Source organism: Mustela lutreola, chromosome 5 (genome assembly GCF_030435805.1).
Source record: "Mustela lutreola isolate mMusLut2 chromosome 5, mMusLut2.pri, whole genome shotgun sequence".
Lineage (NCBI taxonomy): Eukaryota > Metazoa > Chordata > Mammalia > Carnivora > Mustelidae > Mustela > Mustela lutreola.
In genome coordinates, this window is record NC_081294.1 from 71,248,664 (window position 1) to 71,316,042 (window position 67,379).

Below are 67,379 nucleotides of genomic sequence, written 5' to 3' on the forward strand. Positions count from 1 at the left end.
TTCTCAAATACTATCTCAAATACTAAGTGAAAAGGACAACAAAATTTGGATAAAGATATTTTTGGTAAAATAAGTTGTTCTTGTTTTTTAAGAGAGAAAGAATGCAGTGTGGGTGGGGGGCAGAAGGAGAAGGAAAGAGAATTTTAAGCTCTATGCCCAGCAGAGAGCCCGACACAGGGCACTATCACATGACCTTGAGATCATGACCTGAGCAAAAATCAAGAGTGGGACGCTTAAATGAATGAGCTACTCAGGCACCCCAAAAATAAATGCTGTAAATTAGAAGCACATTTTACTTTTTTAAAAAAGATTTTGTTTGAGAGAGCACTAGTAGAGAGAGAAAGAGATTGCAAGCACAAGTGGAAAGCAGAGGGAGAGGAAGAAGCAGACTCCCCACTGAGCAGGGAGCCCAGGACCCTGGGATCCCGACCTGAGTTGAAGGCTGACACTTAACCAACTGACCCACCCAGGTGCCCCAGAAGAAGCACAGTTTAAAACCTTTCTCCCAGGTTTGTGTTTCATAATAATTTGTTTCAAGACTCACAACATGAAATACTTGGGGTGTTAAATGACACAGGGATCTCTCAGCTATACAAAATTCAGATACCAAGCACAAAGACCATACCTACTAATATCAGGATGGACATAAATATAAGACAGTTCAGGAAAGAAGCAGACCACCACTACAGGTATTAGGTAAAGATTTTTATTTCTAACTTAACCATGCTGCATGTATACATACAATATCAATATATACAACTTGAACAAATACAATTTATACATAAAATACAATGAAAGTGTGGCTTTTGAAATTAATGCAACAAACTTATTATAGGATTTACAAGTTTGGCCAGTATACAGTATTATATTAATCCTACTGAAGTTATTAATGATTTAAATTAATCAAACTATAGTATAAGTTGAAAGGCACTAGGAAGATCTATGTTTTCTAGTAGCAATTAAGAACAAAGAATCACTAAAAAGAAAAACAAATGTATACATTAAGAAACTGGGCAGACACTGGCGTGCTTAAATGTAAACTCTACCCATTCCTTAATTCACAGCTCTGTAGGAAAGAGAGGGATTTCCCTTAATATAAGAGCTAAGGGGAAAGATATTTTTAAAAAGACTGAAAACAACAACAACCCCAAATCCATAATCGTAACTTTTAAAAACATGTTACAGATAAAGTAGCACTGCCTCCCTCCCCCAAGGTAATCTTAAATTTCTTGCTGCAAAAAAGGTCCCCTTTTTCCAGAAAAAAGAAGACCTACCTTGGCAAATGGACTCTACTTGCCAGATAAACACAAGATGCAGGCCCCACCCCCATACCTTGATTAAGCTTTTATTTTAGAAGAATCTAAATAAGAATGGGGGGTACTACTATATTTTGATATTCTAATTATTAGTATATATAATTGAGGTTTTAAAACAAGGTTTATTAAAGAACATATCACAGTTCACATTCTACCAAGGCTCCTTTTAATAAATAAACTTACTTCTTTAAATTAAAGAGAAAATATGCACTCAACAACCTATTTATATGTGCACTCACTTAAAATTTGCCTATTTATTTCAAATAATGAGGTTTCTTTATCTTCATATCCTTTCGTTAAATTAACACTGAAGTTACAAAATATTTCATTTTATGGACAGAGACACAGTACACATGAAGAAACCACAGAATTGCTATGATTAAAGCTAAACGACTATCACTAAAGTCAGTATCCCATGTTTTCATATGGATATTCAAGCCTGACTTGAATATCTTGTTTTGGTATTTCATAAAATAAATATGTAAAATACATCAGGTATAATCAGTTCTACTGTAAATGTTTAAAAAAAAAAAAAACTAAAGCGGCCTGTTTTGTAAATTCCTCGAGGTTTTGACTTTTTACAGGTTTCTTTTTGTTACTGCAGCAGAAGTGGTACAGAAAAATAACTCTAACATACTGGCTTGAATGTCCTATGTTTTAAATAAGCTTAAAGCAAAAGTTACCCCTATCCCACAGCAAAGGAAATACAGTCAATGATATTTTAAGAGCGCTGTGTGGTGACAGATGGGAGCTACGCTTGTGGTGAGCACAGCATAACAGAGCAGGTGAATCACTATTTTGCCCACCTGAAACTAATTTAACACGATGTCAACTCAACTCAAATAAAAATAAAGTCATTCCTTTCCTATTAACTGGATGGTTAAAGGCTAGAAATAAGGACTTTTAAAAAGAAGCTGGCATCTGTTTTTTCTACTGGTAAAATTAAGATTTCTTTAGAGCAACTACTAATAGTTCAATGTGCATCTACAATTGCCAAGATATTCTGTGCACACAAAGTTTTATAAGACACAAATTTACCTCTAGTTTTCACAGTACTTAAACAATGCCCCAAGGAAGTCATAAACTTCTAACTATCTTACACATTACAAAGAAAATGCTGCCAGTTAAATGCAATTCTTACTACCTAGAAAATATTCACTATACGTAGGACATTTAGTACACCACCTTTGGGATGCACTTTAAATTTAGGGACCACCTCACAAGTATGCCACCTTTGCTTACCCGCCCTCTGTACACAGCTTTGTGACTACAAACCAAAATTTAACCAAAATTACTAAAATACTGTTCACTTAGTAAATACTTACTTCAAGTCTCAAACTTGCAACCAATGGACTTCAGGGCTGATTACATAATTTTAAAACCCATAAAAGATATAATATTAAGTGGTTTAGGAGTAGCTAAACTTACAAAAAATTTAACATTTTGTAAGCAGCTAATATGAGAACAATTCTATTACAACTTATTTACTATAAAATAAAAAAATTTCTTATTTTTAGACGAATATACTCTAACTGGGAATTGTCAATAAAAGAAATTCAGGGAAAAATATTTCCTTTTTATAAAATATGAATAAAAACAAAACAAAGTGTTTTAAAGCCAAAGAATTAAAGGACATATATATTTTCTGCTTTGGTTGCATTTTGTGAAAAATGGAAACCTTTCTCAGTTGGGAGATACAAAGCAATTTCCAACACAATTTAAAACTCAGACACAAGAAAGCAAGCATCCATTAGTCACAATTCAAATTCAGTTTTAGAAAATATACACATATGGGCAAAGATCAGTGACCAATATTAGCTTAATTTTCTGCAATTCTGACTCCTATCTACATACAAATTCAATGCTTCAAGAAAACATAAAACCAGAACAAAAAAGGTGCATTTGATATGAAGAGGCAAAAAAGTTAAGAGGTCCAGAAGAAACATATTTCCAGCTTTTGTATTTTAAACATGTATACTTCTAAAGAGTGACTGTTGAATTATAAAATTTTCTAAAGATCAGTAAGAGGAGTTATCTTATACTTAAAACAAAATGAATATTAGTATAAAAATTAGAACATTTTTGAACAGGCCAGGCAGGTATTAGGATCAAATAATGTCTTAGATGTGCAGCCCACACATTCATATATGACAGCACGACACAGGACAATGAGATCTGCTACTTTCTGTATGCAAAACAGGGCTTACGTTTTTCTTCTATTTTAACTATCTAGTTACCTAATTATTACAGCAGTTGAATAAATCACTAGCAGATTTATGTATATATTTAAACTGCAACTCTCTGTAGTATGAGCTCCTCCCCCAACTTCCCGGCACAGTATAAACTGGAGTACAATATGACAATTTGAAGAATTACCTGTTGTACAATTTTAATATGACAATAATATGTATACTAAGATTTATTAGGCAATTCATTAGTTCCAGTCTTACTCCATGACTTACAGCTTCCGTTATTTGAAATTACAGAATAGTCTTCAGGGTTTTAAGTAAAGATTTTGTCCAGGCATAAGACTATCACTAATTTTTATTGTGACTTTAAGTCTGTAACATTTACTGAAGTAAAGAGTCAATTACAGTTTCAGGCTTTGCAGAACGCTTTCTGTTTGGAGGAGAGAAAAAGAAAACATGAATGCCTTCCTAGAAGACCGAATGCAAGCACTTTACATTAGGTAGCAGATAATACAGGGTGGCCATAAGGTCTAAAAACAGGCCAAAGTTTGCCATGTCTGACTATGTTAAGAGATCAATTAAAGCCCACCTTTTTAGGCCAGGGGAAGTAGCCTAAAATAGGAGCAGGAGCACGGCACTCCATACTCTCAACCAGAATGTAAGGGATTGAATGGATGAAAACTTCTAAAATTGGACTAGACAGGCCAAGCCAAGTGGGCTGCATGCTTGTCAGACCCGAATCCCTCGATTATCTGTTCTGGGGCATGCTGAAGGTCCAGATTCATTCAGTGAAGAAAAGAGACAGAAATCATCTGAAGTAACACCTTACAGATGATGTGCACATGAATGTTCTGTGTTCACTGGAATTTTGCTTGGCACACTGAACTGTGCTTTTCTAATGAGAATATCCCATTGAACATTATCAGGTAAAGTAACGCAATACCAATAAGCCTTATATTATGTATATTTACCTATGTTTAGGGCCATCTATTGTTTTTGTAATACAGAAGGCTAATTCTGGTATGCAGAGAATAAATGTGGCTCATCTAATGTAGGTGAATTTTTTAATGTTAAACCACAAAATAAATATTTTTAAGTGAGCATTCTGAATGCTTATCAAATTGTTTGTTTTAGGTCCTTGTGGTTAAAAAAAAAGAGTGACTAAAAACTATGAAATGTCATGTAAATAATCTGGATTTCTGGCTCCTCCTTTGAAACAAGAAGATCCAGAAACAACAGGCCCTTTATTCCCCAAACTAACTAGGAACAGGGTAGCAGCCACTTACTTCAGACAGACCACTCTCCACTTTGCCCCAGTCCCAGCCACTGCCTATTTCTCTCTTACGCCAAGGCCAACTGCCTTACCGCTTATCATCACCCTTGCACTGTAATTTTTCTTGTTAACCACAGAATTAATAGAAAAATATCTCTATTAAAAAATGGAGGGAAAAAAATACCTAATAGAATTTCTATTTCTCTGATTTCTTCATTCACTAAATATTACACACCTGGCTTCCACTGACATATGAAAAGTTTTTAACAACTGGCACCTAAATGCTAAAAAAGGTAAAACCTTGTACACTTTTAAAATGCTGATTCCTCCGGAGTTCAACTATACCAAATTTATAAATGTTAGGTTATACCTATGATATGATGTAACACAAAAGTATTAAAACTATACAACTTCATCTTACATGTAACTCGGAAGTTTCTATACTCAAAGGCAGGGGGATAAATAAGCTTATTGTTTCCTATCATTCCAGGAGACCCAAGTATTACAATCAGTTTAAATAAGCATAATAGTACCTGATATAGGGAAGGGAGAGAAGAAATAAGCTCCAGCCCTGATTTCCCTGGGCTTGTTATGATACATAGAGACTACTCAACAGTCAAAATCAGCACTCAAAGGACAGGGAAAGATGGGCAGACAAATTTTCTTTAACTGATGACTGAGAAGGTCAAGGTTCTTGGGGCAATGTTTCTGATAGAAAAACAAGACAGCAAGTACAAGACCTTGGGAGTCGACCAGGCAAATCAATCAGCATCTCACTGGAAGAATTACTATTAAGAATTAAGGGATTAAGGGGCGCCTGGGTGGCTCAGTGGGTTAAGCCGCTGCCTTCGGCTCGGGTCGTGATCCCAGGGTCCTGGGATCGAGTCCCGCATCGGGCTCTCTGCTCAGCGGGGAGCCTGCTTTCTCCTCTCTCTCTCTGCCTGCCTCTCTGCCTACTTGTAATCTCTCTCTGTCAAATAAATAAATAAAAAATCTTTAAAAAAAAAAAAAAAAAAAAAAAAAAAAAAAAAAAAAAAAAAAAAAAAAAAAAGAATTAAGGGATTAAGATAATAGATGACTTCTATTATCTAATACATTTGGTTATAACAAAGAAAATTAAAAATAAACTATTACTGAGGAGGGCTAAAGGAGTTGGAAGACTTAATTCTTTAGTTTTTACTTACTCAAATCATAACTACATAAGGACTCTAATATTTATTTAAATACATCTAAAATGTAGCAAATAGAGCTAAAATATTACATTAACTAAATCTCCTCTAAATGTGCTACTTTAAATATCCTGCTGCCTCAATTTCCTAGTGCTGAAAGACCATCCTTACCTTCGCCCTGTCTTTGGCCTTGCTTTCCCCTTTGAAGTCCGTACCTAAATTTCCTCTAAATGTGCTACTTTGAATATCCCGCTGCCTCCATTTCCTAGTGCTGAAAGGCCATCCTTACCTTCGCCCTGTCTTTGGCCTTGCTTTCCCCTTCGAAGTCCGTGGCCTCTCTAATTTCATCAAGGACTGCCGGAGGCTCTCCTCTGTGTAGGCAAGATACACATGGGAAAGGTCCACTTCAAAGGGCTAAGTAAAGGAACAAACACAAAACACTCTTATAGGACTGATTTAAACCAGGCGTGGCAGGAAGATGTAAAATACTGAACAAACTCCTAGAAAAAATCTGCAGAACAAAAGACCAAAGAAATGTCCAAGGATATCTTCTTCTAATGCCATTTGTCTCAAATGTATTCACCAAGGGGTGGTAAAGAAGAAACCCTGACACACTATAAACTCCTTTGTAGGAAACTGCTGCTGTTTTCCCTGCAGCTGCTGCTCTTACTGATGCAAGTCAAGGACTAGCTTGGAGAAGTACAGACCCATTCTGGTCTCTATTTCCCCCACAGCCTGGAGAGGTGGTGAAGAGTGCTCTGAAGAAGCTGCCATGCCCCTTGTGTCATACAAAGCATAAGCCTGCCCTCGTGACTGAGGGGAGCAGAAACGTCCTCTATCACCCCTCTGGGGCTTCTCTTCCCAGGAGATCTGCCTATTTTTCAGCAGAGCTGATTAATTTATATCATATTGATAACACAATTTAGTGACCCACATTCCTAATAAAGGAACTATAGTTATATTTAAAAAAAAAAAAAAGCATTCTTACATCTTTCTCTTTTTTATCAGGAGCTGGAGTCTGCTTTCTCATGTTATTTCCTGTGTAGGCAACACATTTCTCAAAAAAGAAGAAAAAGGGGAGGAAGGAAAAATGTCTTAATTAGCAGTTATACTATAAATAAGGCAAATTATTTTGAGATATACTAATGTTACGGTCATAAAACGTGCTCAAAACTTGAAGGCTGGAAAAGAAAGGGATTTACAGGTCATACAGTCCTATGAAGCCCCAAACTATACCATTTCCCCTGAAAAGTTTGTGTGTTATAATATAGTTAATTAGGAAAACATCTTATGCACTCCTGTGGAGTCTCATCTGATTCATTCTCGGAACCATCTCTCTCCCCCTATAGCCCAGCATAGATCCAGTCTATAGGAAACAGTCCATAAGGATTTCAGGAAAGAATGAAGGTAATACTCACTAGCTGCCATTCTCCTATGTCTTCATTCCAGTGGACGTAGTTTTCAATCATTTCCTTTTAAGAGTCAAAGATGGTCTACTTTTAATGTTTAATAACATTTAAAATACTGGAAAATATTCACAAAACTAAAATCCTAAGTAAAAAAAGATGCCTCAAAACATTATATACGGCATTATAACTTTTTTTATACATTTAAAAATACAGACTTGGGCGCCTGGGTGGCTCAGTGGGTTAAGCCGCTGCCTTCGGCTCAGGTCATGATCTCAGGGTCCTGGGATCGAGTCCCGCATCGGGCTCTCTGCTCAGCGGGGAGTCCGCTTCCTCCTCTCTCTCTCTCTCTGCCTGCCTCTCTGCCTACTTGTGATCTCTGTCTGTCAAATAAATAAAATCTTTAAAAAAAAAAAAAAATAAAAAAAAAAAAAATAAAAATACAGACTTTGAAAGAATACATGTAAATGCTAGTAAACTATGTTCTTACACAAAAAGCAAGGAAAGAACATGGAGAACATGGGATTCAGGATGATGGTTACCTTGAGTTGGAAGAGGCAAAGGGATGGAAGAGAGAAGAGGGAAATCATTTGGTTAGAAGTAGGACACTGTCATGGTATTTGCTTTTGTTACTCATGACAAGTTCACTACAAAATAACCAAAACAAACATACAGACAAAAACTAACCAACTAAATAAAACCAGGTCACTCAAAGACCAATAAGGAGAACACACCATTAACCAATAATTAATTCTGTGCATCCAGAGGAAAAAAATATTAAGGCTTATTTTCAGAAAAAAATCTTTAAGCTATATAAGAGAGTCTCAGTTTTTTGAAAAACCAGTATATTAAGGTTTACTAAAATGTACTAGAAAAATGGAAATTTTGAGTAAAGAAAAAGAAAGGCTGAGAAGGAAAGGCTGAGATTTTAAAGTTATACTAGAATTAAGAATCAGCATCCGGGGGTGCCTGGGTGGCTCAGTGGGTTAAAGCCTCTGCCTTCGGCTCAGGTCATGATCCCAGGGGTCCTGGGATCGAGCCCCACATCGGGCTCTCTGCTCCGCAGGGAGCCTGCTTCCTCCTCTCTCTCTGCCTGCCTCTCTGCCTACCTGTGATCTCTGTCTGTCAAATAAATAAATAAAATCTTAAAAAAAAAAAAAAAAAAGAATCAGCATCCATCTGGAGATGGATGGTAGTGACTGCAAAACACTGTGAATATACTTAATGTCACTGAACTGTATTCTTTTTTTTTTTCCTCTTTCAAGATTTATTTATTTTGGAGAGAGAGAGGGAGATAGAGAAAAACAGAGGAGGGAAGGGCAGAGGGAGAAAAAGAATATCAAGCACACTCCCTGCTGAGCAAAGAGCCAGACACAGGGCTCAATCTCACAACTCTGAGATCATGACCTGAGCTGAAATCAAGAGTCAGACGCTTAACTGACTGAGCCACCCAGGCACCCCTGAACCATATTCTTAAAAATAGTTTAAAAAGGCAAATTTTAGGGGGCTGGGCTGGGGGGGTAGGGGAGGTAAATTTTATACCATGTTTATTTTATCATATACACCACACCATAACCACATAGACGCACACACACACACTTGATATCCATAAGCAGGGAGAAAAATTAGCAAAGGAGTTTTGTTTATTCTATTTATAGGATTAATTATATTGAATGTAAAAATAGGACCTATACCTTGATTCTGAATGCAATTACATAAATCTAGGTTCTTCCAAAGGGCTGAGAAATTCTTACTTATATACTCAGAGAATTATGTATTAAGTTAATAGCAGAAATGTGATAGCATTAGTTCAAGAAAAATTTTACTGTCAACAACTAAAATGTAAATACTTACCATCAATTAAATTAGAATTTACATTCCTTATTTCTCCACCCCAGTCAGTGATGTAATATCTAAAACAGAGAACTTCCCTCTTACCTGATAATCTTGAGGTATGAAGTTATCAATGATAAGCATCTGAAGTCGGAGCTCCCGGCTAAGTTGTCGAATATTCTCCAGTAAGCCTTCAATTTCCCTCTGATGCTCCTGTTGGAGATCAGCCATCTACCAGAAAACCAATGAAATATTAAGGGCAAACAAGATTTTAAATATAAGATAGTTCCAACTGATATAGGCACTGGCCTAAGAAACCCTGTAAGAGCTTACTCAGTTCCTTCACAAACAATAGACAGAATGACACTACCCATTACTGTCTATTCCCGTGTTTTTAAGGTTGGAAATACATACTATAGTTTAATAGCTAAAATTTTAGCTATAAAAATGTTTTTTCTTTAAGATTGTAAGCATACGTTAAGATCTCTTAAAGATTTTTAATCATACTTACTCAAAGAAAAAAATTTTTTTTTAAATTCCGAGCTACATTTATAGGTAATTTCTAGGAAACCAACCTCTGATTTGGCAGCCATCAGCATAGTCCAAACTTTCTTTAATTTCTTGGTTTTTCCCTGTGCTTCCTCTTGCAAGCTGGTATACTTTTCTTCAATATCCAAGCGTTCTTGCTACAACAAAAAAAACAGACATCAGAATTTTCTTCATTAAATTGAAAATTTAATTATTTAACAAATGAGGGGCGCCTGGGTGGCTCAGCGGATGAAGGCAGAGGCCTTCGGCTCAGGTCGTGATCTCAGGGTCCTGGGATTGAGCCCCGCATTGGGCTCTCTGCTCAGCAGGGAGCCTGCTTCCCTTCCTTTCTCTCTGCCTCTACTCTGCCTACTTCTGATCTCTGTCAAATAAATAAGATCTTAAAAAAAAATTCTATAACAAATGATAAAAATCTTGGGCAACTAATATTTTTTCAAAACAATTCACAGATCTGCTTTAAAATTTTACTAAGATTATAGATACAAGACAAATACTATATGATTTCATTTATATGTACAATCTAAAAAACCAAACAAATGAACAAAGAGATAAACAAAAAGCAGAAACAGACCCAGCACTATAGAAAACAAACTGATGCCTGGGTCTGGGGGGAGAAAGGAAAATGGGTGAAGGGGAGTGGGAGGTACAGAATAAGTTGTGGGAATGAAAGGTACGGCATAGGGAATACAGTCCATAATACTGTAATAGGATTATATGGTATCAGATGACAATTACACTTGTGGTGAGCACAGAATAACATATAGAGAAGTTTAATCACTCTACATCTGAAGTTGTACATCTGAAACTAGTCTAACACTGTGTGTCCACTATACTTAATTAAAGACGATGGATATAAAGCTTTTCACTAGAGGAGTTAAATACTTAAGGAAAAGTGTCAACCAAAACCAGAAAGTCACATTACCTCTTTTTCCTCAAGTTCTCTGCGAAGTTGCTCTGCTCTTTTCCTCCGTTCTTCCAGTTCCATATTCGATTCTTCAAGAAGTTTCTCTTGTTCCTCAGCTTTTGCCAACAAATCAACACCACCCACAATTACCTTCTTCTCCAGTGCAGATAATTTCTCTAGTAAAGACTGATGTTCTTGTCTGTTGATTAAAAATGAGAACCACCATCAATTATTCACTATTCTACCAATATCATTTCCCAAAACTTTATAGGTATTTGGATGCAAAATTTCAAAACTGAGATATAATTATGTAACAACTCTATCAGATTATATCACAGGGTAGTATAAATTAACTTATGATTTAATCTATAACATCCAAATTCACTGGTAATTTTCTTCTTACATAGAGATGAAATAATAAAAACAGATGTAATTTTTGGAAATAGAACACATAAAACAAAACCCTCTATCCAAAAAAGCTATTCTGGAGACAAAAATCAAGCTTTTAATTAGTATTCAATTCTCTCTCATATATCCTATGCAAAATATTGGAAATTTAAATCACGAATCCAACTCAATTAAGTAATACTCACTGGGCCTTAAGAAGATCTTTCTCCCGTTTCTCTAATTCAGCTCTAGCCTTGTTTCTTTCTTCTTCTTCCATATCAAGCTTTGTTTCAAGTGCTTTTCTCTCCTCATCAATTTTTGCCTGCATTTCAACCATCTTATCTGGGGACACTTTCTTTTTACCTATATGAGTCATTTAATTCCAACAATCACTTTAAAGCCAGTTTTTTAGAATTCTATAAATTATCTTCAATTTATAAGATACATTCCTCAATAATACAAAATATCAACATTTTAAGGAAATCAAATAAATATTTGATTTCTATTATGTTCCTAGAATAACTTTGCTAAACAAAATGTTGTATAACTGTGCAATGATAACTAAGAACAAAAGTATGTGAAAGAGAAGCAAAACAGGTAAGTAAAGGAAAAGAAAGAGAAAGGTTAATAAAGGGCCAAATTTAAAAAGCCAAAGATCTATGGGTCCCCAAAAAAGATATATGTTCAAAAAAGCAGTAAGATTAGTTATTTTTTTATGATAACTAGGTAGGTACAAAATCAAGTGGCTTCCCAAAATGCCCCCCCAAAATTTATTAAAACAAATGAACAAACCGAAGTCACATATAGACATAAATTGCACAGACAAGCGTGTCAAGGCCAAATTTATAGCAACAAGTTCCTAATATATATCTTCAGAGTTTTCCTAAAATGTATGTCTAATAAAATTATTTGGAAGTATTTCATCTCATAGTATACCTTAAAGGATGAAGTTCTATACTAATTATATAATGGCTATGTTATAATTAACCAGGCATTTTACAGTTGCTGAGCTACCATGATCTATATCATCTATCTTAAATGAGCAACTAAAACAGCTTGTTACTATTGTCAAACTCGGGATCCTGAACCTAAACCATTTTAAATATGCTAAATATCAAATAAAAGTAAAAATACTACCAAATAATAAAGCTGGAAATATGGCTTCCAATTGATTATTTTGACTATAGTGCCTAGCAGAGTGTTTCATATACACACAACAGATGTTCAGTAAAAGCTAACTGAATGAATTAGAAAATCATGAAATTAAAATGAAAAACCAAAAAGAGAAAATTAAAAAATAGGTTATTAAACTGGTTATGAAACTGAGTCAAATATAATTCATTTCTGGTAATATAATTTCTTTGAAACATACTTTCCTTAGAAAAACAATCAAACTTTTCATAGAATTGGTATGAGGCTCTCCTGAAAGCTTTCTGTCATTCTTAACTTCCTTCCCAAAGGACCACAGAAGAATATAAACCTGAGGAGTCTATAAATCGTTAATGTCTCCACCCAAAAGCTAGCCCCTACTGCTAACAAGGAAAGAAAACTGAAAGATAATGCGGGTGCAGGTATATATCTGAATATATACTTTCAGGAACCATGAGATGAAGAATTATTCATAGACTTTAAATCTTTAGGATACAATTATATTAAAAAAACAAACCCAAGGTTTTAAAATATATCCCTTCATTTCTATAGAAATAAAGGTCTAAAGCAAACTTAAGCCACAAAACAAGTCAGTTCAATAAAAGAGTAAATAAGAGCACTGATCCAAATTCATGCTTTGGTGTGGTGTGATTCATTGCATTCCAAAAGTCAGAATGTAGACTGAATGTGTTGGCTTCTTTGGCACAGTCACCTGTATTGAATGTCCTGAGTTATGCTGTTAAAAAATTTTATTTTTAAGTAATCTAATTCCTTTTCCCATGAACTCCTAGAAAGGATTTCTGATCAGTAGTACTATTTCTAAGAAATCTGAGTGGGAAAAGTGTAAATTCAAGTATAAAGTTAAATGCATGCAGACAGTGCCTGGCTGATAAGTTGGCAGAACATGAGACTCTTTATCCTCGGATCGTGAGTTCGAACCCCATGTTGGGTACAGAAACTAGGTAAAAATAAAATCTTTAAAAATAAATAAATAAATGAATAAAGTGTGTGCATTTAAAAATCATAACTTACTTTCCACCTCAGAATTACAAATATTTTTTAATGGCAAGTATGTTAAGACAAAAAAAACCTCTATACGAAGACACGGATACACACACTAACAATAGAGTCGAAATGATCTGATAAATATATGCACATTAATTTTTAGGCTTGTAGAGTTCCAATTGTTTGGTTAGCAGTTAACAACCTGCAGTCTCCAACCCCATTAAGAGGCAGTAAAAATATATATATATTACATGTAGAAATACAAAAGCACAACCTTTTGATGAATTACTACCAGGCCTGAACTGCAATAGTTATTCAAAACCATTCAGGTAGTATTTTCCCACTGATGCTTTAGCAGCAAAAATCTTACTGTGCTTCTACAAAATTCTCATAAAGAATACCATGCATTTATAGCTAGGTTCAGTTTCAAAAGTCTAATATTTTAAGTAACAGAATTTCTAGTCAGTATTATTCAGATAAATCATTGTATTTCTCTCCAAATAATAAATTAGGCTAAATGTGAATATATTCCAACTTTCCTAACCAGGCACTTAAAATCATGACATCACTAAAAGTCACTTTCAGATTGTTTTGGTTTTCTCTTAAAGATTTTCTAAAAATCTTAAACAAACCACCCAAAAACCCTTCTTTTAATAATGCATGACACAATTCAACACAAAATTTCAGGTAAATAAATCTAAAAAAAAAAAAAAATGGTGATGTTATATAGTATTTAATTAAGCCAAACAGGAGTAGTAATACTTTTAGTTGCCTTCACCATGTGTTCCAACCAAAACTGTCAAAATGAACTTTGGCAAGATAAGATTAAAGGGAAGAATTTCAGGAAGACTTAAGTGAATTTTATTTTCATTACATGAGCACTCATGGGCATAAGTAACCACGCATTTGATTCCTTGCTTAAAAAAAAAAAAAATGCTTGAAAGTGAAAATCATTTATATTTGTATTACCAAAATTTGGCTTAATGGGTCTTTAAAAATTTAGGAAAAAAGATCATGTCATCTGCTTCTGGTGTTATATTTGTCTATTTTGTCAGTTAAGTCTACAGAATCCAGTGTAGTTGTCACTGTCACTCAAATACTTCTGAACTGTTTGTCTAAAAAGATCATTTGGAAAAAAGAATGTTCCTAGGGGCACCTGGGTGGCTCAGTAGGTTAAAGCCTCTGCCCTCAGCTCAGGTCATAGTCCCAGGGTCCTGGGATCAAGCCCCACATCGGGCTCTCTGCTCAGCGGGAAGCCTGCTTCCCCCTCCCCTCTCTTTCTCTCTTTCTCAGGTAAATAAATCTAAAAAAAAAAAAAAAAAAAAGGTGATGTTATACTCACGATGTCTGAAATAAATAAATAAAATCTTAAAAAAAAAAAAAAAAAGAATGTTCCTAGTATCTTCCTAAACAAAAACTGAAATGAATTTTTTTAAATTTAATTTAGGAGAAAAGGTTTTTTAAAAAAAGCTACTGTTGGAAGATATTTTTAAATACAAAAGACAGATACTTACCTTGAAAAAAATTAAATTTAAAAAATGTAGTGCAATTAAATAACAAAGTTCTTTATAGTTTAAATAATTTGTATCATGTGGAGTGCAAATCAATCACACCAACCTGCTTGATCTTTCAGTAAGAGTAGTAAACAAATCGTAGACAGGAAGCATATGCACAGAGATGAAGAGGAAAAAAAAAAACATTATTTCCTTTGTAAAACAAAGAAAAATGTTTAACAGCATTTATTCATAGTATAAATATAGAAATAAATCAAATCATTATCAAAACTGAAAAAGAGCAGCTTTATGTTAAAAAGAAAAGCAAATTCAACACAATCAGAGATGTAATTTAAGCAAATAAGATTGAGACTAAGATTACAATTTAAATCAATCTCAAGAGCTCACAATGACTCCCAGACTCCTGCAAATATAATAGTTCAGCACCAAGTGGTTATACTAATGGTACACATGGAATTGGGAACCTGCTAAGATCTGGGAAGTAATCTAAAAGGACAAAACAGGAAATTAAGCCAATTTTAAAAATTATTAAGTTAAAAGTAGCAAAATTTGCACTGTCAATTTATAGAATTTCCCAATTCAATGTTCTAATATAAAGATCCCATACAGGTGTGCCTCCCCTTTAAGAAAATCCACACAAAAACCTTAATCAACTAAAGAGATAATTGGATTATAGCAGTTTGCAGTGATAATTTGATTAACAAAAGGACAATAAAGAAACATTAAGAACAGCAAGTTCTCCCAAAAGATTTGATTTTCCAATTTGATTTATAAGCTATTTTTTCAGAAAAAAATTAACTGCATAAAGTGAAGTACACCTGTATAATAACGAACTTGCATTCAATCTATTAGTAGATTGTTAAGGGTAATTATGATTCCATAGAGGTAAATGATCAACTGATGATTCAAGCAAAGAACACCTTAAAAAAAATAGCCATTCGTATTTTTAAAAGGGAAGGTACATACACGTTCACACAGCAACCACATGCTAGGAACACTATTTTTCCACTTCACCAACACGCCCACATCACAACAGAAGTCAATGTTATGAGCTAGGTACACAGTGACTAAAACTGCATGAACTGAACTCATTTCATAACATATTTTCACATAACTACTACTTTAAAGATTAAGGTAAATTTTAAAACAGAAACTTAAATTATAATGCCACTCAGGTATTTTCTCATATCTGACAGTTTATAGTACAAAATAATAACTCTATATGGTTTCTAAGGAAATTTCTTGTATTTTATAAATTGTCCTATACAATTAATTGTTTTGGTAAAATATAAGAGTTGTCAAGAAAGAAAACGATTCCTAATATTCTTGCAATTCTTCCTTTAGATAGCTAAATGCATTAAGAATAACCAAATGTGCTTGTTATTAGTTTTAGAAAATTAAGTACACAGATAATGCTTTAAAAGGCAGTAAGCTGCAATCTAGTAGAAAAAAAAAGTCACTTCCCTTTTCTCCTAAAATTATAACTAAAAATTAGCAATACTTTTCAACTGATTTAAGGTTTAAGAAAGAAACTTTGTGACTGAAATATGTCTAGACAGATCCTGCATAAACAACTTCTTGTGGATCTGAATTCTCTAATCACAGAGTAGAGTTCCTTAAAATCAATCAGGCAGTTGAGAAAGAGAGAAAAGTGGCCATCTGAAATAAAATTATTATCCAATATATCTTTACTTGCTTCAAACTTTATGTTTTTCTTCATTTGGGAGCTTTCAATCTTAAGCTACCCCTAAGAATGGGATACCACAGCATCAAATCTTTAACTTAAGACATGTTATAATGGGCACTGGTGTATTGCCAAATGTAATTTATACTTTTAGAAATTCAGGATTCGTTACTGCATGTCCCTTATACTGACTAGGATTGGAAGTTTATCCTGAAACATAAAAAGGAACCATAAGAATTATTCTTTTATACAGCTTACTCACTCTCTTTACATTATCTCAATTGCAAAAGCATGAATCTCTCTTCCATTATCTCAAACATAAGCTTAAGCACACGTTTTAACAATTACAGTTAACTGGAAGCGATGAAGAGGGGGGAAATCATCACATGCTTTGTCCTACTGAGAAGTCCAACATGTATTCTTGAAGTAATGACAGGGAGCAGTGCAGCATTTCTCCAATGAAGCCCATGGGTTATGGAAAAGCCAAAGCTCTGTGAGAGAATTTAAGAGCTACCACTCACTAGGCAAGGACTTATCCCGAGGTTTCTCTATGACAGAACATGTGGAGTCTGAACTACTGCTGCTGCTACTGCCTGGAAGACAAAGAAGTGAGCCCGACAGGAACCAAAGAAAGAGGAAACAAGAAAATGAACACACACACAGAGGAAAATTCAGTGCCAGAGAGAGAATTTTAAAGAACAATCAAGCTTTCCATTAAAGAATCAAAATGTACTTTCCCTTAATACCAGTCTTGGTAGACTACCCAATATTCTCTAGTTACAAAACTAGACGGGGCAAACCGGACTCCTTTAAGCATCTACTGTGGGCAAATCCCACTACCCAGTTACAACATAATAATTCAGAGGGCTGAAATGACATGAATCAAAAATAAGGCATTTGGTGACATTTAAGTCTACTTAAACTATTTACCCGGTAAGTTACAGGAAGTGAGTTTTAGAATTTAAAGTTATGCACCATTAAAACTATAGGAATGATGAACTGCCCTTCATCATCTTGACAGCTGGGTTCATCTCCAATTTCACCCTCCACCAAAACATCAAACAACTGGATATAATTATGTATGTTTCAGGTTTCATGGCAGAACTGTGAAAGGCTCACTAAAAATCTTCAAATCTCTAAGTCTAGAAGGTAGTTATCCTATTAATAAATACTTTAACATATTAAGCAATGGCATTTTTTTCCTATTTTAAATTTTATTTTAAACAAATCTATGATCTGCTTTAGCTATGAATAGTCTGTGAAAAAATAGGGATGAACACAAAGCCATTTATCTAAATAGGTGGACAGCAAGCATTTTCTGTTAAGGGACAGATAATAAGTGCTTTAAGCTTTGTGGGCCATACAGTCTCATCTGAAAGCAGCTGAACACCATATGCAAACAAATAAGCATGGATGTTTAATAAATTTATAAAAACAGGTGGTGGGCCAGATTTGGCCAGTAGACCACAGCTGGCCAGCTCTTGCTCTAAATCATGCTCTTCCTGTCTTCTGAAATGACAGACCTTTGGTTTATTTTCAGCAAGATCATTATTTTAATAAGACAAGCAAAATATGCACCAGCTTGAAAACAATGATCCACACATTAATGATCCACATTAATGGAAGAGAGTTCTGAAACAAACAAACATTAAGAGCAAAAATGTTTGAAAAGTGGGCCATTATTATATAATAGGTCTCCCTCTTGCCTGTTATGTGTATCTTTATCGCAATAAATACAAACTTCACACTTGGCAACAAATGCCCCATAAAAGAGTAAGAATGAAAGTACATTTTATAAAGCAAAGTATTAAATTAAAAAAATAGAATTCTCATATAACTTCATCATTTAAAAATTCAGTGACTTCTAAAGCCTAATCATGCTTGAGGAAAAACTCCACATTATCTTGATTTCCTAAAAAAAATTTTAGGTTCCCAACACAAATCAAAGTCCCCCCATAAAATTAAAATCCTGAATGAAATCTTTACATGGTATAACCATTATCACAGATTTTTACAATTCTAAACTGTAAAAGACAGAACTTATGGCATTATGATTCAACTGTTAAGTAGGAGATCAGCATTGGAGAAAAAAATAAGGCAAAGTTAATCAAGTGTGTGCCATATTTCCACTGTGTGAATTGCTACCATAACTAAAAATGGCAAAAGGCATGCACTCAGATGAAGGTTAAACCATATTTACTGCAGCAATCCCAGTTCATTTCTAGAACACTAAAAGGAACTTACCCCTTCTTTTTTTCCTTTTTTCTCCATCCTCTCCAACCTCGCCTTCTTCATCCTCCTCCTCCTCCGACCCACTGATATCAGAGCCTGATATTTCTTCCCCTTGAACAGAAATTTTACAGAACAATTTATATTCTATACCAGATTATATTCTACATCAACCTTCCTCATTAAGTTTGTTGCCCTAAACAAAGCTTACTTTAATATTCCTAAACAGTACATCACATGCTAACTTCAAGAAAAGATATAATGTACACAGAGGCTTTACTTTAAAGTTCCTAAAGAGAAGTTAAATTCTGATCAACTTAAGGGGCGCCTGGGTGGCTTGGTCGGTTAAGCATCTGCCTTCAGCTCAGGTCATGATCCTGGAGTCCTGGGATGGAGCCCTGAGAGTCACTGCACCCGCCTGCTCGTGCTCCCCTGTCCCCACTCACGCTCTCCACGCACCCCCCACCGCTTGTGCTCCCTCTCTCACTCCCTCAAATAAATCTTCAAAAAAAAAAATTCTGATCTACTTAAATTTCAAATTATTAGTTTAAAAAAAGTTCTGCGTATATATAAAAATTTCAAGTTTATTATTTCAGTTTTTTAAAGAAGTGATCACTTTGGGGAAGTATTTTCTCCTCAGTTTTCTATGTCAGATTTTATTTTATTTTTAAAATATTCTTAGGGTGCCTGGGTGGCTCAGTGGGTTAAAGCCTCTGCCTTCAGTTCAGGTCATGATCCCGGGGTCCTGGGATCGAGCCCGAATTGGTCTCTCCGCTCAGCAGGGAGCCTGCCTCCCCACCTCTCTCTGCCTGCCTCTCTGCCTACTTATGACCTATCTGTCAAATAAATAAAATCTTAAAACAACAACAACAACAACAACAACACTGTCCATGTATGAAATGTCTAAAAAAACAGGTATTTGGGAAAAAATAAATATACACTAATCACAAACGATAATATCTGAACCAGTAAATAACAGATAGGAAGAGAAGGATATTAGAAGAAAGAATTCATTAAAAATATTTTCTTCAGTCCTCGTAACAGTGGCACCCTGGTAGCAATGAGTGCACTTAATGCCAAAGTCTTGGTTTCTAAATACCATTCTCCACTAAAAGGAGCTAGGGAGAAATAGGTGGTTTAATACCAGGGTAGGGAACATATAAAATGAGCCCAAAACATCTGTGGTGCCAGAAATAAAGCAGCACTCAAAACCAAAAATCAGGAGCGCCTGGGTGGCTCAGTCATTAAGCATCTGCCTTTAGCTCAGGTCATGGTCCCGGGGTTCTGGGATCGAGTCCCGCATTGGGCTGCCTGCTCAGCGGGGCAGCTGCTTCTCTGTATCCCACTCCCCCTGCTTGTGTTCTCTCTCTCTCTAATAAATAAATAAAATCTTTTAAAAAAAATTTAAAAACTGATGGAAGCATGCTGAAAGGTATAGCAACTACCCTGAATTCAGAAGCTTCTATGGCAAAAGCTCAAACAAACTGAGCAATAAAACAAATAATATTATTGTGTTATAATGCACAGACTAAAATAATACTGACATATCTAAATAAACAAATAGGGAAGGAGGGACTACTCCCCCTTATACCAGAATTCTAAACATTAAACATGAGAAGGAATGCTGAGAAGACAAAGTCATCAAGAAGCAACAGAATTACTGTTGCTGGCAAGAACCCTTAATGGATCCTCAAACTGGTGAGGAAAAAGTATGATCAGAAACAGTACCTTTTAGTAGTTTCAAAAGTATCTCCCCACAAGACACACCTTGAGTTCACAGGAAAATGTAAAATTACAGAATTTAGAGTGAAGAAATCTTGCAGAATAATTATAAGAGAAGAATAGACCACCCAAATTGAGGGACATTCTACAAATATGTCATTTTTACAGTGTCATGACCATGAAAGAAAGAGAAACATGAGGAACTGAAAACTGGAGGAGACAACTAAATGCAGTATGTGATGCTAGACTGCATCCTGGACTGGAGAGAAAGGGCACTAGAGGGCAAACTCAACATCTGAGTAAGACTGATAGGTTAGCTAGCAAGTCTGAATCAATATAAAATTCCTGGTTCCAATAACTGTAAGATGTACCAGTCATATAAGATGTCAACATAAGGGGAAGCAGGGTGATGAGTACATAGGAATTCAGTATACCTTCAAGTTTTCTAGAAGTCAATAAAAATTTTCAAAAATGAGTTCTTGCTTTCAATTCCTTTCAGTATACACCCAGAATTGGAATTGACTGATCATGTCATAATGCTGACTTTATTCTTAAGATATTTGATTTCACTGATGCTTATGACATTTGTTTTTATAATCCGGTTAATGGAGTGTTATAATATGGTAAATACAGTTGATCATATAAACAGTAAAAATCAGGCAAAAACAAAAGAATAATTTTTGAAAATTTTACTGCATAAAATTTTACATCTTTTAAAATAAAATTTTAAAATTTTATGCATAAAATTTGCTGCATACTGCAACACATATCTGTACACCCACATTCATAGCCAGATTATTTAAAGTAGTAAAAAGGCAGAAACAACACACATGTCCACCAAAAGATGCACAGATAAACAAAATGTGGTATATACAAACAATGGGATATTACTCAACCTTAAAAAGGAAGGAAATCCTGACACATGCTACGATACGGATGAACCTTGAAGACATTATGCTAGGTAAAATAAGCGAGACACAAAAGCACACATATTATATGATTCTACTCATGAGTTATCTAAAATAGTCAAATTCAGAAACAGAACAGTGGTTACCAGAAGTGAGGCAGAGAGAGGGATGGAGAATTGGATGTTTAATGGGTACAGAATTTCATTTGGGGATGATTAAAAACTTTTAGGGATGGATAATGGTAATAGTTCCAAACAATGTTAACATACTTTTTTTTTTTTTTTTTTTAAGATTTTTTTCTTTGGGGCGCCTGGGTGGCTCAGTGGATTAAGCCGCTGCCTTTGGCTCGGGTCATGATCTCAGTGTCCTGGGATCGAGCCCCACATCAGGCTCTCTGCTCAGCAGGGAGCCTGCTTCCCCCTCTGTCTCTGCCTGACTCTCTGCCTACTTGTGATCTCTCTGTCAAATAAAATAAATAAAATCTTAAAAAAAAAAAAAAAAAGATTTTTTTCTTTATTTATCTGACAGAGATCACAAGTACGCAGAGAGGCAGGCAGAGAGAGAGGAGGAAGCAGGCTCCCTGCAGAGCAGAAAGCCCGATGTGGGGCTCGATCCCAGGACCCTGGGATCATGACCTGAGTCGAAGGCAGAGGCTTAACCCACTGAGCCACCCAGGTGCCCCCAATGTTAACATACTTAATGCCACAGAACAACAATAGTTAAAATGGTAAATTTTACATTATGTTTATTTTGTCACATTGAAAAAATGTAAACAAATAAAGGCAGCAAAATAAAGGTATGAATTGAACATTAACAAATCGAAGAAATTTTAAATCTTTAAAACATACTGACTATAAATACCACCTAGTGGTCACATTTAAAATACCAAATGTCATTATCTAAGCGGCAGCCCAATTACTGCTTTTCCTCACTAATCTTACTCAAGTTTATTGAGTAAGTACCCTTTCCAAACATCTGTGACGGTGGCATCTCTGCAGTTCACATCTGTTTTATCCCGTTTCCCCATAAACTGTAAAAACAAACAAACAAACAAACAAAAAACCTTTTCTAAAGCCATTTGTTTACCTGCAATGAAAAGGAGCCCTATGCCAATCAGTTCTTAGCATGAAAGTGTAGAGTCACCAAGTACTTAATGATATCTGTAAATTTCTCGTCCTCATGAACAAGGTCTGCAAACTTTCTAACCTTCTAACATCTTGTTAGAAAAGGATTCCTCAAACATAATCTCATGTTCAAATTCAAGAATGAAAACAAACGTATTTTCAGATATGCTTTTCAAAAAAAATTCAATGAATTTTTCCTTATGGTAAATTCTGTTTACCCATGACTCTGATAGGTTTCTTTACTTTGAATAATAGTGACTGAAATCTTTCACAAAGAACTCTGGGTCATTTTCACCTAAATACATATATGGTAAAACTTGCTCTTATACAAACACAAAAAAATTCATTATTTAGTAAGTGGTCAAATGAAATCTCAAAAAGGATATGGGAACTGATACGATTGAGATGGAGGTTTAAATTAAACGAATTTTTAAAAATTACATACACAAATAATACATAATCATTCCCAAACTTAATACAAAAATGCTGAAGTGTATATCAAGTTTTTACAAAAATATTGCTTTAAGTATCAAAGTTAGATGCTCGAAGAATTTCAGTAAGTTTTTTAAATTAGAGCACTTAGTGGTTAAGCAACATTTTTAGCCAACACTCACATTAATATTTTGAGAAAAAGTTACCTTCTTCAAGCTTTTTTTTCAGTTCCTCTATTTCTTTCTGAAACTGGCGAAGCAAAGCATCCTTTGGGTCTTCATTAATTCTAGCTTTATTTTTAATATTCTTAGCACGGTTAGCATACCGTAATGTACTGATAGTTTCATCATAATTGTAATCTGCTGGCCCAATATTTGCACACTGTTGAATTAGGAATACAAAACATTTTACACTTGAGGCAGTTAAAATTAATATGACCACTATGACTGTATCAAAAAGAATTTTTGAAACATAGTTTTCCTCTGACCTTCTTGAACAAGAAAACATCAATGACATGGATTTCCAAACACCATTATATGGATTAACACAGTGTACTTGAAAAAGAATAACCACAAATCATAAGTGAAATAATCAATAGTTTTTAAAATGTTATGCATATCAATTATTAGCATAACCAGGAATATGAAATTTTCCTCAATGATAACTATTCTACAATTAAGTCTTACCATCATGGTTTTTGAATTTCCTCCCAAGGAATCCTGAAGAAGACGAGTCAGTTTAGAGTTGCGATAAGGAACATGAGTGCTTTTTCCATCAACCAAAGCAGAAATTACATTACCAAGGGTGGAAAGCGAAAGATTGATTTTTGTGGCTTCCTTTAGGCGCTGTCCAGTAGCTCCAGTTTTTGCTTGTCTTTCTGAACCCTAGCAATAAATAAAGACAGAAATAAAGCTAAAATGAAATATACAGAATATTCCTCCGAAAGTTTAAAACAAAATGTGACACTAAAAAATCTGCTATAGTATCTGGAATTTGCTTCAAAATAATATAGGAAGGGGAAAAGTGGCTGATGGTAGAGATGAAATGGGCCTGGCACAAACAGACTGAAGTTGGGTCACAGGTACATAAGAGACCATACTATTCTTAGTACTTTTGTAGATGTTGGAAGTATTCCGTAATAGATAATAAGTTAAAAACACATACACAAATAAACAACTTAAAAATTCCATGTAAATCACACATTTTCAATTTTTATAAGTGAATTTTTATTCGCTTTTAAAATGCAAAAAATCACAAGGGTTATTCCTTCAGTAGTGTCCTGTTACTCACAGCAAGATCTACAAGATGGAGCTTCCCCATTCTGACGTGCATGTTACCATCAATGCCTTTTTCACTGCATTCTATAGTAATTGTAAAGATGGCATGGGAACGGGAACTATGTTCATTCATGTTAGTTGCACCAACAGAACCTTAAAGAATGGAAGGAAATTCTTAAAAAGTAAAACAAGAGGGAGTATTTTTTTAAATAATTAAATATACAGAATGGTTTAAAATACTTAATTTCATCACAGCAAAGAGCCAGAGAGCATGGCTAAACCAGAAAAGCATAGGTTTATTTAACATTAGAAATTTCTGACAATTTATGTTTATAACAAAAGAATTTGCAGGGGTGCCTGGGTGGCTCAGTCAGTTAAGCATATGGCTTTGGCTCAGGTCATAATCTCAGGGTCCTGGGATTGAGCCCAGCATCGGGCTCCCTGCTCAGCAGGGAGCCTGCTTCTTCCACTCCCTATGCTTGTTGCTCTGCCTACGTGTGCTCTCTTTCTCTGTCAAGTAAGTAAATTTTTTAAAATCTTAAAAAAAAAAAAAAAAAAAAGGATGGCGCCTGGGTGGCTCAGTGGGTTAGGCCGCTGCCTTCCGCTCGGGTCATGATCTCGGGGTCCTGGGATCGAGTCCTGCATTGGTCTCTCTGCTTGGCAGGGAGCCTGCTTCCTCCTCTCTCTCTCTGCCTGCCTCTCTGACTACTTATGATCTCTCTCTGTCAAATAAATAAATAAAATCTTTAAAAAAAAAAAGGAATTTGTAATGTTTCTCATACTACAGAGGTAATTTTAGGACAAAATACTTCATTTCAATCCTGACTAAAAAAAATACAAACTTAGGTTAAAAAAAAAAGCCCACAAAGTTAAATAATTCAAAAAACTATTGCTGTTTAAGCTATCTCTAAAAAGCATTATGTTCCAAGCACCTAAGACACAGAAATACTTGCATATATGCATTAGATAGATACAGGATATTCAGTACAGCACTGTTTGCAATATCAAGAGCTCAGAAACAACCAAAAGGACAGTGTCAACCTATTATAGAACAGTCATGGGGAACCTGGGCGGCTTAGTCAGTTAAGCATCTGACTCTTGATTTTGGCTCAGGTAGTGAGATTGAACCTTCTCTCTCCCTCTCCCACCACTTACATACTCTCTCTAAACAAATAAATAAAATCTTAAGAAAAAGTGTCATACTAAGGACTATTAAACAGTCCTTTAAAAACACATATCTGTATGGATGACATGGAAAGATACCCACAACATATGAATTAAAAAAAAAAAAAAGAGAAGAGAGAAAGGAATATATAGTACAATCCTATTTCTGTTAAACAAAAGCATCCGTTCAAAATATACCAAGCATTTATGTAAGTATAAATATTTTACATAAATATATTATGTAAAGAAAAAGGTCTGTTTTTTTATAATAGGCATGTATTAGTTTTTTTAATTGCCAAGTATTTGAAAAGCATTCTGTAAATTTTAGCCAATGTCAAAATTAACTTCCTATTACATATTCATGCAGAACTTTCAAGGCAAGCTGACTGTATAATTTGAAGATTGAGTATTCTTTTAATAAGCATATGGTTACATTAGAAGTCAGATAATTAGAATGTAAACTGCAGTTATAAAGGAAAGCAAAGCTCAATGGAAGAAGATATAAGAAAAATTAGTGAAAGAAAATACAAGGATTTGTGACTCCACACAAATTTTCTTTTAAATCATATTATAAACTTGGGTATTTTTTCCAAATATACTTAAAAAAAATAAATCCATGGGCAGCTGCCTTGCTCAACTGGTAGATCTCAGGTTTTAAGTTTGAGCCCCAAGTTGGGTGCAGAGATTACTTAAAAAAAAAAAATCTTTAAAAAAAAAAATAAAATCTAACGCCACTTTATAACTTCTGATCGGCAGTGATAAACATACTGAGTATTATTTTATCCTCTGGCTTTTCCATTTAACATTATATCCTATATTTTCATGTAAAAACAATTTGTAAATTTTACTAAAATTGATTTTGCTGCTCCCTGAGAGATATTTGGGATTGTTTCCCAATTTTAGGTCCTCATATTAAACACTAATATGAACATCTTTGAACATCATTCTTTCTCTTTAGGATTATGCCCATGGGATGTATTTTCTAAGCCGGAATTACCAGATCAAAGGGCAGGAATAGTTTATAGCTATGTGATTATCAAAGCATGATGCACCAGTGTTTTTCAATTTGGAGGATAGAACATGTAATTTTTAAAAATCCTATTAACTATTTTCATACCTACTATTTTTGCAATGTAAGTACAGCATGTTATTTATGACTGATTTTTCTTTATTTCCGGTTATGAAATCAAAGCAACAGACATAGTACACTGAACATTACAGTCCTTAAGGAGAGAACCGCTTGCAGCAGTCAAGCTTATTCAATGCTCCAACTTACTGATACATCACAAAATGGAAATTGGAAAAAAAAAAAAAAACTTCCATAGCTTTTTGTCAAAATATTTATTTTGGGGGCACCTGGGTGGCTCTATTGGTTAAGCATCTGTCTTCAGCTCAAGTTGTGATCCCAGGACCCTGTGATCTTTTCTCCCTCTCTCTGTGTGTCAAATAAATAAAATCTTTAAAAAGAAATATTTAGGGGCACCTGGGTGGCTCAGTGGGATAAAGCCTCTGCCTTTGGCTCAGGTCATGATCCCAGGGTCCTGGGATCAAGCCCCAAATCAGGCTCTCTGCTCGGCGAGGAGCCTGCTTCCCTTCCTCTCTCTCTGCCTGCCTCTCTGCCTCCTTGTGATCTCTGTCAAATAAATAAATTTTTAAAAATATATATTTATTTTGGAGGAAGAAAAAAACCTAAATTTTTCATGTTTTTCAAGATGCTATGGAAAAACTTACCCTGTAAATATGACTGCATGCATATAAACTCATACATATAAGAATATTTACTACAGTACTGGTCAGTAACAGCATGAGTAAAAACACAAAAGCCTATGAAGAAAAGACTGCATGAATACATAGATCCATCCAGTGAAACACTATATAGTTACTTTAAAATGCCTACATGTGTTACTGTGAAATGATTTCCAAATATCATTAAGTGAATAAAGTATACTATTATCTGAGGAAAGGACAAGCACACTCTCTAAAAATACATGCTTGGGCACTCACAGACTGTATCAGGAAGAGAACATGACAAAATAATTATTGAGTTACCACCAGGTGTGGAAACTAGGTGACTGAGACCCAAGGGCAGGAGAAAGACTTTTGAATTGTACAACATGTGTATGGATTACCTATTCAGAAAGAAATTTTTTTAAAGAAAATGATTATGGTTTAATGGCTGAAAAACCTTGCTCTACAGAAATATTAGCCAATTTACAATGGTGCCTACAATGTGAATGGGACTATTTTAAACTTGCATTTTAATTGCTAAGCAGGTCATGTATTTGTTCATGGAATGAAGGGCCTAATTTCTTTTTTGTTTGTTTGTTTTTTAAGATTTCATTTATTTATTTGACAGATAGAGATCACAGGTAGGCAGAGAGGCAGGCAGAGACAGGTGCAGAGGCAGGCTCCCTGCTAAGCAGGGAACCCAATGCAGGGCTCGATCCCAGGACCCTGGGATCATGACCTGAGCCAAAGGCAGAGGCTTTAATCCACTGTGCCACCCAGGTGCCCCTGTTTTGCTTTGTTTTTAAGGGGTGGTTTTAATCACTACTATGAATGGAATCATAAGTCAAAAAAAATTTTTTTGAATAAGTGATACATGAACATACTCCTGGTATTAAAAAAAAAATCCAGAAATAGACATAAAAAAACATAAAGTAAAAGCTCCATATAACCCTGTTCTCCAATATTACTTCCCCTTACCTAAAGGTAACCAGTATTAAATGTTCTTTCATTAGTATTTAACAAACACACAAGTTGAATCACACACACACTTGCCCAAATACACAGCTGTTTAACAATTTGGCTTCTTTCTACATCTATAAATGGGATGATGCAGTACATACTATTCTGTAATTTGCTTTCTTTTCACTTAATGATATATCTTGAAAATCTTTCAAATCTCTACATGTAGATTTAACTCGTGTTTTTTTTTTTAATAGCTTCATATGTTCCATAGTATTTCTGTGCCATATTTATATAACCAATGTTTTACTGATAGTCTGCATCAAATTTTCTATTACAAATAATGTTGCAATAAGGCATTTTTTATGTCTAAAGATTTTGAGATATTTATCAATATAGATATATCAATATGTATCTGGATATATATTAAAATTAGAAACACTGAGTCAAGAGAAATGCATTTAAAAAATTTCAGCAGTTACTGTTACACTCCCTTTCAAAAAGGCTAGAGCACCTGCCATTCCCATCACCAGTGCCCATCTCTTCAGAGCTTCACAAACCTGGATATCCCTCCATCCAAAACGGGTAAAATAAGTCCCACTGTTGTTTTAGTACCCATTTTCCCAACTACCTGCCAAGCTGGACACTCTGTGGTATGCTTGTTGCTATGTATAGTTGTTCTGGGAAAAACATATTCATGTGTATCTTTTGCTCATTTTTCTGTTACAATTTGACCTTTCTCTGCTACTTGGCTTGTTAGAATGCAACTGATTTTTAATTTTTTTTAATATCATTGAGTTTGCTAGATTTACAGTCTAACCAAAAAACACTTTTAAAAAGATGTTCACTTGCTATGTTCTTGTTTTTTACTTCTGATCTCTAATTGCTGCTAGCAACATCACTAGTACTAGGCCTGGGGCGTCCTGTATATTAAACAGTGCTACAGTTTTTTAGTCTTTTGACAAAATTTAAAACTCTTATTAAAAAGAATGTCATTTAGGGGCACCTGGGTGGCTCAGTGGGTTAAAGCCTCTGCCTTCGGCTCAGGTCATGATCTCAGGGATGGAGCCCTGCATCAGGCTCTCTGCTCAGCAGGGAGCCTGCTTCCCCTTCTCTCTCTGCTTGCCTCTCTGCCTCCTTGTGAACTCTCTGTCAAATAAACAAATAAAATCTTAAAAAAAAAAAAAAGTCATTTAATTTTGGTTTGCTTTTCTTGTCAACAAAATAAAGGCAGTAAAATGTTTGGTTAATGATGATCAACGGCCTAGGTTCAGATATTCATTCTGCCACTAAGTAGTACATAACCTTGGACAAGTTACTTAGACTAAGTCTTGAGCAGGAATTTAGTATATTCATGGTACAGTTTGAGGATTTTAAAAAGACCCTTCTTATAAAGAAAGCACTTAGCGTGCTCGCTTCGGCAGCACATATACTAAAATTGGAACGATACAGAGAAGATTAGCATGGCCCCTGCGCAAGGATGACACGCAAATTCGTGAAGCGTTCCATATTTAAAAAAAAAAAAAAAAAAAAAAAAGAAAGCACTTAGCATAAGTCCTTACCACACAGTAAATGTTCAATAGATGTAACCAATATTATTATAGCTAAAAAGAGACAGCTAGCTATATGAGAGTTCCAAATATATAGCAGTAGTACCAAGACACAAAATTTTGGTTCGCAAACAAGGCAATGTGTGATCTCTTTCATTCATATACATTCTCTATACAGTAAATAATCAAGGAGAGAGGGCTGTCAAGAAACTTTAAAAAATCCAGGGCAAAGCGCCATACCAGTTTTGCTTTTTCTTTTTTTCCCCTAAAGATTTTATTTATTTATTTGATAGAGAGAGACAGCAAAAGAGGGAATACAAGCAGGGGGAGTGGGAGAGGGAGTAGCAGGCTTCCTGCACACCAGGGAACCCAAAGCAGGGCTGGATCTGAGGACTCTGGGGTCATGAACTGAGCCTAAGGCAGTCGTTTAATCAACTGATCCACCCAGAAGCCCACCAATTTGGTTTCTAAAAGCCTACTCAACACACAAATATTCAATCACAATAATGTACTACACTTACGATTTTTGTGGCCTAGTGTCATAATTCTATCCATATCATCAGCATTATTTACCACATAAGCTGATAAATCTTTGATATAAACTCCCACATCAGGTCTTTCTTTAACCTAAAAAAGAAAAAAATGGCCTTAAGATTTTATACACATACCATAACTTCACCATAGTTATTTATCAAACATCTACTATGTGTTGGACACTCAGCTAAAAAAGTGAAGATACAGTGACGGACAAAATAGACACAATTTCTACACTTGTGCAGGTAACAACCTATGGCAAGAATGTACAAATGAGTAACACCACCCACTAATTATTTCAATTGGGATAATGTCATGAAGAAAAAAAATACTTAACAGTAGGAGAATACAAAGAGACTAAGCTAGTAAAGCAGAGACATATAGCTTCCCCAAGATGATGTTTATTTAGTTTTTAAGATTCCATTCATTTATTTTTGAGAGAGAGAGAATGAGCACAAGCACAAGTAGGGGGAGAGGCAAAGGGAGGACGACATCCTCCAAGATGACATTTAAGCTAAGACTTGATGAAATACGAGGTTGCCAACCTGGATTCGGGTAGCAGGAACAGAGTATGTGCTAGGATCCTGAAATGGGCCAAAACTAGGCACTTAGAAAAAGGAAAAAACAAACAAAAAAGCCAGGTTGGCTGGAAAAAGTAGGAAGCACAGGTAAAATAGGTGGGATATCTGGCTACAGAAGTAGCCAAGAGATAAGACTAAGCATAGTCAGGGGCGCCTGGGTGGCTCAGTTGATTAAGCATCTGCCTTCGGCTTAGGTAATGAACCCAGGGTCCTGGGATCAAGTCCGGCATTGGGCTTCCTGCTTAGTGGAGAGCCTGCTTCTCCTCCTCCCATTACCTCTGCTTGTGATCTCTCTCAAATAAATAAATAAAATACTTTTAAAAAAATGACTAAGCATGGTTATTGGTCTTTATCTTAACAACTTGAAGACACTGGAGGATTTCAAACAGTGTGAAATAATCAGATCTATGATATCTGTATATAAAATGTTACCTTTCTGTGAGTAACCTTATTTACCAAGTATAAAGGATATATTTAGGAAGGATTTACTTAAAATACAGTGTTAGAAACTAAAATTCACTTTGGAAGGCCCTCGAAGTCACCACCACATGTCAACAAAATACAGGTATCCTGGGTGCTACTGTAGGTTGGGTTGCAGACCACCACAATCAAGTGAATACTCCAACCATGTCAAATGGGCTTCTTCCTTTCCCACTCCATATAAAATTATGTTTACATTACACTTTAATCTATTAAGTGTGTGATAGCACTATGTCTAAAAAACAGTAATATACACCTTAATTAAGAAACATTTTATTGCTAAAGACGCTAACTATCATCTGAGCTTTCAGCCAGTCAACATCTTTTTGCTGGTGGAGGATCCTGTCTCAATGCTGATGGCTGCTGATGGTCAGTCAGGGTGGGGGTTGCTGAAGCCTGGGGAGGCTGTGGCAGTTAGTTTCCTAAAATAAAACAAGGTTTGCTGCAGTGATTTGACTCTTCTTTTCAACAATGATTTCTCCATAGAACGTGATGTTGTTTGCTAACATTTTACCCACAGCAGAACTTCTTTCAAAATTGGAGTCAATCCTCTCAAACCCTGCCACTTGCTCTATCAACAAACTTTTCTGAAATACTCTAAATTCTTTGTTGCCATTTCAAGTCTTCACAGCATCTTCACCAGGAGTAGATGTCGTCTCAAAAAAACATTTTCTTTGTTCATCCATGAAAAGTAACTCCTCATCCATTAGGTTTTATCATGAGATTGGAGCAATTCAGGCTCTACTTCTAATCCTAGTTCTCTTACTGTTTCCATCACATCAAGTCTCAATCTCCTCAAAGTCATCCATGAAGGTTGGAATTAACTTTTTCCAAACTCTTGTTAATGCTGATACCATGATTTCTTCTCATGAATCACGAATGTTCTTAATGACATCTAGAAGTGTGAATTCTTTCCAGAAGATTTTCAATTTACTTTGCCCAGATCCTTTAGAGGAATAACTCTCTATGGCAGCTCTAGCCTTAGGAAATGTATTTCTTCAATAACAAGACTTGATCCACAGGCCCTTGACTGGATATTGTGTTAGCTGGCATAAAAACAAGATTCATCTCATTCATTCATTGTGCTCTTAGGTGACCAGGTGCACAGTGAATAAGCAGTAATATATTTTTTTAAAGCTTTTATTTATTTATTTGACAGAGATCACAAGTAGGCAGAGAAGCAGGCAGAAAGAGAGGAGGAAAAAGGCTCCCTGCTGAGCAGAAAGCCCAATGTGGGGCTCGATCCCAGGACCTTGGGATCCTGATCTGAGCTGAAGGCAGAGGCTTTAACCCACTGAGCCACCCAGGTGCCCCAATAAGCAGTAATATTTTGACAGAAATTTTTTTTTCCTGAGGTCTCAAGAGTAGACTTAAAAATATTCAACGAATCATGTTGTAGACAGATGTGCTGTCATCCAGGCCTTGTTGTGCCATTTATAGATGAAAGAAAGTATACTTAGCATCATTCTTAAGGGTGGTAGGAGTTTTCAGAATGTTAAAGAATGTTAAATGTTAATTTAACATTGTTAAATGAGCACTGGCCTCAACTTACAGTCACCAGTTGTTAAATGAGCAGAATGTTAAATGAGCACTGGCCTCAACTTATAGTCACCAGTTGCATTAGCCTGTAATAAGAGAGTCAGTTTGTCTTAAAATTGAAGCCAGGCACTGACTTCACTTCTCTAGTTACTGAAGTCCTAGACGGCATCTTCTTGCAATAGAAAGCTGTGTCATCTACATTGCAAATCTGCTGTTTAGTGTGGCCACCTTCATGAATTATCTTAGTTGGATCTCCTGGTTAACTTGTCCAGCTCTTACATCAGTACGTGCTACTTCATCATGCACTTTCATATTCTGGATATAGCTTCCTTAAACCTCATGAGCAAAACCTTGCCAGTTTCAAACTTTTCTTCTGCAGCCTCCTTACCTCTCTTAGCCTTCAAGAACTAAAGAGAGTTATGGCCTCACCCTGGATTAGGCTCTGGCTTAGGGGAATGTTGTGGCTAGTATGATTTTTTGTCTAAACCACTAAAACTTTCTCTACATCAGTAATAAGTCTGTTTGCTTCCTTATCACGTGTGTGTACACTAGAGTAGCACTTTTAATCTCCTTCAGCAACTTCTCCTTTACCATCAAAAGCTGCTGTTTGGTGGAGGAGGCCTTTCAGCTTATCCTGGCTTTCAACATGTCTTCCTCAATATGCTTAATCTTTTCTAGCTTTTGATTTAAAGAGATGTGTAACTCTACCTTTCACTTGAACACGTAAAGGCCATGGTACAGTTAATTGGCCTAATTTAGTATTGCTGTCTGTCAGGGAATAGAGCCTCCCAAGGAGAGAAAGAGAAATAGGAAATGCCAGTCCGTAGAGCAGTCAGAACACACACATTTATTAAGTTTGCTATTTTATTTGGGCATGGTTTGGGGCACACCAAAAACAATTACAATGGCAAACTAAGGCTCATAAAGATTAAGTAACTTGCTCAAGATATCAGAGCCAGAACTCAAGCTCTGATGAAAGGACTCCCAAAACCACCCCTATAATTCTAGATGATACCACCATTCACCTGCTACATGACTGTCAGGAAACCCCTCCAGGCTTTGGTTTTCATGTTAACAAAACTGAACTGCTAGAAAAGATTAAATGAAATAAACTAAGTACTACTACCACTACCACCACTAAGTGATAATACCTATTATCACATTATAAGAGCCTAATAATAGTAGCTGCTGTCATTCTATTATGTATTCTACACCATTCTACAAAGGTGGCTACTGTTATTCTACTGTTATTCTATATTCTCTTCAATTACCATATGCACATTATTCTTTAGTTATTTTACTGACAATGGAATTCTAAACAAAATTTCAGTATTAATATTTTAAAGGCTAATCTTTTCTGTCTCATATCCTAAAAAATTTGGTAATATTTACCAATTGCTTAACCTGCCCAGCAATCTAGCTTCAGGAATCTATCCTCAGATATGCCTGCACATGTATGAAATCATGTAGGTACAACACTGCTTACTACAGAATTGTTTGTCACAGCAAAAGATTAGAAACAACCCAGGTGTTCATCAAGAGAGGGCTGGCTAAATACATTTTAATTATGTCCATATAAAAGACATGATGCCAGCCTTTTAAAAGGACAATAGAAAAAACAAGAATGAGGAGGCTTTCTCTGTACTGATACGCAAAGAACGCCACAATCCATATTCAGTCAAAAAAGGAAAGTGCAATGGGGGATAAAAACAGTCTTTTCAAATGGTGCTATGACAACTGGATATCCACATGCACAATAATGAAGTTGGTCCTCTACGTCAACATATACAAAAATTAACTCAAAATGGATCAAAGATCTAAATGTAAAAGTGACAACTATAAAACGCTTAGAATAAAACAAAAGCATAAATCTTCATGACCTCGAATAAAACAATGGTTTCTTAGCTGTAACACCAAAAACACAAGCAACATAACTAAACATAAATAAATCAGACATGGTTAAAATTTAAAATTTTTGTGCTTCAAAGGAAACCATCATGAAAGTGAAAAAACCCATAAATGGGGAAATGTGTAAATCATATACCTGTTAAGGGATTTCTATCTAAAATATATAAATAAGTATTCAACTTAATAACAAAAAAACAAATTACCCAATTAAAAACAGGCAAAAGATTGAAACTAACATTTCTCTAAAGAAGGTATTCAAATGGCTAATAAGCATGGGAAAAGATGTTCAATATAACTGGCCATCAAAGATGGAAATCAAGCCCACAGAGATACCACTCGACACTGACTAAAATGGCTAATTAGTAGAGGTACACTAACAAGCACTGACGAGGATGTGGACAAATCAGAAACCTCATTCACTGTTGATGAGAACATAAAATGGTACAGCCGCTGCGTAAGAGTCTAGCAGTTCCTGAGATGCTGAAGTATACAGTTACCCCAGGATCCAGCAATTATACTCAAGTATACAACCAGGAGAACCAAAAACACATATTTACACAAAACTTGTACAACTTGTACAACTAAGTTCATAACAGCATTATTCATAATAGATGGAAAGCAGAAACAACCCCAATGTTCACTTGATGCAATCAATAAAATGTGGTGTATCCATACAATGGATTATTCTTCAACAGTAACAAAAAAATTAAATACTGACACATGCTATAGCATGGATGAGCCATGAAAAATTATTCTAAATCAAAGAAGCTAGTCATCAAACACCACATATTGCATTATTCCTTTACATTATGTTTCCAAAATAGGCAAACCTATAGAGACAAAAAGTAGATGAGTGATTGCCTAGGATTGGGTTGAGAGTGACATTTAAGAGGCATAGCGTTTCTTCTGGGGGTAAGGAAAATGTTCCAAAACTGATTGTGGCAACAGAGGTACAACTCTATGAACATAACAAAAACCACTGAGAAGCACACTTTAAAGGAATAAACTGTATGGTATATGACTTGTATCTCAATAAACCTATTTTTAAAAAAGGAAATGAAGTACATTGATGAACCTTAAAAACATTTATTAATGAAAGAAGCAAGAAACAGAAGACCACATTTGATATGATTCCATTTATATGATCTAGAATAGGCAAATTCATTGGCACAAAAAGTAAGTTATGATTACCAGAAGGTAAGGAGCAGGGGGAATGGAGAGTGACTCCTAATGGACATGGAATTTCTTTTGGGGGTAATGAAAATGTTCCAGAATATAGATAGTGATGGTTGTATAATTTTGTGAAGATAACTAAGAACTAAATTATACACTAAATTATACACTTTAAAAGGATAACTATTATCCTCTGTGAATTACACCTCTACTTAAAAAAACAATGAATGAAAATCAGCTAAGCTTTTAAGTTAAAAACATAATATACTTATTCACAAATTTTGTAATTCTCTAATATATACGCATATAATTTCACATTTCCCTTTTCTGAAATGCATATTAAAAACAGTCTTTCGTGCCCATCTGTTACTCAGTAGTGTACAAAAAATTTCTTCATTGAATTCCTATATTCATGATGGGTCTTAGTAGATTTTTGACACCTTAACACTTTTTTTTTAAGATTTTATTTATTTGTCATAGAGAGAGAAGCAAGAGCAAGCACAGGCAGACAGAGTGGCAGGCAGAGGCAGAGGGAGAAGCAGGCTCCCCGCCAAGCAAGGAGCCCGATGTGGGACTCGATCCCAGGACGCTGGGATCATGACCTGAGCCGAAGGTAGCCGCTTAACCAACTGAGCCACCCAGGCGTCCCAACACCTTAACAATTTCTGACTTAAAATCAATTCTGGGCTCACTGCTAGGAAAATGAGGCAGAAGAAAGAATTAGTGATATAGAAGACCAAATGACAGAGAATAAAGAAGCTGAGCAAAAGAAGGACAAACAGCTACTGGACCACGAGGGGAGAATTCGAGAGATAAATGACACCATAAGACGAAACAATTGGGATTCCAGAAGAAGAAGACAGAGAGAGGGGAGCAGAAGGTATACTAGAGAGAATTATTGGGGAGAATTTCCCCAATATGGCAAAGGGAACGAGCATCAAAATTCAGGAGGTTCAGAGAACGCCCCTCAAAATCAATAAGAATAGGCCCACACCCCGTCACCTAATAGTAAAATTTACAAGTCTCAGTGACAAAGAGAAAATCCTGAAAGCAGCCCGGGAAAAGAAGTCTGTAACATACAATGGTAAAAATATTAGATTGGCAGCTGACTTATCCACAGAGACCTGGCAGGCCAGAAAGAGCTGGCATGATATTTTCAGAGCTCTAAACGAGAAAAACATGCAGCCAAGAATACTATATCCAGCCAGCCTATCACTGAAAATAGAAGGAGAGATTAAAAGCTTCCAGGACAAACAAAAACTGAAAGAATTTGCAAACACCAAACCAGCTCTACAGGAAATATTGAAAGGGGTCCTCTAAGCAAAGAGAGAGCCTACAAGTGGTAGATCAGAAAGGAACAGAGACCATATACAGTAACAGTCACCTTACAGGCAATACAATGGCACTAAATTCATATCTCTCAATAGTTACCCTGAATGTTAATGGGCTAAATGCCCCTGTCAAAAGACACAGGGTATCAGAATGGATAAAAAACAAAACCCATCTATATGTTGCCTCCAAGAAACTCATTTTAAGCCCGAAGACACCTCCACATTTAAAGTGAGGGGGTGGAAAAGAATTTACCATGCTAATGGACATCAGAAGAAAGCAGGAGTGGCAATCCTTATATCAGATCAATTAGATTTTAAGCCAAAGACTATAATAAGAGATGAGGAAGGACACTATATCATACTCAAAGGGTCTGTCCAACAAGAAGATCTAACAATTTTAAATATCTATGCCCCCAACGTGGGAGCAGCCAACTATATAAACCAATTAATAACAAAATCAAAGAAACACATAAACAATAATACAATAATAGTAGGGGACTTTAACACTCCCCTCACTGAAATGGACAGGTCATCCAAGCAAAAGATCAGCAAGGAAATAAAGGCCTTAAACGACACCCTGGACCAGATGGACATCACAGATATATTGAGAACATTTCATCCCAAAGCAACAGAATACACATTCTTCTCTAGTGCACATGGAACATTCTCCAGAATAGATCACATCCTCGGTCCTAAATCAGGACTCAACCGGTATCAAAAGATTGGGATCATTCCCTGCATATTTTCAGACCACAATGCTCTAAAGCTAGAACTCAACCACAAAAGGAAGTTTGGAAAGAACCCAAATACATGGAGACTAAACAGCATCCTTCTAAAGAATGAATGGGTCAACCAGGAAATTAAAGAAGAATTGAAAAAAATCATGGAAACAAATGCTAATGAAAATACAACGGTTCAAAATCTGTGGGACACAACAAAGGCAGTCCTGAGAGGAAAATATATAGCGGTACAAGCCTTTCTCAAGAAACAAGAAAGGTCTCAGGTACACAACCTAACCCTACACCTAAAGGAGCTGGAGAAAGAACAAGAAAGAAACCCTAAGCCCAGCAGGAGAAGAGAAATCATAAAGATCAGAGCAGAAATCAATGAAATAGAAACCAAAAAAACAATAGAACAAATCAACGAAACTAGGAGCTGGTTCTTTGAAAGAATTAATAAAATTGATAAACCCCTGGCCCGACTTACCAAAAAGAAAAGAGAAAGGACCCAAATAAAATCATGAACGAAAGAGGAGAGATCACAACTAACACCAAAGAAATACAAACTATTATAAGAACATACTATGAGCAACTCTACGCCAATAAATTTGACAATCTGGAAGAAATGGATGCATTCCTAGAAACATATAAACTACCACAACTGAACCAGGAAGAAATAGAAAGCCTGAACAGACCCATAACCAGTAAGGAGATTGAAACAGTCATTAAAAATCTCCAAACAAACAAAAGCCCAGGGCCAGACGGCTTCCCGGGAGAATTCTACCAAACATTTAAAGAAGAACTAATTCCTATTCTCCTGAAACTGTTCCAAAAAATAGAAATGGAAGGAAAACTTCCAAACTCATTTTATGAGGCCAGCATCACCTTGATCCCAAAACCAGACAAGGATCCCATCAAAAAAGAGAGCTATAGACCAATATCCTTGATGAACACAGATGCGAAAATACTCACCAAAATACTAGCCAATAGGATTCAACAGTACATTAAAAGGATTATTCACCACGACCAAGTGGGATTTATTCCAGGGCTGCAAGGTTGGTTCAACATCCGCAAATCAGTCAATGTGATACAACACATCAATAAAAGAAAGAACAAGAACCATATGATACTCTCAATAGATGCTGAAAAAGCATTTGACAAAGGACAGCATCCCTTCCTGATCAAAACTCTTCAAAGTGTAGGGATAGAGGGCACATACCTCAATATCATCAAAGCCATCTATGAAAAACCCACCACAAGTAACATTCTCAATGGAGAAAAACTGAAAGCTTTTCTGCTAAGGTAAGGAACACGGCAGGGATGTCCATTATCACCACTGCTATTCAACATAGTACTAGAGGTCCTAGCCTCAGCAATCAGACAACAAAAGGAAATTAAAGGCATCCAAATCTGCAAAGAAGAAGTCAAATTATCACTCTTCGCAGATGATATGATACTATATGTGGAAAACCCAAAAGACTCCACTCCAAAACTGCTAGAACTTATACAGGAATTCAGTAAAGTGTCAGGATATAAAATCAATGCACAGAAATCAGTTGCATTTCTCTACACCAACAGCAAGACAGAAGAAAGAGAAATTAAGGAGTCAGTCCCATTTACAATTGCACCCAAAACCATAAGATACCTAGGAATAAACCTAACCAAAGAGGCACAGAATCTATACTCAGAAAACTATAAAGTACTCATGAAAGAAATTGAGGAAGACACAAAGAAATGGAAAAATGTTCCATGCTCTTGGATTGGAAGAATAAATATTGTGAAAATGTCTATGCTACCTAAAGCAATCTACACATTTAATGCAATTCCTATCAAAGTACCATCCATCTTTTTCAAAGAAATGGAACAAATAATTCTAAAATTTATATGGAACCAGAAAAGACCTCGAATAGCCAAAGGGATATTGAAAAAGAAAGCCAACGTTGGTGGCATCACAATTCCGGACTTCAAGCTCTATTACAAAGCTGTCATCATCAAGACAGCATGGTACTGGCACAAAAACAGACACATAGATCAATGGAACAGAATAGAGAGCCCAGAAATAGACCCTCAACTCTACAATCAACTAATCTTCGACAAAGCAGGAAAGAGTGTCCAATGGAAAAAAGACAGCCTCTTCAATAAATGGTGCTGGGAAAATTGGACAGCCACATGCAGAAAAATGAAATTGGACCATTTCCTTACACCACACCCAAAAATAGACTCAAAATGGATGAAGGACCTCAATGTGCGAAAGGAATCCATCAAAATCCTTGAGGAGAACACAGGCAGCAACCTCTTCGACCTCAGCCGCAGCAGTATCTTCCTAGGAACAAGGCCAAAGGCAAGGGAAGCAAGGGCAAAAATGAACTATTGGGATTTCATCAAGATCAAAAGCTTTTGCACAGCAAAGGAAACAGTTAACAAAATAAAAAGACAACTGACAGAATGAGAGAAGATATTTGCAAACGACATATCAGATAAAGGACTAGTGTCCAGAATCTATAAAGAACTTAGCAAACTCAACACCCAAAGAACAAATAATCCAATGAAGAAATGGGCAGAGGACATGAACAGACATTTCTGCAAAGAAGACATCCAGATGGCCAACAGACACATGAAAAAGTGCTCCATATCACTCGGCATCAGGGAAATACAAATCAAAACCACAATGAGATATCACCTCACACCAGTCAGAATGGCTAAAATAAACAAGTCAGGAAATGACAGATGCTGGCGAGGATGCGGAGAAAGGGAAACCCTCCTACACTGTTAGTGGGAATGCAAGCTGGTGCAGCCACTCTGGAAAACAGCATGGAGGTTCCTCAAAATGTTGAAAATAGAACTGCCCTATGACCCAGCAATTGCACTATTGGGTATTTACCCTAAAGATACAAACGTAGTGATCCAAAGGGGCACGTGCACCCGAATGTTTATAGCAGCAATGTCCACAATAGCCAAACTATGGAAAGAACCTAGATGTCCGTCAACAGATGAATGGATCAAGAAGATGTGGTATATATACACAATGGAATACTATGCAGCCATCAAAAGAAATTAAATCTTGCCATTTGCGACAACATGGATGGAACTAGAGCATATCATGCTTAGCGAAATAAGTCAAGTAGAGAAAGACAACTATCATATGATCTCCCCGATATGAAGAAGTGGTGATGCAACATGGGGGCTTAAGTGGGTAGGAGAAGAATCAATGAAACAAGATGGGATTAGGAGGGAGACAAACCATAAGTGACTCTTAATCTCACAAAACAAACTGAGGGTTGCTGGGGGGAGGGGGGTTGGGAGAAGGGGGTGGGATTATGGACATTGGGGAGGGTATGTGCTTTGGTGAATGCTGTGAAGTGTGTAAACCTGGTGATTCACAGACCTGTACTCCTGGGGATAAAAATATATGTTTATAAAAAATTAAAAATTAAAAAAAAAATCAATTCTGGGGCACCTGGGTGGCTCAGTGGGTTAAGGCCTCTGCCTTCAGCTCAGGTAATGATCCCAAGGTCCTGGGATCAAGCCCCGCATCAGGCTCTCTGCTCATTGGGGAGCCTGCTTCCCCCTCTCTCTCTCTGCCTCCCTTTCTGCCTATTTGTGATCTCTGTCAAATAAATAAATAAAATCTTTAAAAAAAAAAAATTTTAAATCAATTCTGGAGTATTCCTGGCATTCATACCAGAAAAAGAAAACTTACACTCACATAAAAATTTGTATCGAATGTTCATAGATGCTTGATTCATAATAGCCCAAAACTATAAACTGTCCAGATGTCCCTCCACAGGTGAACTGTTGAGCTTTAAATGTAAGCACCATGCAGTGCCACTCAGCAAATAAAAAGTAATCAGCTATCAATACATTCAACAACTTGGATCAATCTCACAGGGCTTATGCCAAGTGAAAAAGGCCAATCCCAAAAGGTTACAGATGTATGGTTCTATTTATGTACCATTTTTGAAAAGACAGAATTTTAGAACTGGAAAGCAGATTAGGGATTGTCAGGGGTTAGGAATGGTGACAGAGCAATGTAGTCTGGCTAGCAGTGGATGTGGTCATAAAATGACAACAGGAGGCGTCCTTGTGATACGACTGTTTCGTACCTTAACATGATCATGGATCTATCAATCTAAACACAAAGAGTACAAAGAAAACTGCAGCACTGTGAGCCAAATCTGTAGACAGTATCAACAACAGTATCACGGTTGTGATACTCTACTACAGCTCTGTAAAATGTTACCACTGGGGAAAACTGTATAAAAGATACATCTATGTCAAGGGTAATCTCTCCACATTCTTTCTTACAGCGACATGTGACTCTACACTTATTTGAATAAGAATTTTAATTTTCAAAAAGTACAGATCAATGTTCATATATAACTACTCATGGAGGAGAAGTAAAATTTTATTTGGTGATACTTACATAAAGGAACAAAGAAGGAATACTGAAAGTGGTTATATTAGGTTGGGGAAAAGTGGGCAAATAGGATAGGAACCACTTTTCAAAGCATTAAATTTCACAATATTTTAGATTTTGAATCATGATCATATTACCATCAAAAAATAAGTAAAATATTTAAAATATCTTTGGATAAAAAGAACCTTAATTTAGCATTCTACTACTTTGGAAAGTACTTCAATTTCAGTTATCCTTACCTCTAACCTCTGTGTCTGATCCTTGCCCAAAAGGTCACGGACTTCTTCATTATATATTTCCAAATAAGACACTCGAACCAAAAATCTATAAATAAAACATCATTTCATAAAGCATAAAGAGCCGAAAAAGTTTTAGAATGTGTTCAAATGTGTTTATAAGTTTTATACCTATATGTCTCTCTTATGTTTGTACTTCTCAATATTAGAAAATAAAAGAATTCTCTTTTACCTTGTATCACCCTCTGCTTTTGCAATATGACCAAATATGTGAGCAAATGAATTTGGAATGATTCCTCTAAGTTCAGGAACAGCTCGAACGCCTTCCATGGTAAAAGTTTTGCCTGTTCCAGTTTGTCCATATGCGAAGATAGTCCCTGAAAATGATGAAGAGAATCAATCACTTTTTAGAGTCTAATGCTACAGAACAACAGCTCTTAAAAGTAATTCCTTTGACACTGTGATGCAATTTCTTCCCTGGATTTAAAATTTATTCAAGTACAAATGTCACTTTTATTATCAGCAATATTTACTCTGTATCACAAATCAAGCGTGGTTAATGTTATCAAGTCAATGAAACAGTCCTAATTATTCATAAAAAGTATCCCAAGCCCTAAAAGCAAAATTTTACATTATGGCAAATTATAAGATATTTACTATAATGTGTATGTTAATTACTTAATGTGGACATTAAATTGGAGAAGGTAGTATAATTGCAGCAACAAAAGAATACAGGTTTAGAATGGAAGGACCTCAGTGTTATCTTTTTAGCCACCTGAGCTTAGATAAGAATGTACCCAAAGACTGTCTCCTCAGTGCTAAAATGAGGACAAGAATAACTACCTGACATGAACACTAAGAACCAAATGAAACAATTTATTGCACACAACCAGAATGATACCTAGTACAGTACAAGTAAATGACAGGATTTTTTTTCTTCTTAATCCTAAAATTCATTCAAAAATACTTTTTTTTAAAGACTTTTATTTATTTAAGAGAGAGAGACAGTGAGAGAGGGCACACAAGCAGGAGGAGTGGGAGGGATGTGCCAAAAGGCACTGTGCCAAAGGCAGATGTTTAATGACTGAGGCAGGCCCCTAAAAATATGTATTTTTTAAGTAAAAGCTGTAAGGAATGGGGGAGTTAAAAAATGTGACAATACAATTATTATAGGTAATTACAGACACAATTTAAACTTTCTAAATACCTAACATTCATTCATTCAGCAACTACATAGCACTATGAGTAAGCACTATGCTAGCTAGGCACTAGGGACACAGTGACAAACAAGACAAACAATCCTTAATCGTATGGTATGCATCATCTTAGAAGGAGATACTGGTCAAGTATTTGCAAGCAGGATGAATGTTGGGAATAATGAATGCTGGGAATGTTAGGAATAGCTGAGAGTAAAGGGATGTAATCTAGGCAGGGGAAATGGCACAAGAAGAAAGTAGAGGGAGGTCAAGAAAGGCCGTCCAGAAAAGGTAAGGTTTAAGATACAATCTGAAATATGATTAAGAGTTAGATAGCAAGAGAGTGGATAGCAAGAAGAAAGAAAACAGAGGTTCTGAGGAAATGAAACATGAAACAAGATCAGAATGGAAGAAACAGAGATGGTAAATGAAGGTGATGGGCACAGAGGTAAAGACACCAGCAGGGGCCTAACTGCACACCGCCAAGAAGGCCATACTAAGGTTTTAAGAACATATCCTAAAAGGAAAGTGAGGCCAGTTAGAGTGACAGCAGGATCGCTATGGCTACACTGTGTACAATGAGCTGGAAGAAAGGAAGGGGAGATGTGAAGAAACCAGTCAAAGAGCTGGAGTGGTTAACAGAAGGGAAAGAGAAAGGTGGTAGAATTTCAGATATATGAAACAGTTAGAAGCAACAGCACCTAGGAAATAACTGGCCAGGGGACCAGGGAAAAGGAAGAATCCAAGATGCCTTTCAACTTCTAGCTTGAACAAGGGATGTATGGCTATGCCATATACTGAGACGGTGAACATCACCAGAAGAAATGACCATTTGAAGGGAAAGACCATGAATTCAGTTGAAGGCATATTGAGCTCTAAGTGCCCATGACACACCCAAATGCATGTGTCAAGCAGGCAGGTGGAGGGATGAGATGTATTTACCCACTAGAGCCCCTGGGAACGGGTGCAATTTCTGCAGAAGATAGCACAGTGTGAGAAGACCACACAAACAACATGGCTTTTCAACTACTTCCACCCCATGCAAGTAACTTCTTATGTCACTATCAATTTCAGACTTTCTGTGACAATCATCACAATACTTAATCACAACAGAAGACATTTTTTACACATGGGAATAAAAAAGTCTTGATTTTTTTCCTAATTCGCTAAATATTTCAAACCATGCCATTAAGAATGTAACATACTGGGACACCTGGGTGGCTCAGTTGGTTGGACGACTGCCTTCGGCTCGGGTCATGATCCCGGACTCCCAGGATCAAGTCCCGCATCAGGCTCCCAACTCCGCGGGGAATCTGCTTCTCTCTCTGACCTTCTCCTCGCTCATGTTCTCTCTGTCTCTCTCTCAAATAAATAAATAAATAAATATCTTTAAAAAAAAAAAAAAGAATGTAACATACTGCCTTCAAAAGAGCTGAAAATATGTGGCGCCTGAGTGGCTCAGTGGGTTAAAGCCTCTGTCTCTAGCTCAGGTCATTATCCCAGCATCCTGGGATCAAGCCCCGCATAGGGCTCTCTGATCAGTGGGGAGCCTGCTTCCCTCTCTCTCTGCCTCTCTGCCTACTTGTGATCTCTGTCAAATATAAAATAAAAAATCTTAAAAAAAAAATGAGCTGAAAATATGAGCCTGCAGACCACCTGTGAGAGCTGACATAACAGCTATCATTTATGGAGCATGTGCCATGAGCTAGGCCATGCATCCTCGCTGAGTTTTCACCCCAATCCTAAGAGCAAAGAACTAGTTATATCCCCATACTTTAGCTCAGGAAACAAAGGCTTATAGAGGTTGAGTTACTTGTTCGATGTCATAGTAAGTGGTAGAAATAAGATGCGAACAAAATCCATTTGGCTCTAGAGCCCTTATTTTTTAAAAGTATGTAATGGCCAAATTTTTAATTCAAAACTAATCCTAATACAATTTCTATGAATTCATTAATTCTATAAAGACTATGGATTCAAAAAGGATATTGATCTATAATTTTAAAGCTGAGAAATGAGGACCAGGAATCCCCTAGAATAAAAGTATGTCATCTCATTTTCAGAGATGAGATTCTAAATTTCTAGTTTTGTTATGTCCAATCTAATAAAGCTAATGCTAGCATTTCCTTCAATATGAACTTCACTTAAAACTTTACCTCTTAAGGGACACCTGGGTGGCTCAGTTGTCAAACATCTGCCTTTGACTCAGGTCATGATCCCAGGGTCCTAGGATGACTCCCACATCCAGCTCCTTGCTCAGCAGGGAGCCTGCTTCTGTCTCCACCTGCTGTTCTCCCTGCATGTGCTCTCTCTCTGTTCTCAAATAAATAAAGCCTTTATCTTTAAGATTTTATTTATATATTTGAGAGAGACAGACACAGCAAGAGAGGTAACACAAGCAGGGAGAGTGGGAGAGGGAGAATCAGACCTCCTGCTGAGCAGGGAGCCCAATCCCAGGACCCAGGGACCACAACCTGAGCCAAAGGCAGATGCTTAACAACTGAGCCATCCAGGCACCCCAATAAATAAAATCTTAAAAAAAAAAAAAAAACTTTATTAAAACTAGAAATGACCTAAAAATCTTACCCAACCTACCCATTTCATGACTACATCTTAAAAATGGTAGAAGGCCTACAAAAAATCTGTATATGGATGTTTACAGCAGTGTATATTCATAACTGCCAAAATTTAGAGGCAATCAAGATGTCCTGCTGTAGGTAAGTGAATTGATAAATAAACTGTGGTACATCCAGACAACAGGAAATTATCAGCACACACACAAAAAAAGATAAAAGGTATCAAACCATGAAGAGACATGGAGAAAACTTCAGTGCATATTACTAAGTAAAAGAAGCCAAACTGAAAGGTTACATACTATACAATTCTAACTGCATGACATTCTAGGAAAGGTGAAACTATGGAGACAGTAAAAGATTAGTGGTTGCTAGGTTTAGCCGGGGAAGGAAGGATAAATTAGCAGCACAGAAGTGAAACTATTCTTTATATTATAATAGTGGATACACATTATGTTTTTGTCAAAATCCATAGGATGTACAGCCCCAAGAGTGAACGCTAATGTAAACTATGAACTTTGGATGATGCTGATGTGTCAATGTATGTTCATCATTTGTAATCAATGTACCACTGTGGTGCAGGATATTGACAGTGGGGAACTTTGTATATGTCTGGAGACAAGGGATATACAGGAAATCTCTGTACTTAATTTTCCTAAAGCTGTTCTAAAGAACAAAGTTTATTAATTGAAAAAAAAACGTTTTAAATGGTGGAAGGATTATGTACTTGCCACTGCACATTTGAATAATGCCAAGGAAACTACACTCTATGTTACAACGTTCCTGATTTTTGTCCTTTTTAAACATATTGTTCTATGCTACTATCAACAATTTCAGTCAGCATAATAGGTGGAAAATAGGTGAAAAGTCCCTTGACATTTATATATTACTCTGTACCACATTTGTTTTTTAAAATACAGAATTCTGTTATTTCAAAACTGAGTGACACTACTGCTTCCAACAAGGATGGAGTAGTAAGGACCAGATTTACACTCTTGACTGAAAGGAAAGCAAACTAAATATATGAAGCAATAGTTTTCAAGACAATGGACCTCAGTCAACAAAGGCCTGTGACGCCCAAAAGTTGGCTAATAGATAGGCGGGCCCTATGACTTCCCAACTACCTGCCTTGTGAGAGAATCAACCACAGAGCAGGAGGAGAAATCCAAGGAGTGATGAGCAGATTTCCTGAGCAAAGGAATCCAGAAGCCAGAGAGAGCAACGTGGCTAGAATTTGTAGGACGCAGTAGTGGAAAGAATAACACTATGCAGAAAGCTACAGATTTCAGAGGTCTGCAGGTCTTCTTCCATTATTTAGTGGAGCACCAAGCCTCTCCAAAGTGTGAGGAAACTATCTAAATATGGGGGGAGGAGAATCATTTGGAAGGGAGAGTCCTCAATGCTCACAAAGGCCAGAAACTGTATCTGTTTAAACCAGCCAGACTGGAAAACCTCATGATGCACAGGACATCAGGTACACCAAACAAAAAAGGTCTTGCCTCAGAATCAGGGGAATAACCTTAGACTGAGCACTGCTCCGGTCCTAACTAAAGACCTTTAAAAGATCAGAAAGTCAGAGAAAGACAAATACCACATGATTTCACTCATATGTGGAATTTATTAAACAAAACAGATGAACATAGGGAAAGAGAAGGAAAAATAGGATGAAATTTGAGAAGGTGGCAAACCATACATAAGAGACACTTAACTCTAGAAAGCAAACTGAGGGTTGCTGGAGGGGAGATGGGATGGGGCAACTGGGTGATGGGCATTAAGAAGGGCACTTCAAGTAATGAGCACTGGGTGTTACACACAACTGATGAAACACTAAATTCTATGTCTGCAACTAATAAAATAAAAAAAGATCTGAAAGAAGCAAACCATTTTCAAATAACTGCCACTGAGAACAAAGCTCCTGAAAGCTTAAATGAATAAAAAAAATCAAAGAGCTAAGGTAAAATTCAGAGTGTTTGGCGCCCAACCAAAATTTGCCAAGCTTGCAAAAAAGCAAAAAGATATAACTCATAATAAAGAAATGCATCAACCAGTCAAAACCTATTCAGAACTGACACAAATGTTAGAAATAGCACACAGGACTTTAAAACAGATAAAAACTATATTCTATATGTTAAAAAGTTAACTGGAAACTTTGGATGAAAGTCTGGAAGAACTTGGATGGAAGATACAAAAAGACCCAAATCAAACTTCTAGGGATGAATACTACAATGTGTGAGATGAAAAATACGATAGATAAGATTAATGGTAGATTAGACACTGCAGAATAAAAGATTAGTAAACTTCAACACATAACAACAGAAACAATAAAAAATGTAATACAGAGAAAAAAAATACAAAAAAGAAAAACAGCATCAGTGAGCTGTGGGACAATTTTAAGCAGTTTAATATACATGTTCCTGCAGGCCCTAAAGCAGAGAGTGGGGACCGGAAAAATATTTAAAGAAATATGGCTAAAAATTTTCCAAATTTGATGAAAACTACAAACTCACAGATCCAAAAAGCTTAATGAACTGTAAGCACAGAAACATAAATAAAAATAAACCATGGCACATCATAGTCAAAAAGTTCAAAACCAGTGATATAAAAGAAAATCTAAAAAGTAACCAGAGAAAGATATGTTATGTAAAGAAGAACCAATAAAGAATTCCAGTAGAACAAAACGCAAATGACAGTAGAGGACTATCCTTCAAGTATTAAAAGAAGAAACTATCAACCTAGAACCCTACATCTGGTGAAATTTTCTTTCAAAAACAAAGGCAAAATAATACTTTCTGGACTACAAAAGCTGAAAGAATTCGTCACCCACAGATTTGCACTCTAAGAAACACTTGAGGAAGTTATCCAATGCAGAAACAATGGTACTAGATAGAACTACAGATTCCTCTTACATGAGGGAATAAAGAGTATCAAATATGGTGAGTACCTAAGTAAGAAAATATGTAAGTGTTTTCCTATTACTTAAATCTCTCTAAAAACAACTGATGGTTTAAACAAAAATAAAGGCAACGTGGTTTGGAGTTTATAACACATAGAAGTAAATGTACAACACCACCACCACAGGGATGCCTCGGTGGCTCAATCAGTCAAGCATCTGCCTTTGATTAAGGTTATAATCTGAAAGTCCTGGGATAGAGCCCCACATCAGGCTCCTTGCTCAGCAAGGAGTCTGCTTCTCCCTCTGCCTGCAGTTCCCCAGCTTGTGCACGCTGGCTCTCTCACTCTCTCTCTCCATCTGACAAATAAATAAAATCTTTAAAAACACACACACACACACACACACACAATAATACAAAACACCACCACTACCACCAAACTTGGGAGGAGACAACTAGAAGTATAGTTTAAAAAAATTTTTTTTACAGGTGCCTGGGTGGCTCAGTGGGTTGGGCCTCTGCCTTTGGCTCCGGTCATGATCTCAGGGTCTTGGGATCGAGTCCCACATCAGGCTCTCTGTTCAGCGGGGAGCCTGCTTCCTCCTCTCTCTCTGCCTGCCTCTCTGCCTACTTGTGATCTCTGTCTGTCACATAAATAAAATTTTTAAAATAAATAAATAAAAATAAAATAAAAAATAATTTTTACTACGCAAAAAATAGAATAACACATAACAGTGAAGTGTGATATATTAGAGTTATATTATAAACCTTAAAGCAACCACTAAAATAAAACAAAGTTGTATCACTATAAGCCAACAGAGAAGACAGAATGGAATAATACAAAGGATAAGAGTATAAAGAGGGACGCCTGGGTGGCTCAGTGGGTTAAAGCCTCTGCCTCCGGCTCAGATCATGATCCCAGGGTCCTGGGATCGAGCCCCACATCGGGCTCCCTGCTCAGCAGGAAGCCTGCTTCCCTTCCTCTCTCTCTGCCTGCCTCTCTGCCTACTTGTGATCTCTGTCTGTCAAATAAATAAATAAATAAATAAATCTTTAAAAAAAAAAGTATAAAGAGAAAACCAACAGCAGAACATAAATGGTTTTGATAACCCAATTAAAAAGCAAAGACAGCAAGGTTGGATTTAAAAAACAACCCAACAACAAAAAACCAAAACACTATCAACTATACAATGTACAATGCAATGCATAAGAGAACTAACAACAGATCTGGGGCTACTACTCTTTGAGAGGCCTGCTTTCAAGTTTGGCCTTTGACTAACATCTGGGAATTTGGATTTAGGGAGGGTTCTTGCCATTCATTCCCCAACATTATGCCTAAATTGTTTGTATAAACAAGGTGGTTTATGCTAAACACCTGTTTTCCTTCTGTGAGTGTAGAATCTTGACAAGGGCGCGGCTGAGGGTATCCACATGAGCAGGCTCCAACAAAAACCTGGGACACTGTGTCTCTTACAAAGCTTTCTGACAGGTATTGTCACATTCAGTGGTAGAAGAATTAAGCACATTCTGTGTGTTCACTAGGAAATGACTCTTGGAAGTTTGTACCTGGTTTCCTCCACACTTTTCCCCTTACTGTTTCTTGTTTTCTTTTTTTGGCATCTTTTTTGTTCTAATAAACCAAAGCTCTAAGTACAATTATAACCCGAGTCCCTTGACTTCTCCTACCAACCTCTGAACCTGGTATAATCTTAGTGACCTCTAGTATAACTACACACTAGAAATGTACTTTCAATATAAAAACACAAATGTGTTAAAAGTTAAAAAGATGAATGAAGATATACCATGTTAACATTAAATCAAAACAAAGTTAAAATGTCTGTATTAATATCAAAGTAGGTTTCAGAGTAAAGAACATTACTACGGATAAAGAGTAATTTCGTAATGACAATAAGGTTAATGCATGAAGAGGACTTGAAACACCTAAGCACTTAGGCACCTACTCACAGGGTTTCAAAATACATCCAGTAAAAAGTGACAGAACTGAAAGGAAAAGGCACATAAAAACACAGTAAGAGAATTTAATACCTGTCTCAGTAATCGACAGACCAAGTAGAAAATAATAGAAAATCTGAACGAAACAATCAAGCAAATTGATGTAATGAACATGTATAGAATGCTCCACCCAACAACAGCAAAATACACATTGTTTTGAAGAATATACAGACATTTTATAATAAATTTATTCTGGGTCATGTAACAAGTCTCTAATTTCAAAAGGTTCAAGTTTTACATAGCACATTCTCTAAAACGGGATTAAACTAGACATTAAGTGGGGCGCCTGGGTGGCTCAGTGGGTTAAAGCCTCTGCCTTCAGCTCAGGTCATGATCTCAGGGTCCTGGGATCGAGCCCCACGTCGGGCTCTCTGCTCAGCGGGGAGCCTTCCTCCTCCCTCTCTCTCTACCTGCCTCTCTGCCTACTTGTGATCTCTGTTTGTCAAATAAATAAATAAAATATTTAAAAAAAAATAAACTAGAGGGACGCCTGGGTGGCTTAGTTGGTTGGACGACTGCCTTCGGCTCAGGTCATGATCCCGGAGTCCCGAGATCGAGTCCCGCATCGGGCTGCCGGCTCCAGGGGAGTCCGCTTCTCCCTCTGACCTTCTCCTCACTCATGCTCTCTCTCCCTGTCTCTCTCAAATAAATAAATAAAATCTTTAAAAAAAAAATAAAAATAAAAATAAACTAGACATTAAGTAATAGAAATATCTCTGGAAAATCCCAAATTACCTGGAAACTAACACATTTCTAAATAACCCAAGGATCAAAGAAGAAATCAAGAGGAAAAGGAGAAAGTACCCTGCACTGCATGAAAATGAAAACACAGTATGTCAAAATCTGTACACCACCACTAAAGCAGTACTTAGAGAGTAATTCATAGCATAAATCTCCCTATTAGAAAGTTACAAAGGACTCAAAACAATGATCTCAGCTTCCACCAAAAGTAGAAAAAGGAATAAAGGAGGAGAAACTACTCCTATTATATTAGTCCTCCACCAGACTCGTCACAAGAAAAAGAGATGACACAAATTACCATATATCATGTACCATATACCAATATCAGAGAAAGATTACACAACCACATTCTAACACAAGAATAGAGAATATGAACAACTTTTTGCCAATAAATTCAACAACCTAGATGACAGAGACAAATTCCATGAAAGATAAACTTCCAGAGCTCACTAAAAGAAAAACAGGTAATTCAAAAAGCCTTATATTATTAAAGACACTGAATCTTTAAAAACCTTTCCACAAAAAAATACTCCAGGCCCATTTGGCTTCACTGGTAAATTTTACCAAATGCTTAGGGTAGATATAATACTAATTCTATACATATGTTTTTCATATGATTAAAAAGGAGGGAATACTTTCCAACTCATTCTATGAAATTAGCATTATCCTGGTTAAAAAAAATAAATAAATAAAGACATTATAAGAAAACTACTATATCCCTCCTGAACATAGACCAAAAAAAAAAAGTTTACACAAAATTTTAGCATATCAAATCTAACAACATACAAAAGGGTAATATACCATGACCAAGTGGCATGACCGGTTTTACATTTTTTTTTTAAGATTTTATTTATTTATTTGACAGGGAGAGAGATCACAAGCAGGAAGAGCAGCAGGCAGAGAGAGAGGGGGAAGCAGCTCCCTGCTGAGCAGAGAGCCCAGTGCAGACCCTGAGTCCATGACCTGAGCCTACAGCAGAGGCTTAATCCACTGAGCCACCCAGGTGCTCCTGGTTTCACATTTAAAAATCAATGTAACTGAATATACTAACAATTTTTTTTTTAAAAAAAGACGATTTCAATAGGTGCTGAAAAAAATTCATTTGACAAGATCCAAAATCCATTCCCCGGATGGGGACAAAAGAACAGAAGGGAACTTAGTCAGACAAAAATCTATAGATAACATCATACTTACTGGTAAAACAGTGAATGCTTTCTCCCTAAGATCTGGAACAAAACAAAAATGTCCACTCTTACCACTCATGTTCAACACTGTACTTGAGGTTCTAGCCAGGGCAATTCGGGTAACTAAAAGATGGGAAAGAAATTGTACTACCTGTATTTGACGGTAACATGCTCACTATATAAAAAATTGTAGGGAAAGGGCGCCTGGGTGGTTCAGTGGATTGAAGCTTCTGCCTTCAGCTCAGGTCATGATCCCAGCGTCCTGAGATTAAGCCCTGCATCTGGCTCAGCGAGAAGCCTGCTTCCCCCTCTTCTCTCTGCCTGCCTCTCTGCCTACTTGTGATCTGTCAAATAAATAAAATCTTTAAAAAAAAAATCCTAGGGAAGTTACCAATAAATAAATAAAAGCCTACCAGAAATAATAAGCAAGTTTAATAAGGTTGCAGGGTGTTTGTACAAAAATTAACTGCAAAACACAGTATCACTTCAAAACCACTATGAAGGCTGTAACCAAAAAGACAACAACACTTTTTGGCAAAGATGTGAAGAAACTGGAAACCTCATACATTGCTAGTGGGAATGTAAAAACCACACAGTTGCAATGGAAAATAATCTGGCAGTTAACCTCCTGACCCAGCAATTCCACTCCTAGGTATTTACCTAAGCAAGGGGAAAACATACATTTACACAAAGACAAGAACAAGAATATTCACAGCAATATTATTTATAATAGCAAAAAAAAAAAAAAAAAAAAAAAAAAAAAGGCAACAACCCAAATACTCATGAGTGGATAAATGGATATATAAAATACAGCATATCCATTCGATGGAGTATTAACTGACCATTAAAAAATGCAGTCCTGGGCACCTGGGTGGCTCAGTCGGTTCAGCCCCTGCCTTCAGCAGGGGTCATGATCCCAGAGTCCTGGGATCAAGCCCCACATGGGGTTCCCTGCTGAGCAGGGCATCTGCTTCTCCCTACTCCTCTGCTCCTCCCCCCCCACCCAGCCCCATGCTTGTGCTCGCTCTCAAATAAATAAAATCTTAAAAAAAAAAAAAAAAGCAGTCCTGATACATACTATAATGTGGAACACAGAAAACATTATACCAAGTCAAAGAAGCCATACATAAAAGACTATAAAGTGTATGATTCTATTTATATGTCCAGAAGAGGCAAACTCATACACATAGAAAGTAAATACATAGTTGCTAGGGTAGGAGGGAGCAAAAGTGGGAGTAACTGCTAATAGATACATAGTTTCTTTTGGGGGTGATGGAAATGTTCTGGAAACAGATAACAGTGATAGTTATACAACACTGTGAATGTATTAAACCCCTGACTTGTATACTGTAAAATGATTAAAACAGTGAATTCTGTTATTTGAATTTTATGTTAATTAAAAAAAACTACTAAAATATCAATTTTGTGTATTTTGTATTCACAAAAGCATCCAAAATACTTAGGAATACACGGTATGTTAACTAGAACTTAAATTTTAAAAAGAAAGAGGTGGAGTGGCTGAGTGGCTCAGTCTATTAAGTGTCTACCTTTGGCTCAGGTCATTATCAGGAGACAGGGAACTGGGATCAAGCTCTCCCCTCTCCCCCACCTCCCTGCTCAGCAGGGAAGTCTGCTTTTTCCTCTCCTTCTGCCCCTCCCCCTGCTTCTGTGTGTTGGCACACTCTCTTTCTCTCTAGCAAATAAATAAAAATCTTTAAAAAAGGAAACAGGTTAAAAAAATACTTAGGGGGGCACCTGGGTGGCTCAGTGGGTTAAGCCGCTGCCTTCGGCTCGGGTCATGATCTCAGGGTCCTGGGGTCGAGTCCCGCATCGGGCTCTCTGCTCAGCAGGGAGCCTGCTTCCCCTCTCTCTCTCTGTCTGCCTCTCCATCTACTTGTGATTTCTATCAAATAAATAAATAAAATCTTTAAAAAAAAATACTTAGGAATAAACTCATGAAAATAAGTATAAGACCTGCACATTAGAAACTACAACAAAATGCTGATGAGAGAAATTAAACAAAATATAAATAAATGAAGAGAGATACCGTGTTCTGGATTAGAAGGCTCAATATTGTCAGAATAACAACTCAATACAATCCCTACCAAAATCCCAGTAGGGTTTTTGGGGCTTTTTTTGTGGAAATTGAAAAGGCAATCCTAAAATATATGTGAAAATACAAAGGATCCAGAGAAGCCAAAACAATTCTGAAAAATAATAATAAAGCTAGAAAATATACACTACCTAATTTCAACACAAAAACCTATAGTAATAAAAACAGGATACTGGAACAGAAGAGACAATCCAGAAATAAACCCATGCCACTGCAGTCTGTTGATTTTTGACAAAAGCACCAAGTTAATTCAATAAGGAAAGGAGAGTCTTAACAAATGGTGCTCCAACAACTGGATATCCATCGATGGGGGGCAGGGGAGGCAAAGAACGTACACCCTTACCTCACACCGTATATAAAAATTAACTCAAAATGAATAACAGACCTTAATATAAGACATACAGTGTTTACAACTTCTGGATAAAAACATAAGAGAAAATCTTTTTGGTGTTAGGTTCAGCAAATATTTCTTGGCTAGGTCAATGAAAGCATGATGATTAAAGAAAAATGATTAACTGGACTCAAAACTAAAAATCTTTTCTCTTCAAAAAACACCATTAAAAAGATGAAAATACAAGCCACGTGCTGGAAGAAAATACGTTCCAATCACTTATCTGATCAAAAGATTTGAGTCCAGAATGTAGAAAAAGCATGACTCCATAAGAACATAGGCAACTGAACTGTAAAGTGGGTAAAATATTTTAAAAGACAAAGGGCTAATGTGTATATGATTAGAGACTCAACATTGTTAGTTATAGAGAAATATAAGTTAAAACAATGAGATACCACTATAGATCCTCTAGAACAGCTATAATTAAAAAGGTCAACAATCTAAATGTTGGTGAGAATGTGAAGAAACTAAAAGAACTCTCATAACACACTGGTGGGGAAAAAAATTAAGAGTCACCACTTTGGAAAACAGTTTGGCAATTTCTTCAAAAAATAAATACACACTAACCATATGACCCACCAATTCTACTTCTAGGTATCTACCCAAGACAAACTTTAAAACTTATCTGCACAAAGAACTTTCTACAAAAGAATGTTCACAGCAGCACTAATTATAATTGCTCCCAAATTAGAACAATCCAGATTTCCACTGAAGATCATAAAAGGTGGTATATTCATACAATTCAGCATTAAAAAGGAACAAAGTGCTGATCCATACAACAACATGGATGACCTTTAACAACTGAAAAGAAAACAGGTAAGAAAGATGATACAGGATATGAGTTGATTTATATGAAATTTCCAGCAAAGACAGAACTATAGGCAAAAGCAGGTCAATGGATGCCTGGAGGTGGGACTACAAAGGGACATACAGGAATTTTTTTTGGGGGGGGGTCATAAAACTGGATTGCGGTAACAGTTTCACAGCTGTATGTATTTACTATAACCCATCAAACAGTACAATTATAATGGATGAATTTATAGGGTGTCAATATCTTGATAGAGTTAAGAAAAAGTGAACAATATACTCACCATTATAGCCTTCAAGAACAGAATCAATAATAGGTCTTGCAGTTAAGTTATAAACATCAAGTTGTTTACTCTCTGGTCCAAAAACAGTATCAAAAGTAAATGTCTTTGGAGGTTCATTGGAAGAATCAGTCTTATGTACAGTAATAGTTCCCCTCATCTCATCCACACTGACAGCCTGTTTATAGCACATTGATTTCTCTCTCTCGTTGAGGGGCCGGCACCTAACAACCACCTTCACATTATCACAGCTTTCAGGCTTCTCTGATTTATTGATCTGGTGGAGAAAATATTCACAAATAATGAAAAGAACATTTACTTTTACCTTCAGCAAATTTCAAATTTGAAAAAGGCTACTGTGCCATCCCAGGGCCTTGCACATATTAAGCACTCCACAAATATTTGTTAAATCCAACGAAAGATCTCAGATATACAGAAAAAATTTATTAAAAGATATAAAAAGACAGTTTCTTTTATAATACAGTATGATACAATACAATATAAAAATGAGGAGAAAGAAAGCCTAATTTACATTTATAGTAAATAAGTGCTATTTAAGCAGAAAATGAATCACTATATTGACTGTCTCCGCAAAAGTCCCTGACTTAGCCTCTGAGTTTACTGCCTGAAGGAAAACACAAGTGAACATGGTTAACAACTGTAATCAAGAATATAGTAGTAGGTCCTGTGTTTCCCTGAGACTTTAAATTTTATTTTCTATAATGCATCAGTAAAACGTTTTTTACCATGTAACATATGTAGTATATCTTCTCCATAGCAGACAACACGAAATGAAACACAGCAAACAAAGTCCAATGGCAGAGAGAAATGTTTCACTATCCCTCTAACCTTACAAATATTTATATATGTAAAGTTTCATTTTTTGAAATTTTGACTAACCACCTATGTTAAAATAAAACCCTAAGCAAAGACACATACAGTATGATTTCACTTACTTACGGAATCTAAAAAACAAAAAGAGGAACAAACAAAAAAGCAAAACTCACAGAGAATAGATTGGTGGTTGCCAGAGGGCAGTGGGGTATAGACGTGGACAAAATGGTCAGAGATCAAAGGTACAAATTTCTAATTATAAAATAAGTCATGTATAAATAATATATAGAATGGTGACTAGTCAAAAGTACACCACTGCATATCTGAAAGTTGCTAAAGGAGTATATCTTGAAATTGTTCAACATCAGAAAAGAATTTTGTAGCTCTTTATGGTGATGGGTGGTCACAAGACTTACTGGGGATTATCTCACAAGACACACAAATAACAAATGATATTGTACAGGTAACATTGTATTATACCTCAACTGAAGTAATACAATCCTATTTTGAAGTGAAGTCCAATAGTTTAGTTGAATAGTATCAATACAACACACTTCTCCCCATCTCTCCTTTCACCACCTAAGGCTGGGTCACCATGATCCCACCTTAAATTGAATAGCAGCATCTAGTTAGGTTCTCCTATGGTCTGTTCTCTACAGGGCAGTCAGCTGCAACACAAAGTTAATCATGCTGCTCCCTTACTTAAAACTCAATTGTTTCGGGCGCCTGGGTGGCTCAGTGGGTTAAGCCGCTGCCTTCGGCTCAGGTCATGATCTCAGGGTCCTGGGATCGAGTCCCGCATCGGGCTCTCTGCTCAGCAGGGAGCCTGCTTCCTCCTCTCTCTCTCTCTGCCTGCCTCTCTGCCTGCTTGTGATCTCTCTCTGTCAAATAAATAAATAAAAAATCTAAAAAAAAAAAAAAACCTCAATTGTTTCCCACAGATCTCAGGATAAATACCGGAGTCCTTAAGGTGGTCTCTAAGACCTGGCTCTGGCCCATGTCTACTTGTCCAGCCTTACTTCACAAGCTACCTTGCTTGGCTTTCCCAGCCAAGCCACATTAGCTTTTTTAAAGCCTTTTCTTGTCACCATACTTTCTTATCACAGGTGCTGTTCCTCTTGCCTAGAACATTCCTCATTCTCCCCTTCACTTATTCTCGGATCTCAGCAGAACAGCCACTTCACCTGTGAAGACGTCCTTAACTAGGTCAAATCCTGGTATAGGTCCTGAGAGACCCTTCTCCCACTATCATTTACAACTGGTTTCAATACTACTTTTGCTTGCTCCTTATTTGATTAATATGTCCTATCTGTCTACACCAGAGGTTGCCAACTGGTAGTCAATGGGCTGAATTGAGCACACAATATCTTTTGTTTGGTTCACAGCATTTAACAATATTTTTTAATTAGTTGCTAAAATTTTTAAAAAAGAGAAATTCCACAAAAATAACAACTTCTAGATTCTCTTGGGGGAAAAAAATGATCTGACATCTGTAGGCCAGAATTCCTAAACGGGAACACTTTACAACTCACCAGAATCTACTTTCTATTACATGCCACCCATTCACGTCATGAATGGTAAGCATGTTGTCTCTAACAACAAGACTTTCACCTCTGCCCACGAAGGCAAGCTTCTGTCTTGTCAAGTTCAAGAAACTGGATGGTTATGCTCAATATTTTGCCTCCAGGGCCTAACCTGGGGTAGATGCCTGGTATCTGCTGAATGAACTAATAACCTGAAGGCAAACGATACGGAACAAATATTGAGCATGTAAGGCTAAATGCCAAGCACTGTCCTTCAATTCCGCTGTGCATTACCTTATTTCATCCTGATAAAATCCCATGAGAAACAGTTTAATTATGTGGGAACTAAGGACCCAGAAAGATGAAGTAATTGTCCCAGGCCTCGCAACCAGTAGAAAACCGACCAAAAAGCTCACGTGTTCTCCATGACCCTATCCTGGACTTAGGATGCCCCCTGCTAAGTGGACGGTAGCACCGTGAAATCCGACAAGACAAACATACCACCACCCACCCCCCCTCACACACAAAGACACCCACGGGTTACATTCCGCCCTGTAAGCTAAAGCACCACGAAAGAAATGACAGCTCGAGTCAAGGGCTGGAGTAGAAGCAAGCAGCTCTCGGTTCGCTACCTTCCAAGAATCGGCTCCGCGGTGAACAGAGCCCACCAGGTGCGGAGCATCCAAAGCCCACCCCCCGCGGCCGCTCCCAGACGCCCTACTCAGGAGCAGGGCTGGGAGCGAGAGCGCATCCTCTGGCGCTGTGCCTTTATGTCAAGCAGCGCAGGCCTTGCGGGCTGCAGCACCGACAGAGGCGGCAGGGCCTGTCCGGGGCCCCTCCCAGGACCCGCTGGAACCCCGCCGGCCCCGAGCCTACCCACCAGACTCCCCAAACGCTCGGCCCCGCAGAGCCGGACCCTGCCCCGCCCCACCCCGGCCGCCTGCCTGATCCGCGCCTCCATGGCAACAGCCGCGCCCCCGTGCCAGGCCGCTGGGATGAGGAACCCCAGCGGCTGAGCGACTCCCCTCACCGGCATCGTGGCTCCCTCCTGTGCCCGGCGGAGGTCGCCGCCCTGGGCGCAGTCCAACGGCGCCGGGTTCGCCGGAGAGGTTTGCCAGAGACTACCGAAACACCGCCTTGGCGCTCTCGAGACTGCGGCTCCTCGGGCGAGAGCAGGCGGTGCGCAAGCGCACTCCGGGCTCGCCCCGCCCCATCCCCGGGCCACACGCTTCCTCCGCCTCTGGAATTACGCCTGCGCTGAAGCTTTCCCAGTCGGTCTCCTAGGACGCCAGACTGAGGCCGCGCCTGCGCAATGGTGCCGGTCAGCTGTGTTTGGAAATCTAGCCTGCATTGGGGCGGGGATACCTGGCTGGCACTGGTCGCGAGGGAGGTGGGGGTGTCCTCCTAGGTCGCACTGCTAGTCTCCTGGCTCATGCAGTACTCCAGATATTGAAAACAACCATAGCAATTGTACACTATGTCCATCTAGAGAGCTAGAGGCTTCGCATACATTAATGCGCTTGATTGCTGACTTGTTTATAAAACGCGTATTCTATTATAGATGAAGTGAAGAGGAGCTTTGTCTGTATTCTCACAAGTATCTCCAGAGCCTAGAATAGGACTTAGAATAAGACCTAGCACAGGACACGTTTTCAGTAAGTATTTGTGAAAGAACCAATGATCTATCCTCTTTCCTGTCCAAATCTCTGCTCTGCTGCGCTTGGATGTGCAATAGACATTTCCAGACTATTATGTCCAAAACTGAAGGGTTGTTCCCCCCCGCCCCTGCCCCCACACACTATATTACTCACTATATTACTGTCCATCCCTGCCCCACCTCCCCCATGTAAAAAAAAAAAGCGCCCTCTCATACTTCCCTCGGCATAATAAATGAAGCTGAGTTCTGAAGATTGTTCAAAGCACTCTCTTTCTCTCATACCCAGTGTCCAATCTTTCAGTAGACCTTCTTTCTATCTTTAAAGTAGAACCAGAATCTGACCACTTCTCACTACCACCACCACCTCGCATCTATACTACAATAGCTCAAAGCTGGTTTCCTCTATACATCCTTGCCCCTTTTAGTATGTTTTCAGCATAGGAGCCAGAGTGATGGTGTTAAAACATGAATCAGATAGTGGTTTTTTTCTGTATTCAAAACCTGCCAATGATTATCTATCTCACAGACTAAAAGTCGCAGGCCCTCTCTCCATTTCCTACAATCTTCCCTCTTGCTCATTAGTCTGCACTAGCTCGACTTGGTCTCCTTGATTCAACAGACATTTGGGGCATGGTTCCATCTTAGAAGGCAAGGGCTTTTGCACTTGCAGTAGGAGCTAATAAAAACAACTATAGAGCATTTGATTTGGTGCCAATGTACTAAGTGCTTTACTTTCCTTTTTATTATTTATTTAATCCATATAATAACCTTCTGAAATAGGTATATAGTCATTTTACTACAAAATAGGAACAACTATGTTACAGATAAAGAAACTCGGGCACAGAGCCATTACTTGTCCAAGGTCAGATATATGGGCAGTGACAAAGCCCAGACCCAAACTAGATCCTGGAAATCTCTCTCCCTAGATATCCACCTGACACCCTCACCCCCTTCAGAATGTCTTTGATTACACATCACCTTCTCAATGAGCCCTACCATGATCTCTCTACTTAAAATTTCAACTTTTAGCCCCAGTCTTCTTAGCTCTTCTCCATATTTCATATTTCTCCTTGGTACTTATCACCATCTGATATGCTGTATATATGATATATACATTATGTGTATACATATATACTGCCTTATTGAGATATCATCAGACATACAATTCACCAATTTAAATTGTAAACTTAAATTTTTATTATATACACAGACCATAACCACAATCAATTTGAAACATTTTCATCACCCTAAAAAGAAACTAAACTCATAACAGTCACTCCAACTCACCCTCCACCCCCTCTTCATCAACATCCCAGCCCTAGGTAACTTCTGTCTCTCTTGCCTAGTTGGGACACTTCGTATAAGTTGAATTAGATAGTGCTCTCTTTGGCAGCACATATACTAAATTGAATTAGGTAATATGTGGCCTTTTTAAAATTATTTCTATCACTTAGAGTAATGCTTTCAAGCTCAACGCTATTGTGACATATATGAATAATTCTTTACTTTTAATGGCTGAGTAATAATCCATTGTGTGGGTATATCACATTTTTATACATTTGTCAGTTGGCAGATATTTCAGTTGTTTCTATTTTTTGGCCACTATGAACACTGCTGCTGTAAGTTTTTGTGCCCATTTTATTTGCCTTTTCATTATTAAGTTGCAAGAGTTCTTTCTAAATCCTAAATACAAGTCTCTTTTCAGATATATAATGTGCATAAATTTTTCTCCCATTCTATGGGTTATCTTTTTAATTTCTGGAGTGTGTTCTTTGAAGCTCAAAAGTTTTAAATTTAGATCAAATTCAATTTATGTATTCTTTCTTTTTTCGTTTCTTTCATTGTACTTTTGGTACATATCTAATAAACCATTTCCAAACCCAAGGTCATAAAGACTTATTTCTGTAAGAATTTTGTAGTTTTAGCTTTTATATTTGGCTCTATGATATATTTTTGAGTTATTTTTGTATATTGTATGATAGAGGAATCCAGCCTCATTTTTCTGTTTATGAATATCCTGCCGTCCCATCACATTTGCTGAAAGTCTTTTCTTCCCTCCACTGAACTACTGTGGCACCCTTGTCAAAAATCAGTTGATCATGAATGTGACTGTTGAGTCATATTGAGATTCCTAAAATCTCAATTCAATTCCATTGGTCTAAATGACTAACCTAATGCCAGTGCTATACCATCTCGATTGCCATCGGTTTGCAGTAAGTTTTGAAGTCATATAGTTTGAGGCCTCCATCTTTGCTCTGCTTTTTCAAGACTGTGGTGGCTAGTCTGACACCCTTGCATTTCCACAGAAATTTTAGAAAGACCTTGTAAATTTCCACAAAAAGCCACCTGGAAACTTAATAGATTATGTTGAACCTACAGCTCAATTTGGAAAGTACTGCCACTTTAACGATGTAAGTCTTTTAACCTATGGACATGGAATGTCTTTCCATCTCTTTAGGTCTTCTTTAATTTCTTTCAGTGATGTTTTGTAGGTTTCAGTGTATAAATGCTTTGCTATATTCTTAAATATTTTATTATTTTTTATGATACTGAAGTGGAATTATTTTCTTTTTTAAAAGATTTTATTTATTTACTTGACAGGCAGAGATCACAAGTAGGCAGAGAGGCAAACAGAAAGAGACGGAGGAGGAAGCGGGCTCTCCATCAAGCAGAGAGCCTGACTTGGGGCTCGATCCCAGGACCCTGAAATCATGACCTGAGCCTAAGACAGAAGCTTTAACCCGCTGAGCCACCCCGGCGCCCCAGAATTATTTTCTTAATTTTATTTTCAGATTGTTCATTGTTATATAGAAATAAAAATTATTTTTTTCTAATACATGGACCTTGTACTCTGAAATTTAATGAACTTGTTTATTACTTCAAAGAGTTTTTTAGTGGTTTCCATAGGATCCTCTACATGCAAGATCTTTGTTTCTTCAACACTTTTGAAAGATAATTTCACAGGGGTGCCTGGGTGGCTCAGCGGGTTTAAGCCTCTGCCTTCCGCTCAGGTCATGATCCCAGGGTCAAGCCCCGAATTGGGTTCTCTGCTCAGCAGGGAGCCTGCTTCCTCCTCTCTCTCTGCCTGCCTCTGATCTCTCTCTCTCTCTCTCTATCTCTCTGTCAAATAAATAAATAAAATCTTAAAAAAAAAGAAAGATAATTTCACTAGATACAGAATTCCAGGTTGATAGTTATTCTTTCTGTCCACACTGTAAATATTTCAGTACACTTTCTTCTTGCTTGCATGATCTCTGAGGAGAAGTGCAATGTAATTCTCATCTTTGCTCTTTTATAGGTAAGTTTCTCCCCCCCCCCCCACTCTGGCTTCTTTCAAAATTTTTCTTTATCTTTTATTTTCTGTAGTTTGAATATGATATGCCTGAGTATCATTTATCCTGCTCGGTGTTCTCTAAGCTTCCTGGTTCTGTGGTTTGGTGTCCGATATTACCTGGGGAAATTATCAGTCATGACCACTTGAAGTATTTCTTCTGTTCCTTTTCCTCTTTCTTTTCCTTCTGACATTCCCATATATTTTCATGTAATTTAATATAATGTACATTTTTAATGAAGTACATCTTAAGTGCACAAATCATAAATGCACAGCTTGGTCAATTTTAGAGTTGTGTGTAATCAGCATCTAAATCAAGAAACAGAACATTACCAGTCGCCTAGAGAAAGTCCTGTGATCCTTTCTAGTTACTATCCACTGCCCCCTAACGGTAGTCACTATCTTAACTCTTAACGTCATAGATTTTTGTATATTTTGTATATTTTGTATATTAATGGAATCATCCACTATGACGTCTTTTGTACCTGTCCCTCTACACTCAGTATTATCTTTGTGAAATTCTTTCTTGTTCGGTACAGCATACGTCCGTTCTTTTTCGGTGTGGTGCCGTATTCCATTGTGTGAACAAACAATTTGTTTATCCCGTTCAATTACTGACGGACATTTGGGGCAACTACAAATATCGCGGCCCTGAACATGATGCAGGTATCTTTTGGTAGACATATATGAATTTCTGTTGACCCTATACTTCGAAGAGAAATCGCTGGGATTCTACTCATGTTTAGTATCTGTCTTTCCTAGAATGTAAATTCCATGTCTATTTTATTCACTCTCATGCCCTAAAACATTGTAGGCCTTCACTGGGTAACTACTGGTGGGGGAAAAATGTACGCAGGAAGAAACTACTTTGTGAGGAAGATACTTTCGCTTTGTAAGAGACAAAGTAACCGAGACAGAGCTCACATCACCTACAGGAGACCACACAGACTCAGGATCCCATCTCAAGCTTGTGTAACTGAGGAGAGCTCGTGACGCTTCTCTCCCGGGTCCTGTGTGACCCCGAAGACGTACTGTGAGGTTAAGACGCAGGATCCGCGGCCGGGCGCCCTTCTCCGGGGCGGGCGTGGTCACCCGCTGCCCGGTCCCGGGTGCGGGACTCTGGTCGTGGGGCGCGGGCTTTGGCCAGGGAAGAAGCTCACAGTGGGCGGCGGGGGCGGGGAGTGCGGAGACAGGGGATCCTTCGCCCACCTGAGCGCGCTCTGGGCGCCGCGACCCGGGAGCCAGGGCCAAAGCCCGGCCGGCTGGGAGGGGAAGCTGCGGGCCAGGACTGGGCGGGATCGGGAGAGCCTGCCCCGCCCCGCGCCGCTCCCGCGAGGACCCGGCCGCAAGTCCCGGGCGCCGGGTTATAAAAGCCGGCTATGGCGGGTCTCACACCTGGGACTGGGCGCTCGCCATGGCTTCAGGAGGGCTGTTCCCCGCGCCTGCCCGGAGAGGACACCGAGCCGCAGCTCCCGCCCTGAGCGCCGCTCCGAGTCCGTTGTCCCCGCAGCACCCCTTGGGCCCGCGCCCTGGGCGGTGCCGTGGGACAGGGGAGGCTCTGTGGTCGCCCACCTGCAACTGGCCCTGGCTCGCAAGGCGCGCCTGTGGCGGAGCGGCCAACAGCAGGTAGCGCTCCCCGCGGCGGGGGCCTCCCGGGAGCACATTCGCCCCTTTCCCAGCGCGCACACGGGGCGCAGCCGGGTTCCACCTGCGCCCGCGCCGGGGGTGCCGGGTCCTGCCCCAGGTGCGGGCGGGACGCGAGGCACGAGGCTGGAATCGCGGGCCCCTGTCGCCGGGCCCCTGTCTTCGAGGGGAAGAGCCATCTTAATCCCTGAGCCGCTGGACGACCGAGAAGCACTTAGGCCCACCGCAACTTAAGGTGCAGGTTCTCCTCGCAGCCCCTCCGGTCACCTTCGGCCAATCTGCAGCACATGCGAACTGAAACTGGCCACCCACGACCGTCCCGGCCCTGTCCTACCCACAACTTCTGGCAGCCCGAGATCTGCCACAAGGTCCAGGCCCTCGTGCTGTGGCTCCTGGAGCTTAAGAACTTTTTTTTACTTCTCCCAGACCACTTTTAACCTGGCTCTCACTCCTTCGGCCGCCTCCTGGTTTCATTAAAGGTAGGGAGGCTTGTGAGGATGGTAATGGGGTGGGAGAGGAAACTGACTTCTGCTCTCCCAGATGTTCAGAGGCTTGTAAGCTAAGGGGCTTGCTCGAAATGGTAGAACTGTAATAGTAATCTCTTTACATTGCCCTCCCCTGCCCGTCTGGCTCAGAGCCGGGAGGCCTTCCGAGATGAGATAGGGTGTGCTCGTGTGCACCAGCCCAGTGCTATATTTCCAACCATCATTCATTCCCCTAACAAAGGACTCTTGACTAGTCCTTCCCAGTTCTGAAATCAGGAGTGTATTCACGGGTCAAATCTAAAACTGACACTAACTTGTGGAGGAATACAACCAATCTTTTTGAATGAAGGAAAAAAAAATGTAATTTCCTTAAAAAACTAACAAAACAACAACAACAAAAAACCCACCAATGCTTTATCCTTTGTGTCTGGCATTCATGATCTGCTCAAATGTGTTTGTTCCAAACTGCAGATAAGAGTGAATACTCTAAAATGCCATGATCACTTCCTTGAGACTTGCTGCCGAAGTTAACCAAGAAGAGGAGGTAGGCATTCGTAGCAGTCTGCTCTGAGCAGCTTTTGAGGTAGAAGAGTGTAACATGGGAGCACCCAGACTTCCTGAAAAGTCTGTGTCTTTAGGAGTGTTGGGCATGTTGGAAAATTCATTAACTTCCCAGGATCTCTGGTGTCCCTTCTTTAGCCTTATTGCACCCCAGGACCCCACAAATGGGCACTTAGCTGAATTCTCCTCATCCAGTAGACCCAGAGGCCTGATCTCCTAGCAGATGGACCTTACCTTCTTGGTTGATGTCTGATTCTGCCTCCCACTGAGCAGAAGCAGCTGCTGTTGACCTAGGAAAAAGGCTTCCCAAACCATGTCCACCCCTAGACACTACATCGAAGAAATCTGTTTGAGACTTAAGGACTTGTCTGTGTCAATGAAGCTGGTCCTCAGGGACTCTGGGGCCTTTTCTGAGAGGGGCAGGAGGGCCATGTGTGGGGGAGAGAGGAGATGCCCCCTACAAGTGCTTCAGGCTTGCTTGGACTTCGCAGTTTCACTGTGGTTTCTGTTCAGAAGATTCTCTGCCAAAATTCTTCCCAGAGGCCCCCCTTCCCTCACCACAACCTGTTCCCCTTTGGGGATAATAAAGTCTGTCATTTCCACAGGGTCCCCCTTGGCTGAGCTCAGGGTCTGAAGGGTCAGAAAAAAAAAGAATCACATGTGTATTCATTTCCAAACCTTCTATAAAAATGCCTTGAACCCCTGTCCTTTAGAATATAATTGTGCTCCCCTAAAGTTGCTTCTGTCCAACTAAAATTCAAGTAAAT

The 67,379-nt window shown here is 37.7% G+C and overlaps 1 protein-coding gene and 1 non-coding gene across 7 annotated transcripts; one reads left to right on the plus strand and one right to left on the minus strand.

Moving 5' to 3' along the window:
- Window positions 1-692: 692 nt before the first annotated feature.
- KIF3A (kinesin family member 3A) lies at window positions 693-60,173 on the minus strand. 6 transcript variants are annotated; one of them, XM_059174547.1, is made up of 19 exons: window positions 59,965-60,173; window positions 56,581-56,854; window positions 42,623-42,767; window positions 42,394-42,478; window positions 29,994-30,099; window positions 24,084-24,223; window positions 23,480-23,677; window positions 23,000-23,174; window positions 18,623-18,721; window positions 16,900-16,971; window positions 14,798-14,806; window positions 11,233-11,389; window positions 10,658-10,838; window positions 9,762-9,872; window positions 9,292-9,417; window positions 7,366-7,419; window positions 6,936-7,004; window positions 6,237-6,361; window positions 693-3,935 (listed from the first exon to the last, which is right to left on the minus strand). In XM_059174547.1, the coding sequence occupies exons 1-19, from the start codon at window positions 59,968-59,970 to the stop codon at window positions 3,887-3,889; spliced, it is 2,181 nt and encodes a 726-aa protein (XP_059030530.1). In that variant the 5' UTR covers window positions 59,971-60,173; the 3' UTR covers window positions 693-3,886. The 6 variants fall into 6 exon arrangements, with proteins under 6 accessions (XP_059030530.1, XP_059030524.1, XP_059030528.1 ...); XM_059174541.1 differs by lacking the exons at window positions 14,798-14,806; window positions 16,900-16,971 and having other exon boundaries at window positions 59,965-60,172; XM_059174545.1 differs by lacking the exons at window positions 14,798-14,806; window positions 16,900-16,971; window positions 59,965-60,173 and adding an exon at window positions 59,567-59,644.
- On the plus strand, window positions 29,331-29,437 carry LOC131832801 (U6 spliceosomal RNA). Its single transcript, XR_009354165.1, has one exon. It is a non-coding gene; the product is annotated as a U6 spliceosomal RNA (small nuclear RNA).
- Window positions 60,174-67,379: the final 7,206 nt, after the last annotated feature.

Excerpts from the sequence above, each read along its gene's own strand:
- KIF3A (XM_059174547.1), bottom strand. Across the intron at positions 42,768-56,580 it reads TGTTCTTGAAGGCTATAATG|GGACTATCTTCGCATATGGA; the intron begins GTGAGTATATTG and ends CATCATTTTCAG. Across the intron at positions 24,224-29,993 it reads GACACTAGGCCACAAAAATC|GTTCTGTTGGTGCAACTAAC; the intron begins GTAAGTGTAGTA and ends CCATTCTTTAAG.